The 72,089-nt window shown below is 33.3% G+C and overlaps 3 protein-coding genes across 6 annotated transcripts; 1 reads left to right on the forward strand and 2 right to left on the reverse strand.

Annotated features, from left to right (window-relative positions):
- Positions 1 to 3,415: 3,415 nt before the first annotated feature.
- Positions 3,416 to 7,451, reverse strand: LOC110671322 (elongator complex protein 6). The gene is made up of 5 exons (XM_021833748.2): positions 7,130 to 7,451; positions 5,773 to 5,845; positions 5,231 to 5,436; positions 4,971 to 5,117; positions 3,416 to 3,974 (listed from the first exon to the last, which is right to left on the reverse strand). Exons 1-5 carry the CDS (start codon positions 7,370 to 7,372, stop codon positions 3,852 to 3,854), a joined length of 792 nt encoding a protein of 263 aa, XP_021689440.2. The 5' UTR covers positions 7,373 to 7,451; the 3' UTR covers positions 3,416 to 3,851.
- Positions 7,452 to 15,430: 7,979 nt separating this feature from the next.
- LOC110671304 (probable serine/threonine-protein kinase PBL7) lies at positions 15,431 to 30,608 on the forward strand. 2 transcript variants are annotated; one of them, XM_021833725.2, is made up of 6 exons: positions 15,431 to 15,621; positions 16,682 to 16,875; positions 28,229 to 28,418; positions 28,692 to 28,730; positions 28,879 to 29,270; positions 29,870 to 30,608. In XM_021833725.2, exons 1-6 carry the CDS (start codon positions 15,531 to 15,533, stop codon positions 30,131 to 30,133), a joined length of 1,170 nt encoding a protein of 389 aa, XP_021689417.1. In that variant the 5' UTR covers positions 15,431 to 15,530; the 3' UTR covers positions 30,134 to 30,608. The 2 variants fall into 2 exon arrangements, with proteins under 2 accessions (XP_021689417.1, XP_021689418.1); XM_021833726.2 differs by lacking the exon at positions 28,692 to 28,730.
- Positions 30,609 to 31,452: 844 nt separating this feature from the next.
- LOC110671302 (uncharacterized) lies at positions 31,453 to 52,220 on the reverse strand. Of its 3 annotated transcripts, none has more exons than XM_021833722.2 (18): positions 51,858 to 52,216; positions 51,032 to 51,101; positions 49,989 to 50,606; positions 49,727 to 49,903; positions 49,516 to 49,629; positions 49,366 to 49,424; positions 49,126 to 49,192; positions 48,928 to 48,979; positions 48,729 to 48,821; positions 48,476 to 48,559; positions 47,958 to 48,361; positions 47,575 to 47,636; positions 47,121 to 47,190; positions 36,836 to 36,916; positions 36,649 to 36,750; positions 34,202 to 34,326; positions 33,750 to 33,864; positions 31,453 to 31,869 (listed from the first exon to the last, which is right to left on the reverse strand). In XM_021833722.2, exons 1-18 carry the CDS (start codon positions 51,917 to 51,919, stop codon positions 31,771 to 31,773), a joined length of 2,454 nt encoding a protein of 817 aa, XP_021689414.2. In that variant the 5' UTR covers positions 51,920 to 52,216; the 3' UTR covers positions 31,453 to 31,770. The 3 variants fall into 3 exon arrangements, with proteins under 3 accessions (XP_021689414.2, XP_021689415.2, XP_021689416.2); XM_021833723.2 differs by lacking the exon at positions 51,858 to 52,216 and adding an exon at positions 51,385 to 51,807; XM_021833724.2 differs by lacking the exons at positions 31,453 to 31,869; positions 33,750 to 33,864; positions 34,202 to 34,326; positions 36,649 to 36,750; positions 36,836 to 36,916 and adding an exon at positions 46,225 to 46,450 and having other exon boundaries at positions 51,858 to 52,220.
- Positions 52,221 to 72,089: the final 19,869 nt, after the last annotated feature.

The raw sequence follows: 72,089 nt of genomic DNA on the forward strand, positions 1-72,089 counted from the left end.
ACTCATCAGGAACCAAAGGAGACTCATCACATACCTCAAAATGTCCAGGAATTAAATCCAGAGTTTCCAATTGATCAGTAGTTTCCTGCTCAATCGTTATAACTGTCTTGTTATGTCGACTATATATTCTTAAATCTGGCCTATTCAATCTCCCTCGAGATTTAGGTGACTCCCCCGGGTATCATTGTTAGGTCTAGGCTCAAAATTCAGATTCTGAAGATGAAGATCAGGAGAGGATGAAGATGAAGGGAAAGAGACCTCTTCCTTCCTATACCCCCCTTGAAGAGGTGGATGAAAATAAGATTCAGATTCCCTGAAGGTAACATCCATACTTACAAAATATTTTCGTGTAGGAGGGTGATAACACTTGTACCCCTTTTGAGTACTAGAATAACCAAAAAAGACACATTTGAGGGCCCAAGGTTCTAACTTCCCACTATTAAGTTTATAAACAAAGCAAATACACCCAAAGACTTTTGGAGGGACAGTATATGAATTTTTACCTTGCAAAACCTCTAAATGACTCTTAAACTCCAATGTCTGAAGGGGCATCCTGTTAATTAGATAGGCAGCAGAAAGAATAGCATCCCCCCAGTAAGATTTAGGAATATTCGTGGTAAACATAAGAGATCTAGCAACCTCAAATAAATGTCTATTTTTCCTCTCAGATACCCCATTTTGTGGACTAGTGTTAACATAACTAGTCTGATGTAAAATCCCATGAGACTTCAAATACTCCTGAAAGGCTCCATTCATATATACTATACCATTATCAATTCGCAGTATTTTAACATGAGCATCAAAGTGTGTTCTAATCATTTTGTGAAATTGCTGAAAATAAGAAAAATTTTCATTTTTCCCTTTCATTAAATATACCAAGTTAACCTACTGCAATAATCAATAAAGGTCACAAATCATCTATAACCCGATAAAGATACAGTTCGAGTAGGCCCTCATACATCAGGATGGATAATTACAAAAGGAACTGAAACCTTATTATTTATTGCAGGATAAGATTATCCAGTATGTTTAGCAAACTCACAAGCATTACATACTAACAATTCAGTTTTGCATTGCTTAAATAAAAAAGGATAAATTTTTTCTAACACAGTAAATGAAGGATGTCCTAGTCTCCTATGCTACTAAATAATTTCCTCCTCAGCACTCTTAAACTGCTCCAACATAGCCTGGCCAACATAGTCATTTAGTAGATATAGCCCATCTTACAGTCTACCACTGCCAATCGTTCTCCCTGTTATCAATTCCTAAAAAACGCAGTGAGTATGAAAAAAATTCAATTTTGCAGTTGAGAGCTTTTGTGATAAAATTGACAGACAAAAGGTTAATAGGAAAGCTAGGCATATGTAAAACAGAATTGAGACTTATAGTAAGAGCGCATTTAACAGAACATATTCCAGAAACATTAAATAAAGATCCATCCGCAGTGTGGACTTTTTCTTTGCCTGAACATGGAGAATAGAATATGAATTTATTTGAAAAGCCTATCATATGCCTGTTTGCTCTAGAATCTATAACCCAAAAGGAATTATTAAAATTGGCAAGAAGAGCATTACCTGAGTTAACGAATTAGAAGAGGCAACTGTAGTGGATTGTGATTCAAGTTGTGATAGCAACCACTTTAAAGTCTGTACCTCTTTAGTGGAAAACATCCCAGTAGTAGCAGTATCTTCAGAAGGATCTAAAGCCTCAGATACATTAGCTTGTGATCTAGCAGAGCCCATCCTTTTTCCTCCACGCCCTTTGGTTGGGCTACCATGTAGTTTCCAACAGTGTTCCTTAGTATGCCGGGTTTTTCCACAATAATCACAATGGAGCTGATCCTTATTTGATGAACCATGTGACTGTTCACATGAAGAATTAGCAATTAGCCCTACCTTATCAACGGACACAGAATGAACCATGACACTCCTACTCTCCTCCTGCTGAATATAAGAGTATGTCTATCTCAAGGTAGGTAGAGGATCCTTCCCAAATAGTTGGACTCGAATGAGATCATATTCCCTATTTAACCTAGTAAAAAAATCATAGATCCGCTCTTTCTCAATTAGTTTTTGGAACTTAACTGCATCATCTGGACATGGGGCCAGAAAGTCGTGGTAAAAATCTAGTTCCTGTCATAGACCACTTAATTCTGCATAATACTAAACAACAGTTAGCTCACCTTGTTTCAAATCACGAACCTTATTTCTAAGCTCATACACTTGTGTATCGTTTTCAACTTGAGAATAATCTCAGAAACTGCACTCCAAATGATAGTTGCACTATCTAGCAGCAAATACCCTCGAGCTATATGAGGTTGCATGAAATTGATGACCCATGACATAATAAGAGAGTTCTCCGATTCCCACTGACTGTAGATAGAACTTGCAGTTTCCGACTTTTTCTTACTCCCAGTAATATACTCCTATAGTCCTCTAGCTTAAATAAACAACAAACATGATCTAGATCATGCCAAAAAAATTAGTTCCATCCAATTTTACGGGACTAATCTGTAAAGAGGGGTTATCACTGATAAACCCGCCTTTATTTTCGAAATTTTCTTCTTCACATCAGCCATTTAAATAAAAAATAAAGATAGATACTGTGTTGAAGAGAAACCCAAAAAATAAAAGTGCAAACCAGTTGAGGGAAACAGGTGGATCAAGAGCGCAAAAAACAAGGAAGATGGTGGCAAGGAGAAACAACCGAAAAATCTGACTGAAGAAGGCTTCACGCGCCCGCGGGTGATTAGGGGCGCACCCTTCTGACGGCATGTGAGGCCACACGCCTTATAAGATGACGGTGATGCTTCAAGCGAGCGCCGACAACTTGGGTTCTTCCTCCTTGAGTGGGCAATGACACTTACCTCTCTCAATAGACCTGCTTTTTAGGCTTCTCACACAAACCTTAACTTTTCTGGTACTGTTCACGCTAAGAAAAGTTGGTTTAGCTCTGATACCATGTTGAAATCAAAGAAAATTAAATATTTCTATATGTATTTCACTATCTGAATTGATTTACATTATTCTAATTTATACACAAAGACTAAAACCTAAATAGAAAAAAAAATTAAGGCTAATAAATACAAATATTCCTAATTTACAGCTAATGCACTAATTAAGGGATTCTAACATTTTGAAGTGTACATATATATATATAAGCAATCTTGCTTTTGTTTTAACAAAGCAACCATTATTGAATGTGTAGCTTAAGATTAGAAAAGAGCTTGAACCTTTTTCTTTTGACCTTTCACCAGACTATTTCAGCTTAATTCCTGGATGTGATACGAGTGCCACCTTGTTTAGCACCATTACTCCCATTCTCAAAGTAAAATCCTTTCTACAAACACTACTTTCAATCCTACTATATAATTCTGATCCAAGAGAATTTTCATTAGATGCATAAAACATCAAGATTAGCGAACAATAACTCTTCAATGCTTGATAGTTCCGAAATGAAGATTACCATGAAATCAATAACGATACGCAGATTTTAAAGAGTTCCAGATTTGCATTCAAATCTAGTTCAGTTCAGTAGCTGTCTATGAAACTAATAAAATCAGAGACTGATCAACAGTCACACACCTGCAATTCAGCAAGTCCACCAGTGTTGACTTATGCCATTTCATTTCTTTAAGTTGGTTACAAAAATGAAAACCAATAGATTCCAGCCATTCAAGCCCCCAGCGTTTTTCTCTTTCTTGGTGGAAGATATCATCTGTCCTCCTGTAATTGTCATTGCTAGACACGTCTCCAACACGAAATGAATACGGAATTTCTTTGCAGCACTGTCGGTAAGGATTCTGTTCTCCTCAATTTGTAGTCACTCCAGAAAGGGATTTGTCTGGCCCCTTAACTTCGACTCCCAGGATAGAAGTATTCAACACTATTTTCCTTGACCATGAAATGGAAATTGCTTATCTTGTTCTTTAAGTTCCCTTTCCCAATGCTAATTCCTGTGTTCAAAACTGTCAACTGCAACAAAGAAGAGTTGAGGGAAAATGTTAATATAGAACTTAGAAACAGCTTGTCATCACATGAAATCTAATTTAGAATATAATTTGCTTTCTTAAACCATTAGATCAAAGTAATATGTACTCTTTTTAAGTTTGAGAAGATGCTACCACACCTGACCTATGCTTGTCTTGAAGCATCTAATCATAAATACAAAACAATTGGAAATATGAAACCAAAGATCAGTGCTACAATTTAAAATGACATTCTTGCAACAATCACATACTGACTTGCTTGTATTTTGATGAAACCACAATACTAGCATCTGGTAGAAAGAATGGCATGATAAGTTTCCAAAAGAATACAAGGACAACTAAAAAAATTCAACAGCAAAACAGTAAAACACATCAAGAATACGAAAGCAATTGTGCGTTCTTTTTCAATTTCGTCTTTTTTCTATTTTTGAGAAGTAAAACACATCATGTAGTTGTATGAATGTTCATAAGAACACAACTACATGATATAGGAAAATCAGCAAGAGCAAGTTCAAGCTAATTAAAGACTAATATTTCTTATTAGTCTATCACGTTGAGGAACTGACCCAAAACATACCCAATGGTCATACCAGAGAATAGAGATATATGAGCAAAAACTTGGACATATGCTATGGTTAAAACTACTAAATGAATCTCCTTTGCTAGCATTATCCTTGCTGCAAAACAAGTATAACATATTTACAGCCAAAATGACAGTTTGGAAACAGAACAGAAAGTGCCAAACTAAATTAGATTTTCAACAATACTGAAGATAAGCACTTTTCTCCTTTTTGTGAGGCCATGAATTCGATCACAGCACAATCAACACAAAACCAGTGAAATAAAAAAAAAAAAAAAAAAAAAAAAAAGGGGCATACTAAATTAACTTTATTTTTATTTGATTATTTCCATCTTACCAACTTAGACAAGCAGCAAACTATTTCTAATAATAGAATATGGCCACTGAAATATGATACCATACCTGCCCATGCACATCAGCTGCCAAACCAGTGGCCAAAGGTTGTGTCTTTATTAAAACATCTGCAAGGTACTCCATCTGTAGTATGAATACAGGCCTCTCCATACTTGAATATATATCCTCATGGTTAAGTATTACTAATGAACAACTCTGTGAGAAGAACAAGGAAACAAGAAACACTATATTACTCAACAAAAAATAAACAAGCAGTTAGAATTATGGGAAAGGGTTAACAAAGGGAGTACTGCCATAAAATTTCTTACAAAATCTGATGTTAGAGTGTGACAATAATGCAGGAAGTCTAATACATGATCTGAAGAGCCATAAGCAGCCACCTCCATAAGAGAAACATCATCTATCATGACGGTGACATGGTTCTTGTAGATTTCAGGTAGGGCACATATAATTTTTTGCATTTTTCCATACAATGCAGCAAATCCACCTTCACTAGTTTTTCCTTCATTTCCATCTGGTCAAGAATAAAATTCAAAAGGACTCCTAGTCATGACATCATTCCCAACAAAAACACGTTTGGTTCGATCTCTCTCTTATCATGGTTCATGACAAGTTTTCAATTAAGAAGGGTAACAACATCCCAAGAGAGAAAGAGAAAAAAAATCCTACCATAAAAATAAGACCAAAAAAGGAATAATGTTAAAATTTTAAAAAATTAAAAAAAAAAAGATATTTGAGTAACTTTGACAAATTAATAAGGACCCTGCAATTTTCTCGCATTGCATCATATTAAACAAACTTATATCATGATCAAGAACGTCAAACCAAAACCAATACCTGATTTTCTCACCTGGACACTGTAGCATAAGCATGTCCAAGAAAAAGAATCTGCTATTATCCCTTTGTGAAACTAGATTGCAACCCTGATAAAACAACACACTTCAATATATCATGATGAATAAATTAAAATAGAATAGAGGGTCAATTAGATCATAAGAAACATGAATTGAAATTATTTTTTTTTTTTTAAATAAGTCACACTTATCTTACTTTAAATTTAAACTTGGTCCGATTTTAACCATATTATTATCACCAAATCAAGCAACAAGGGAAAAAGAAAAAGGAGAAATTACTAATAAAAACATGTAAACATTGATAAAAGGAGTTGGTTAAAGAAAACAAAGATTATACTATCACTTTAATATAGTAATACTGTTACTGCAAGTAATGTTATCAAACATACATCAATGCGGCCATGAATGGAATCATTTAGATAAAGTGATCAACCAATCACCCAAAATCCCAAATGCTTGGTTTAAAAGGAAAAGTGATTCGGTAACTTCACAAGGAACATATGTTGGAGACATGGTTGATTATAAAAGTTCGACCTGTGAAATTAAATGGTCAGTTTAGAGTTTTGCCAATTTATTTTTTCCAGTAAGCTACACTGCATTATAACAGAAAAAAATAGTGGTGTTGCTATTACAATTACATGAGAAATATATAATGAGGAGCACCAAGGGCATTTTCTCCCTTCAAAAATAAAAATGATCCATTTACAGTTTATAAATTCAAAATTGCTTAAGGCAATTAAAAGACAATATAAAGATAAATAAGTAAAAATTGTAAAGAAAGATTTTAGACATTGCACCAGGAGCTTCATTCTCTCAAACTTGCAGATATGTGCTAATGACCAAAAGAACTCCAAAAGCATCTTCTCAAACTAAACTCAGAATACCCAACACATCATCAAAGGAAGAATCTCCCTAGAAATCCATGAATTCTATGAAGTGAGAACAAAACACAATGCTTCCACAAATTCACTGCCTCTCACTTTTACAGTGTTTTTTGGTTTTTTTTTAAAGGGCCCCCTGGCAATTCCATATAATTTAACACCACAGCATTTTCTATCCTGAGCAATGTTAAGGTCTTCCACACCAGATAACATATAAAGTGAATTATATCCCATGACCAAAGCGAATTAAGTTACCAACCCATGATGATTTCAGCTGAAATCATCCATTGGCCCTGTCAAAGCCACTTTCCTAATTAAACATATCTAACCATCTCACTCATCATAAACCACCAGATTCAATGAGAGAAAACAAACATCCTCTAAATCCTAACTCCATTTCCTAATCTTACATTCCAATAAAGCAGACAATATCACGTATATAACAGATAAGAGAGAGAGAGAGAGAGAGTACGAGTTTGCGGAGAATACGATCGTAGTGCGAGAAGGCGCGAGAGAATGCGAGGAATATGATAATATTGGAAGAATTGGGAAAGAGAATTCGCTTTACGAGATGGTGAAGCACGAAGGAACCACTCGTCTCGACGCAATCCTCTATTAGAAGCAGTTTCCCCCTCAAAGGCCATGGATCTGTCTGCTGCTCCAAACCCAATGCCTCATCCAACAGATTCAAACTTCGTTTCTCCATTGCTACCATCAATTCCCTTCCCCCACTTTTTTGTTATGGTTTAGGGTTTTTGGCCGCGAGCTATAATCAAAAATTTCACCTATGTATTATTTTTTAGCTTTTTTATATTATTAAAATAACTAAAAATAAACAATTTATAGTATAATGATTTTTCTTTAAATCTAGAAAATATTAAACTTTTTATTTAAATTTTATAATTTCTAAAATATTTTTTCTCATTTTATTATTTTTTAATTTTGTAAATTAATTTAATAATTATCAAGATTATATTAAAAATGTTGTTTGACAAACAACAATAACAACATTTTCTATGAAATTTTATTATAATAAATTAAACTTTTTAATCCATTTTTTTATACATAATTCTTACTTAAACTTTATATCATATTATTTAAAATTTCTACAATATTATTCATATTTAAAATGCTAAAATTTCCCATATAATCAATTTTAAGTTACCATATAAATAAATAAAACTAAAATTTATATATTTTTTTAATTAATTTTTTCTGCAATATACATTAAGCGTTATTATAAGAGGGGAAAAGCTCCATCAAAACCTCGATTTACTATTGTTTATTATAGATTAATTATATTTTTTATTTTTTATTTAGTTAATTATTATTTATAAAATTGTATATTTAATTAAAATGAAGTATAAATAGGATTATGAGTTTTAAATTTTTATAAATATTAAATTAATTTAAATAATAAAATATATTTATGATTAATTTAAAAAATAAATTGCATTTTTAATAAAATCAAAGTTCCCTTCTCACATTTCCATATAACTAGTATGTATTTTACACGTGTTACACGTGATCAACATTTGTTATATACGTATTTGTGATTTGATTTTTTTTTATATGAATTTTTTTCATAAAAAAATTATATTACCTAAAAAAAAATTTGGTGAAAATTAAAAGTCTTTCTTATCACATTAGAATTCTTATTCAAAAAAAAAAACAATTATCTCGATATTTAAATGGGTTATTATTTTTAAACTTAATTTTATAAAAAAATTTAAATATTTATTTAAATAATGCATTTACAAATTGTAATACATTAATACATAAAATATTTAAGTAAATTAGGATACTTTTAATAAGATGTCTATTTCTCTTAACATATATTGATTAATTTGAATTTTAATTAGATAATAAAATTTTTTATAAAATTATATTTCATAATAAAATAGGATTTGAATTTAAGCGGAAAAATAATCTAACTGATCAAATTAAAAATTTGTTTAAATAATATTTAATTCTTATATTATTTTTTAATCAATTAAAATAAAATAAATTTATAATTTAAAGCATCAATATGTAATTTAAAAGTACAAAATAAAAAAATATTGAAATTCTTATTTTTTTATACAATCATATTGTACTAATTATTGAGTTAATAATACACGATATGAAACTCTTATATCAATTTTAATATATAAAAATTATAAACAATTAAATTAATTCTAATCAAGTTTAAATTTATAACTTTCATTTAAATATTATTAAATTCATTGTTACACTTTATCCTAATACAATAAAAATTTTAGAATTAATAATTTTTTTATTTTATTTTAAATATATTAATTTTCAATTAAAATAATGAGTATACTATATTTGGTATCCAAAATAAATTTAGACCTAAAAATAATTATTTTAAAATTTTATAATATCTGAATTAGTATTAGAATTTTATTAATATTATAATAGAATTATTAAAAAAAGGATTTGACTAATATATTTTTCAAAGAAAAAAAAATACTATGTAATTGGCTATATTTGTATAGGCTAAGAATGCTTGTAAATTAAAACACATTAATTTTTTTTATTTTTGGTTATAGAAGTTTTATTATTAAAATTTTAATTTCCTAATTATAAGTAAAACTCAAATCTAAGTATGAATAGGGCCTTGGAAGTTAAGCCAAATAAGGTTATATAAATAAGTAGGCTTATTATAAATAATTGAAATTAAAAATTTTATGATATAAATAATTAAATAATTAATTAAATAGTAGTAATATTATAATTATTAAAAATATTATAAAGGAAATAATTATTAATTATTATAAATAAATTGATTGTTTTAAAATATATTTATGCTTATAAACTTAAAATAGAATTTTAATAGAAAAAATTTCTTTTCAACGATTTCATTAACTTAATTATTTTTTTTAATTTGTTAATATCTTTTTTTCAATGATTTGATATTTATTTATTTATTTCAATTTTTTGACATCATAAAAATAAAAAAAAAATCCTACCTATTTTAAAACTACTTTTAGTTTTCAATATTTAATTAAATTTAATTTTCTTATTAGTATAATTAATTTTAAACTACACAACCAATTAAATTTAGTCCTTCATTGTTATAACACTAAATTACTATAGTATTTTGAGCAAACTCAATGTTCTTACTTCTCACATTTATATATTATATAGACTATATATTAATTATATTTTTTTTCATTTATTAAATTATTATTTTAATTAGTTACTTCTTATAAAATTTTATATTTAATTGAAATTAAGTAGAAGTAGTACTTAAAATTTTAAACTTATACGACATTTAAAATTAAGAATTTTAAATTTATATAAATATTAAAATTAATTTAAATAATAAAAATGTAATTGTAATTGATTTGAAGAATAAATGGCATTTTGGCAAAGGCAATATTTTCTTTTTTCATATTTATATATAGTATAGATTATGTGAAAAAACAAGTAAACCTTTTTTTGGATGATAACAATAATTTAAATCTTAACTTTAATTGAAAATTATGTTATATTTCTACATTTTTTTTTAATTCATTAAAATTTTCACTTTTAAAGTATGTAAGAATTACACTATTTTAAAATTATGAAAATAAAATTTCTTAAAAATTTTTCAAATAAAGCAGGTGGAGACTATTCTTATTATGGTAAAATAATAATTTTAAAACATTACGAAGCACGTGAAAAAGAAATAAGATTTTTTTAATGTCCAAATTATAGAATAAAATTAACTAAGTTTATTGATAAAATGAATTAAGGTTGTTAAAATTGAAAATCTCATTTTTATCAATTGGATAAATATATCAAAATCACTAAAATTAAAATTATTCAAATAATTTCAATATATATATATATATATAATAAGCTATGTTGAAGCAATGAAATCATTAATTTTCTATGATGGAAATCAAGGTAAAGATAATTTCTTATTACTATTTTTTTTCATTTATAATCAAATATTTTAATTAAAATTTATTTTATAAATTTCAATAATTTTTTTAAAATATTACTATAAATTGGTGTTAGAATAATTATTGTTATTAAAAATTTATATTGTAATATTAAAAAAAAAACTTTATAATATAATTTTGGTATTTGTAAAAGTGATAATTTAAATTTTTCTTATTTGAGTTACTAAAATATTTTAATTTTTATTTTTCTATTAATTCGATTAATAATATATAATTAAAAATTTTTATATTAAATAAAAGCATAAGGTCAAAACTCTCGCTTAATAAATAAATAAATAAATAAAATAAAATAATTTAAAATTTTTAAATTTATTTATTTATATATAGCATGTTAAATTTTCCTTTAAAGTAGCTACATAATGTCTTTTAAAAAATGCTTTTTTCTTTAAAATCGTCACGTAACACCATAAATGATTAATTAAATAGTATTTATTAAATAAAATAAATAATTCTTAGTAGTTTATATTTTTAATTTAACTAAATATTAATTATATTAAATATTAAATTATAACTTCCATAAAAATTATGTATTTATATTATGTTCATTAGTAAAAATTATTATATTATGACATTTTTTAAAAATAATTTTAATCATTAATAAAAGAGATTTTTTTTAAATTATTTAAAGAAAATTTGTTTAGAATTTTTTTTTCCAATTAAGTTTAAATTATTTTTCTGAATAAACAATATTTTAAAGAGTAACAATAGAAATTATCATTAACTTATATATAAAAAAGTTAAATAAGCTATTTTTAATTAGTTACACTAAAATTAATTAAAAATGTAATACTAAAAAAAGTAAAAAAATTATAAAATTAAATTAATTAAGAGACAAATTTTAATGAAATTTAATTTAATAATAATAATAATTTAACATTATTTAAAAGGTCAAATTAACTAAAAAATAAAATTTAGATTATAATTAATATATTAAATTAAAAAAATAAAAATTATATATTACTACCATCCAAATTCAAGTGAAAGTATGATGTTATAAATATTCTAATATTTTTTTTAAATATATATGTCATTCAATAGTTATTTAACAAATTGAACAATAGTTAATAAATTACTAAACAGAATTTTTTTTTCTAATAATTTCTATCATAGATATAAATAATCTTAATTAAAATTTAAAACTCTTTTGCTTCTTACTTTTTATAAATATAAATAACCTTAATTTAAATTTATTCATTTCAATTCCTATCAAAGATTTTAGTTTTATTTTTTAGTCATGATAATTTATATATATTTTTTTTATATATGCATGACTTTTAGTACAAATTAACTAGAGATTTATTACGAGTCTTATTTTATTTTTTTAACTTGATCTTTCTGCAGACATAAACTCAATTCAACTCAACTAAACTTTTATCCAAAAAAATTTGGGGTCGACATTCGTTTTCTCCACTCTAAACGATTTTGAGTTAAATCCTTAAAAATGTGTAATGCTTATAGGTCATGTTGTACTAGTATCCTCCAAGTCAATTTAGATCTACTCTTTTTTTTTTTCTTTCTATCATCTAATCTAATGTGCTCTACTTGTCTAACTGGAACCTCCGTTTGTTTACGCTTCACGTGACAAAACCACCTTAATCTCTCTTTTTTTAACTTATCCTTAATTGGCACCACTCCTACCTTTTTTTTAATACACTCATTACGGATTTTATCTAGTATAATATGACCACTCATCCACCTTAACATTCTCATCTCCGCAACTCTTATCTTAGAAGCATACGACTCATTCAGTGCCTAATAGTCACTACCATATAACTCTTATCTTCCTGCAAACATATATTCTCAAATATATTTCTATAGTTTTTATAATTTTCTATATTATTTTCCTTTATTTTAAGGGAGATTCTACCTTAAATTTATTTTTCATAAAGTAAAATTTACTTTAGTAATAACTATCATGGGATGAATTAATAATTTATAATCTAATAGTGAAAATAATAAAATAAAAATAAAATAAATTACAAATGATATCTTAATAGCCTTTTAAATATTTTTTACTCCATCAGAATTCTTGTTGTGTTCACGTGAAGTCTTAAATTCTTATTAGACTTTATCCTAATGCAATAAAAATTTTAGAATTAATTATTTTTTATTTTTATTTTATTTTAAATATATTAATTTTTAATTAAAATAGTGAGTATAATAGATTTGGTATCCGAAATAAATTTAGACCTAAAAATAATTATTTTAAAATTAACTTAGAATAATTTATATTAAAAAAAAAATCAATCTTACAGTTTTTTTTTACATTTTTTTTATTTTTAAAATTAATAATTTTTTTATTTTTTATTTTTAACCTTATATCAAAAATAAATTAAAAAAAGAAACCCAAAGGAAATTACTATATCATTTAATTTAGGAAGTAACATTAAGTAATTCAAGTTACATGAAAATTTTATCTCATTTGAATCATATTGCCAATAAAACTCTTCAACATTTACAATAACAACATCAAGAACACATAACACTCTTGAAACAAACATATATTTCTTAATTTCAATTAATAAAAAAACTCTTTGCTTCAATAGATCTATTAAAAGTTAAATATTTAAAATTTATTTTATTTTATATAAACAGAAAAAACAAAATGGCACTTAAAAAAAATATTTTTTTTCACCAATCGAATAAATAAAAATAATATAGAGATAGTTTAGAACATTAGATTTATTTCGATTATAAATTTTAAAAAATTTTCATGTGTTATATATCGTAGAAGTCTCATTAAATCCGGACTTTTATATATAAATATAAAATTTTACGATATCTGAATTAGTGTTAGAATTTTATTAGTATTATAATAGGATTATTAAAAGACAGTATAAAATTAATATATTTTTTGAAAAAAAATATACTACGTATTTGACTATATTTATATAAGCTAATATATATTATTTTTTAAAAATATATTTATGCTTATAAACATAAACTAGATTTTTAATAAAAATTTTTTTTTTCAACGATTTTATTAACTTAATTATTTTTTTTAATTTTTTAATATATTTTTTTTCAACGATTTTATACTCATTTACTTTTTTTAATTTTTGGATATCATAAAAATAAAAAATCCTACCTATTTTAAAATTACTTTTAGTTTTCAATATTTAATTAAATTTAATTTCTTATTAGTATAATTAATTTTAAATTACACAACTAATTAAATTTAGTCCTTCATTATTATAACACTAAATTACTATGACATTTTGGATAAACACGATATTCTTACTTTCCACATTTATATATTATATAGATTATAGATTAATTATATTTTTTATTTAAATTTTGTAACTACTCATTTCATATGATAAGAAAATCTCTTAAAATCAATTTAAATTTAAGACTCTTGTGCTTCTTACTTTTTATAAATATAAATAACCTTAATTTAAATTTATTCATTTCAATTCCTATTATAGATTTTTATTTTTTTTAGTCACGCTGATTTATATATATATTTTTTTCATTTATATCCACGACTTTTAATACAAATTGACTAGAGATTTATTACAAGCCTTATTAATTTTTTTTTTTAACTTAATCTCCTTTTGCTGACATACATTTCTCAAATATATTTCTATATTTTTAATAATTTTCTATATTATTTTCCTTTCTTTTAAGGGAGATTCTACCCTAATTTTGATATCTTAATAGCCTTTTAAATTTTTTTTACTCCATCAAAATTCTTATTGTGTTCACATGAAGTCTTAAATTTGAATTCTCATCGAAGCAATTGAAAAAAAAAAAAAAAAAAACTTATAGTGTAGCCGACAAGCATGGTAGATTCTCTCGCAGCAAGGAAAAGAAAGCTAAAACGCAGCCGTATCGGTGTAAGACGACGCTACGACAACGATCAATTACCGCTTTTACGTTTCCATAAACCTTTATGAAAATATACTTTTTATTTTTATAATAATATTACTACTCAAAATCTTCTTTCGTCTAAATGATTTATTAATTATTTCTAAAGCAAAAACCATAAGACACGGTTTTATTAAAAGTTTTTCAAACCCTCGATTGTGCCGCTAAATGTTAGTTGGCGATACAATTTTAAAAAATAATTATAATATTAATACCCTTAAATTTTATTAAAAAAATTTCATGATATTCTAAAATATTTCAATTCTTTTTCAAAATTAATTAAATTTAGGGGTAAATTTATATATTTTTTTAATTATAATATTATTTTTTAAAGCAAATGAGAAGATAATGATAATATATATATAGTCTTTTTAAAAAGGAGTAGGTGCAAATATTAATTAAAAAAGAAAAATTATTAAAATATAAATAATAATACTTATTAAAATATAAAAATAATTAAAGAGTAGGTGCTCTCCATATTACCACATGTTATCACTAATGATGCTTGGCTTTTAATCAAGGAATTTCCGCAGATGGATTTGCTCAGATAACATTATGCTTATAGATATTTGTGTTCCAACCCCAAAAATCTTCTTTTTTTTGACCTTTTGTAAATTATTTTTTTTATTACAAATTAAAATGAAAAATTATGACTTCACCAAAAATTATATATATATATATAAAAGTAAAATATTCTCATATTTAATAACTCACCACTCTCACAATTTATTATTTATATTTTATAATTAATAAAAATAATTAATTTATGCACTATTAAATATGTATTTAGTTGTTAAACTACTACAACTAAATAACATCTTCAATTTAAGGGAAAATTATAAAAATATAGGAAGTTTGGGGTACGATTTATAATTTGTTAAGACACAAGGGCATTGTTGCAAAAAGACAGAAGAGTGAGACAGATGTATACAATTCATTACAAGAATAGCCCTCTGTCGTGAGTTCAACTCTCTCTCAGTGTTTGGTCTGTTTTTGCTATCTCTCTCTGCTTTGCAGTGATACTCATTGAAGTGAGAAAGAGAACAAGTGATGGGCTGGTTTCCCTGTGCTGGGAAGTCAAGCAAAAATGCGAAGAAGACTCTGAAGAAGAGGCCTGATGATCAGATCCCATCATCTTCAGGTATTTCATTGAAAACAAATTTAGAAACATACTATCATGCTTTTAAAAATCTAGTCTTTATCCCTACCTCAGACAGTAGCGATTTGTATTCATTCTTGGGCTAATTTCAATGCGCTTGTGCTCTTTAAAGATGATAAGAAAATGAGTCATTTTCATAATTGCGTGAATCAGTCTTTTCTGGGTTTGGAATAATTATTGATCTGGAATGGAACTAGAGTATATAATTTGAGAAAGTTGTTCTTCATTGATGCACGTTTAATTGTTGCTTTAGGGTAACGTGGGGATGTTTAGTTTTTGCTCAACTTAACAACTGAGCTACTTGGATTGTGTGTAAGTTTTAGACTGGTTTTAGAATCTTTGCTATTACTACTACGTACTGAGGTCCATTCAGTGTTCAATTACCTTCAATAATTTCTCACAATGTAAAATTCCAGAAGCCCTATACCAATAGTTTATGAAGCCGATATTTTTTATATTTATTTTTTTTTTGTCCATGTTGATTGATTAATCATTGATTGATTTATTGTAAATTTGTAATATCGGTGGATTTGTTAATTTGCTATGTTGTCAGCTCAATCACTTGCATTCTATCTGAAACCCAGATTTTTTAGAAGCTAAAACTTTTATGTATTTAGCAAATGTTTATAGTTAATTATTGTTATGATGGTTGGTGAAGGTTGAATTTATTTTAATTTTAAGTAATTGATTGAAATGCACAGCCTCTTACTTTGAATGAGTATGTTAGATTTTCACATAATAGGAAACTATTCATAGTTCCATTACTGCTGCATGATTAGTGGTGCTTATGGAAGCAATATGCAACACTAATAATGAAGATTGGTTGTTTTCTTGACTTATGGTATTAGAAAATCCAAGCTTAAATCTTTCCTGACTGTTTGTTTGTCTTTTGTGGTTCTTTTTTTTCTAAACTATGAATGATGGCATAAAACTTCCTCAGTTGTTAAACTGCATTTAAACTTTGCTGACGTATTTGTATTCTTTTCACATTCATTTATTGGTAGCACAAATTGCAACATTTTTTTTTCTGGTTATTGCCTAGCTAAAACAAGGCCAAATTTGGTGCTGGATGTGAAGAAGGAGACCTCTACAGATGGAGGCTCTGATCAAATTGCAGTACATACATTTACGTTTCGTGAATTGGCTGCTGCAACAAAGAATTTCAGGGCTGATTGTCTTTTGGGTGAAGGTGGTTTTGGCCAAGTATATAAAGGGAGATTGGAAAGTACCAATCAGGTTAGTTAAACATTTTAGATTTTACTTGTTGCAAGAAAATATATTTACTACTCTCTCCATCCCATTAAGATAGGTTTACTTCTATTTTCACATGGATTAATAAAATGTAGTTAGTATAGTTAAAGCAACAAATATTGTTTAGTCTTTTCCTAATATACGACAGAGGGAGTATTTTACTTTATTATTATATGTATTTTTGTCTTGAATTACTCTTAGGAAAATTTATTTTGGGGTAATCTATAAAAGGATCTTTCAAAAAAATTTTCTTCCCTTTGGCTGCCCATAGGGTCCGCAAAACAATCCAAACTACTTGAATTTGGCTTGTTAAAATACTGATTCGAGATTGTTAGGCAAATCAACTGTGAACCAAGCGTGATCATTAATTCAAGCTTGATTGATTTTATTGAATAATCTCAAATAACTATAAGCTCGGCTCGAAAGCTCATGAGCAGCTCAACATTAATTTTCACATAAATAATTTTAACATAAAAATCGCTATGCATTGTTAAATAAAAATAACATTAAATCATTTAATTTTGGTTAGCTTGTTAAGCTGTGAACAAGGTCAAGTGTGTTCAAAAAATTAATAAAGCAAGCTTGAATAGAAAATTGAGCTTGATTTAGGCTCGAGCTCAAAACAAATATAAACAAATCAAACAACTCAAATTTGAGCACCATTGCTCAACTTGGCTTGGCTTGATTACAACTTTAGTTGCCTATCAAAATATTTCTCATGTTCCAAAAAGAGTGATATTAGAGGACGAACAAACACTCATGTTCTAAAGAAATAAAGAAATAGAAAAATGACATAATGAACCAAATAAGAATAACTGACATTATTTACAAGACAAAGCTAACCTCATTTGGAGAACTCAACCATGTTGGTTGACATTTTCATATTTTATTTTCTACTATAAAGTTTCAATCGCAATGCGCACTTAGTTGATTGGGGTTCCTTTGTCTACACAATCAAAACATTTTTCATGTTTCTCCAAAAGATTAATATTAGGGGAACAAAAGGTGTTGTGCTTGTAGGCTTACGAAGAAATAAGTAAATAGATGCAAATAGAAAGTGACATAATGGCTCCTAGAAACTGACGTTGCTATTACTTAAAAGGCGAAGTAAATCTTATATGTACATGACTCATATTTCAGCTTTTGACATTATACTAAACTGCTACCTCGTATGCCATCGCAATTGTTGCTTAGGTGCATATAATAGCTCTGCATTGCCACTACTTCTATTATGCCACCTTAACCTCTGTAAACAGTTTGCCAAAAGATTGTCACCGAGTTGTTATACCTGTAGCAACGTTGCAACTATGGCCATATGGCCCCACATTGTATCATGATTGTTATCCCTTGCCACTAACATCTTGAGAAATTACTTTTTTCACCTTTTTTCCGCTTGCTAAGGTTAGTCTTGAATGCCAAAATCAACATCAGCACCTCGCTGTGGTGCCTGCCAATATTCTTGCTATCATAGCTGCTAACTCTATAGAAGGCATTTTTGCTACAATCAGTGTTATCAAGGCGAAAGGCGACACTAAGGCGATAGAGTACTCTATGGCCTTAGGCGAGAGGCGAGGCGAGAGCCTTTTTGAAGTAAGGCGTCATAACCTTAACTGTTTAAATTTTATATATATATATATATATATATTTTAAATAGTTGATAGGTAAAAAAACATATTAAAAAGAAAAAAAAAATATTATTTACACTATGTTTATATCTAAAATAAGAGAAATTGAAAATAGTGCATACCTGTATTTTCAGCTTAAGTATAAGATACAAGTGAAAGTATAAGACTGTAAAATTAAAATATATAGCATAAGTAAAAACACACATAACAATAAGAGATATTAAAAAAAGAAATAGTTCATACCTAAATTTTCAGCAGATGTATATGATAAAAGTGATGCTATAAAATTATACATAATAAATAAAAAATTGGAAACAAGTCATAAGTCACATAATAGAAAATGTAAATTATAGAAGTTCAGACTTTAATACATAAAAATAAGTTGTAAGTCATAATAGACAAAATGCAAGAAGTACATAAAAAACTTATAACTAAAACTACTCATCATCAAGATTTTCAAAATTATCTTCATTTTCAACAACGGCCATCACAAATTCTTCTTCCTCTTCATCATCATCAACTTGCGAAGAGGATGCACCTCTCATTGCACGAGGCCTTCGAAATGGAGTTTCAACTGGTGTTGATCTTGCAGCCGATCTCGATTCATAACGAGATTCAGAAACTCCAGCTGCTGTACCAACATCACCGCAGGTCAACACGTCATTCATGAAAACAAGAGAATCATCATCATCATCTCCATCGCTTTTTTCTAATTCACCAAGCAACCACTCATTACTTTCATCAATATTTGCCAAATCAACAGGTGTTGTGATATCTCCAAAAGTGTGTTAGCGTAGCAACGCTCTATTGTACTTCACATATACCAAATTGTCCAAGCGTTCTTGAAATAGCCGATTTCTTTTCTTGTTATGAAGTTGTCATTTATTTTACAGTAACAAATAAGTTAAACTTCAAACTCAAAAGGCTTAAGATAAAATAACAAATTAAGAAATATATATATATATATATATATATATATATATATATATATATATATATTACTTACATGCTCAAATACACTCCAATTTCTTTCGCAACCACTTGCACTACATGTGAGACTCAGAACCTTTACAGCAAACTTTTGTAGGTTTGGAGTTGAAGAACCATATGTTTTCCACCAAGCAGCTATCAAAATATAGAACCAATGATTGTTAAATTCATGATATAAATTAATAAATGAGAAAAATGAAAAATTAATAAGAATTAAATTAATAACCTGGAGATTTGGTTGTTCTTCCTCTAATAGCAGAAAGAAAACCAAAGGTCCCTGCAGCTGCCTTGTATCTCTCAATTTCATCAAAAATCATGTCAACTTTTGCTGAATTTTTTTCCATTTTATGAATGCATGAAAGCAATCCTCTATTGACCTCTTCATCATATTCAATTCTATCTTATTTAGATAAAAAAATTCAGGATTCAAAAAGTATCCGGCAGCATGCAAAGGACGATGCAATTGAAGTGACCATCTCGCATCAATAATCTCAAAAATGCTCTTGTATTTCTCTTCATTGTCATTGAGTGAGTTGGCAATGGCTTCTTTAGCCCTATCTATGGCTTCATAAATATATCGTATAGCTAGTTTTTTTTCATTATCAATAAGTCGAAGCACACGAACAAGAGGACCGGAAACCTTAAGAGCATAAACAACATGATTCTAGAAGGCAGGACTCAAAACCATCCTTTCACACTTTTTGCCTTTCACCTCTTTAGTCCATTTACTAGTTGTCAAACTTTCCGAAGTAAACATTTTTCTAATGTTGGCTTTTTGAAGATGAATCCTTCCCAGTGTAATAAAAGCAGTAGCAAATCTAGTTTGCCCTGGCCTTAGCAATTCTACTTCATTAGTAAACTTCCTCAACATATTTAGAACTCCTAAAGAGCCATATATGAAATCAGTAAGCTCAACAACTTTGCGGAATGTTTCTTTGAAAACACGGATCTTAAAGATATCCTCCAACATCAAATCTATACAATGGGCTCCACATGGAGTCCAGTATAGATGAGGAAAATTTGCTTCCAATATTCTCCCTGTCATAAACAAGTAGGAAAATTAATTCCATTGATAATAAAAATAAAATGATGTTTTTTTAGTGATAAAAAAAATTAAATAAAAGTTTTACCTGCTGCAACATTATTTGATGCATTATTTGTAATAACTTGAACTACTTTTTCGGGATCAATTTCCATCAATTCTTTCTCAATCAAACTAGCCAACAATGCTGCTGTCTTTGATTCATCACTTGTATCAACTGATTTAATAAATACACTTCCCTTTGGACTATTAGCCAAGAAATTAATCAAGGTTCTCCCTTTTCTATCCGTCCATCCATCACACATCAATGCACATCCATAATTTTCCCATTCTTGTTTATGAGACTCGAGAAGATCATTTATGATTTGCACTTCTTTGTTAAGTAACCGAACTCTAACCTCATGAAAACTTGGAGGTTTCATTTCTCTCCCATAATTTCCAATTGCTCGAATCATTTCCCCAAAGCTATCATAATTCACAGCATTAAAAGCTATTCCCACATCATACATCCATCGTGTTATGGCAACACAAGCACGCTCTCTTAACTCTTTTTTAGCTGGACTATTTTCATCAATGGTAGTTTGCCTCATATTTTTTTCCCATAACAATAGGTCCAGCGTCTAGGTGAAAAATAACAGTCAATAGGCCCTCTACTACTTTGTGGTGGTAAAACTTTTGGTTTTTTTGAAGCACTAGTATTTGTAACCTCCAGTACTTGTCTTCTTCTTTCACTGCCAATTTCTTGCATCAACTCTTCCTCTTCCTCATTTTCATCTAATCCCAGTACTTCAACATCATCAAATTCAGGTGGTCTTTTCATATTCATAATTGATTTTTGCTCTCTTTTTTTAGCAGTGAATTCCTACATTTGATTCCTTACATCTTCTGGACATTTTGGACACTGAACTACATTTTTGTAACCTGCAAGCTGCAACAAGATGTTGCTTGATTCTATTAATTCCTTCTTTATAAACTTTCATACAGTACGTGCATTGAAGATCATTAGTATTATTTTCACTAATTTGAATTACATTTGCCCATCCTGGGTTCGTTCTTCTCCTACTAGCAGAAGATCCAGATGTATTATTCTTATCACCCATTTATAATCTAACAAAAAAATTAACAAGAATAAAAAATAAATAAATTAATAACAAATTAGCAATACCCAATATAAATTAAATAAGTAATTAACAAGAATGATAAGTAAAAAGTAAAACAGTAAACTAATTAACAACAAATTAACAATGCCCTTATAAATTAAACAATTAATTAATAAGAACAAAAAGTAAAATCATCAAATTAATAATAAATTAATAATACCATATAAAATAAACAACTAATTAACAACTAATGTCTAATTAACAAGACAAAAGTAAAACTAATTAATCTAACAACTAATTAACAATAATAAGAAGTAAAAAAATAAACTAATTAACAACAAAGTAATAATGTCCATATAAATTACACAATTGCTTACCAAGAACAAAAAGAAAATAATCAAATTAACAATAAATTAATAATACCCATATAAAATAAACATCTAATATCTAATTAACAAGAAAAAAGCAAAATTAATCAAACTAAAACTCATTAACAAAAATAACAAGGTAAACTAATTAATAACAAATTAACAATACCCATATAAATTAAACAATTAATTAAAAATAATAAGAAGATAAAAAATCAAATTAACAATAAATTAATAATACTCAACTCAACTAAGCCTTTATCCCAAAAATTTGGGGTCGGCTATATGGATTCGCTTTCTCCACTCTGAACGATTTTGGGTTAAATCCTCAGAAATGTGTAATGCTTCTAGGTCATGTTGTACTACTCTCCTCCAAGTCAATTTAGGTCTACCCCTTTTTTTCTTTCTATCCTCTAACCTAATGTGCTCTACTTGTCTAACTGGAGCCTCCGTATGTCTACGCTTCACATGACCAAACCACCTCAATCTCCCTTCTCTCAACTTATCTTCAATTGGCACCACTCCTACCTTTTCTCTAATACTCTCATTACGGACTTTATCTAGTCTAGTATGGCCATTCATCCACCTTAACATTCTCATCTCTACAACTCTTATCTTAGATGCATACGACTCTTTCAGTGCCCAACACTCACTACTATATAACATAGCCGGTCGTATGGCTGTACGGTAAAATTTTCCTTTTAATTTATTGAGAATCTTATGATCACATAAAACTCCCGTGGCCCGTCTCTACTTCAACCATCCAGCTTTAATCCTATGACTAACATCCTCCTCACATCTCCCATCTACTTGAAGGACTGAGCCTAGATATTTAAAGTGATTATTTTGGGGCAGTATCACTTCATTCAGACTAACTCCTTCCCTATCACCAGTTTGGCCTTCACTGAACTTGCAATGCATGTATTCTGTCTTCGTTCTACTTAACTTAAAACCCTTTGACTCTAAAGTACTTTTCCAAAGTTCTAGCTTTCTATTGACTCCTTCTCGTGTCTCATCTATCAAAACAATATCATCCGCAAACATCATGCACCAAGGAATACTCTCTTGTATATGTTTCGTCAGTTCATCTAAAACTAATATAAAAAGGTAAGGGCTTATGGCTGATCCTTGGTGTAATCCAATTGAGATCGGAAAATCTCTTGTGTCCTCTCCTACTGTGCGCACAATAGTAGTTGCTCCTTCATACATATCTTTCAATACTTGTATATACCTAATAGATACCCTCTTTTGTTCTAACACATTCCATAAGACCTCTCTTGGAACACTATCATAAGCCTTCTCCAAATCAATAAAAACCATGTGTAGATCTTTCTTCACATCTCTATATTTCTCCATCAAGCTTCTAATGAGAAAGATCGCTTCCATAGTTGAGCAATGGGCATGAAACCAAATTGATTGAGAGAGATAGAAGTATCATAACGTAGTCGATGCTCCACAACTCTCTCCCACAACTTCATAGTATGGCTCATGAGTTTAATTCCCCTATAGTTTGAGCAACTCTGTATGTCTCCCTTATTTTTAAAAATAGGTGCTAAAATACTCTTCCTCCATTCATCAGACATTTTCTTTGAGTTTAGAATCTTATTAAATAATTTAGTTAACCATGCCACTCCCATATCTCCTAAATACTTCCACACTTCAATTGGTATTTCATCGGGTCCACAGGCTTTATCCACTTTCATTCTCTTAAGTGCTTCCTTTACTTCTAAAGATCTAATCCTTCTAGTATAATTCATATTCTTTTCTATTCTATAATCTATATTTACGCTATTACCATTTTGACTATTATTAAAGAGATCATTAAAATAATTTCTCTATCTTTCTTTAATGTCTTCATCTTTCACCAACACTTTTCCTTCTTTATCCTTAATGCACCTAACTTGATTGAGATCTTGATATTTCCTCTCTCCTCCTTACTAATCTATAAATATCTTTCTTCCCTTCTTTAGTTCCAAGTTTCTCATATAACTTTTCAAAGGCCTGTGCTCTTGCTTGACTAACTGCCTTTTTTGCCTCTTTCTTTGCTATCTTGTACTGTTCATATGCCTCATTATTATCACATTTAGGTAATTTCTTATACCATTCCCTTTTTCTCTTCACTGCCTTTTGTACTTCCTCATTCCACCACCATCTCTCTTTTGAGGGTGGTCTATGTCCTTTAGACTCTCCAAGTACTTTTCTAACTACTTCTCTAATCTTTGATGCCATCTGTATCCACATATCATTAGCCTCCATATCCAGCTTCCATACTTCGGACTCGAGAAGCTCATTTTTGAACTTCATTTGCTTTACTCCTTTGAACTCCTACCACTTTGTTCGAGCTACAATATTTCTTCTGACCTCACTTGAATTGTTCCTAAACTTGACATCCAAGACCACCAACCGATGTTGACTTGTTAAAGCCTCTCCTAGAATGACCTTGCAATCCTTGCATAGAGCTCTATTTGTCTTCCTAGTTAAGAGGAAGTCGATTTGGCTTCTATGTTGCCCACTTTTGAAAGTCACTAAATGTGACTCTCTTTTTATAAAGTAGGTATTTGCTAGTATTAGGTCGTATGCCATAGCAAAATCCAGGATGCTTTTTCTCTCCTCATTTCGACTGCCAAAACCAAAACCTTCATGAACATTCTCATAACCTTGTCTATCACTTCCTACATGCCCATTCAAATCTCCACCAATGAAAACATTCTCTTAATTTGGTATGCTTTGCATTAAATCATCCATATCTTCCCAAAACCTTTGTTTACTCTCACTGTCTAGTCCTATTTGTGGGGCATAAGCGCTAACTATATTTATTGTTTCTCCGTCTAGTACTAGCTTTACTAGTATAATTCTATCTCCTACTCTTTTCACAGCTATTACTGCGTCTTTCAATGTCCTGTCTATGATTATGTCAACTCCGTTCTTGTTTTTCTCCTTTCTTGTAAACCACAGTTTGTACCTGAATTACCCACTTCCTTACTTTTCTCTCCTATCCATTTTTTAGTCTCCTGAATGCAAGCAATATTCACCTTTCTCCTTTCCAAGGTATCCACAAGCTCCATTAATTTTCCTGTAAGTGATCCAACATTCCAAGTACCAACCTTGATCCTCCTCCTTCCTAATTGGTCTCCTTTTATGATATCTTCTATTGTTTTCTATGTCTATCTTGTGTTCTGTTCCACTATTTATTCTACTATCTGTCCTATGGACTAACTTCTTTACCCACACCCGTCTATGATGTGGGAACCCTTGCTCACTTAACACCACACCCGGGCGTTGGCATGGCGCATCGCTTTCGGTGAACGCCCTACACCCTTGCATATTTCTCACTACACCCGGGCTCCGATGTAGCGCGTCGTTGGTAGAGGACGCCCCAACGTTTATGTCATTTGAATCCATATCATAGGGTGTGACGAAATTTTTACGCTGGTTGTCATCTACCGCAACTCTCCTCCTTTATCCGGGCTTGGGACCGGCTAAGCGCAAACTACTTAGGCGGAGTTAATAAATTAATAATACCTATATAAAATAAATAATTAATTAACAAATAATGTCTAATTAATAAGGTAAAAAGTAAAACTAATCAAATTGACAAGAATAACAAATAAAAATTAAACTAATTACCAACAAATCAACAATACCCATATTAATTAATCAACTAATTAAATAAGAATACAAAGTAAAATAATCAATTTACCAATGCCCATAAAATTTAAATAATTAATTATCAAGAATAAAAAATAAAATAATTAAATTAACAAATAAATAAATAATTAATAATAACTAATTAATAATAAGGAGAAGGAAAAAGAAAAAGAAAAAATAAAAAGGGATTGCTGAAAGAAGGAGAGGAGAGGGGGGAAAAAAAAGAAAAAATAAAAAAGAAGAAGAAGTTGAACAGAGGAAACAAAAAAGACGTGAGTAGAAGTGTTATATAAATACGTGAGACGTGAGAGAGATCGAACAGAGTAAAGAAGAAGAAGTCGTGAGAGAGAGAGATTGGAGCGAGGAAGAAAGAAGAAGAAGATAAGAGAGAGAGAGAGAGAGAGAGAGAGAGAGAGAGAGAGAGGGCGTACCTGTTCTGTATCGAAAGGAAGAGGGTCTGCAATGATCCGTCTTGTCGTCGTGAGTGGCTCTGCTGTCTTCGTGAGGTTGAGGAAAAACGCGGCTCTGCTGTCTTCGTGAAGAAGTGGTGTGGCTGCATCAGGTAAGTAAGTGGTAGGTTTATTGATTTTTTAATTAAAAAAAAAAAAAAAAACTTACTGTTGCTGTGAAGAGGCGTCGCCTCTCCCCTCTCCGGCCTTCTTTATCCTTAATGCATTTAACTTGATTGAGATCTTGACATTTTCTTTCTCTCCTCCTTGCTAATCTATAAATATCTTTCTCCCCTTCTTTAGTTCCAAGTTTCTCATATAACTTTTCAAAGACCTGTGCTCTTGCTTGACTAACTGTCTTTTTTGCCTTTTTTTTTGCTATCTTGTACTGTTCATATGCCTCATTATTATCACATTTAGGTAATTTCTTATACCATTCCCTTTTTCTCTTCACTGCCTTTTGTACTTCCTCATTCCACCACCATCTCTCTTTTGAGGGTGGTTTATGTCCTTTAGACTCTCCAAGTACTTTTCTAACTGCTTCTCTAATATTTGATGCCATCTGTATCCACATATCATTGGCCTCCATATCCAGCTTCCATACTTCGGACTCGAGAAGCTCATTTTTGAACTTCATTTGCTTTACTCCTTTGAACTCCCACCACTTTGTTCGAGTTACACTATTTCTTCTGGCCTTACTTGAATTGTTCCTAAACTTGACATCCAAGACCACCAACCAATGTTGACTTGTTAAAGCATCTCTTTGAATGACCTTGCAATCCTTGCATAGAGCTATATTTGTCTTCCTGGTTAAGAGGAAGTCGATTTGGCTTCTATGTTGCCCACTTTTGAAAGTCACTAAATGTGACTCTCTTTTTATAAAGTAGGTATTTGCTAGTATTAGGTCGTATGCCATAGTAAAATCCATGATGCTTTTTCCCTCCTTATTTCAACTGCCAAAACCAAAACCAAAACCTCCAGGAACATTCTCATAATCTTGTCTATCACTTCCTACATGTCCATTCAAATCTCCACCAATAAAAACATTCTCTTCATTCGGTGCTTTGCATTAAATCATCCATATCTTCCCAAAACCTTTGTTTACTCTCACTGTCTAGTCCTATTTGTGGGGCATAAGCACTAACTATATTTATTGTTTCTCCGTCTAGTACTAGCTTTACTAGTATAATTCTATCTCCTACTCTTTTCACAGCTATTACTGCGTCTTTCAATGTCCTATCTATGATTATGTCAACTACGTTCTTGTTTCTCTCCTTTCCTGTAAACCACAGTTTGTACCCTGAATTACCCACTTCCTTACTTTTCTCTCCTACCCATTTTTAAGTCTCCTGAATGCAAGCAATATTCTCCCTTCTCCTTTCCAAGGTATCCATAAGCTCCATTAATTTTCCTGTAAGTGATCCAACATTCCAAGTACTAACCATGATCCTCCTCCTATCCTGCTCCTTCCTAATTGGCCTCCTTCTATGATATCTTATATTATTTTCTATGTCTATCTTGTGTTCTGTTCTACTATCTGTCCTATGGACTAACTTCTTTATCCACACCTGTCCATGATGTGAGAACCCTTGCTCACTTAACACCACACCCCGGCGCCGACATGGCGTGTTGCTTTCGGTGAACGCCCTACACCCTTGCAAATTTCTCACTACACCCGGGCTCCGATGTAATGCGTCGTAAGTAGAAGACACCCCAACTTTTATATCATTTGAATCCATATCATAAGGTGTGACGAAATTTTTACGCTGGTTGTCACCTACCGCAACTCTACTCCTTTATCCGGATTTGGGACCGGCTAAGCGCAAATTACTTAGGCGGAGTTAAAATTAGAACTTTAGGATATAATTGAAAAAACACACAATGATATTTCAAACCATTAGCTTGTCCACTTTGAACTTGAACCATTATTGAGTATACTTTTTTTTGTTCTACTTGTTCCTTTTTTCTCTTTAAGCCACTGAGCTGCTGTGTTGCTCTTCTTCATCATGGGTATCTCAATCAATTATTAATATTAGCTTTTGATTTCTTTTTGATGCTGCATTTTGTATAATAGCATTGTGGTAAGATTTGAAACTTGTCCTTTGGTTTTATGTAGGTTGTAGCCATCAAGCAACTTGATCGTAATGGGCTCCAAGGAAACAGGGAGTTCCTTGTTGAAGTATTAATGTTGAGCTTACTTCACCATCCTAATCTTGTTAACTTGATTGGCTACTGTGCTGATGGAGATCAAAGACTTTTGGTTTATGAATACATGCCATTAGGATCTTTGGAAGACCATTTACATGGTATGTACATAAATTTTGATTTCTAGAACGACCATTAATTATTCATCTTGTGTATTGCACATGTCAGTGAAAGAGATTGTAGATTAGAAGAGCTTTGAACCATTGAAGTTTTCATGTATTAATTAATTGCTGATCACAGATTTGAACATCTTTGAACCATTTAAGTTTTCATGGACTAGTTGACTGCTGGATTTTTTTTATTCATTCATATCTTGGATATTGTTTAAAACTTACGTTCCAAATATCTAATCATACTTGTTTATTTTTTCTCAGTCATCCTGCCAACCATTGTACAGGAAGGATGGAAATATGGTGCTTAAGTATTCATGCTTATGTCCTTTGAAGTCTTATCCGATTGACTGCCTTCTCTTATTTAATTATTGCAGTAGTTATATATAACTTCATGTAGCTTCCTTTGATGTGTTTCGGTGATGTTTCTTTTATATGTTGTGTTTTTCAGACCTTCCACCTGATAAAAAACGACTTGATTGGAATACAAGAATGAAGATAGCTGCCGGTGCTGCAAAGGGCTTGGAGTATTTGCATGACAAAGCTAATCCCCCTGTTATATATCGTGATTTGAAATGCTCAAACATTTTACTTGGTGAAGGTTATCATCCGAAGCTCTCTGATTTTGGTTTAGCAAAAGTGGGTCCTGTTGGAGACAAAACCCATGTATCCACCAGAGTGATGGGAACCTATGGGTATTGTGCTCCTGAATATGCAATGACAGGTCAGCTTACACTTAAATCAGATGTATATAGCTTTGGTGTTGTTCTTCTTGAGATTATTACTGGAAGGAAAGCTATTGACAATTCAAGAGCTGCTGGGGAGCATAATCTCGTTGCATGGGTAAGATAGCTAAGTCTTCCCATGTGCTGCTGTTTTATATTTTCATTTTTGAAGATATTATTGATTGGAGTAAACCTAGCAATCCAATATCCATGAAAGTCTGACCAAATTTGGTCTTCTAATTTTATGTAAATTCTCAACATGGTTAGCTGTCAATCTATTACTGCATGCCTAAGGACTTCTTGACAAAGTTAGCCAGCAATCTTCTGCTACTCTTCAAAACTTTATGCTCAAACCATCAGATAGCTGTATTAACCTTTGCAGACCAGACTTAGCTGTTGTGAACTTGTGATATTTTTTGTGCAGCTCCCTTTGTTTTGGGCAAGAGGTCAATGATGTTATATACTAATTGCTCTCATTATAATTTTCTTGAATATCAAACAAAGGGTTCAGTTCATCAAGGGTGGAGAAAGATGGAGTTACATTCTACTAGGATAGAATTTTTTCTCCCCACAGTATTTGCAATGTTATTTTCTGTTCTAAGAATTCTGTGGAGAACTTCAGCGCAATAGCACATGATTTTTATGAGTAGAGAGGCTCTCTGAGGATCGAGTTAATGGAATCCAGTCTGATATTGGCATATTGCTCCTGTATTGCAGGCAAGGCCATTGTTCAAAGATCGAAGGAAGTTTTCACAGATGGCTGACCCATTATTACAAGGTCAATATCCAGTGAGGGGCTTGTACCAAGCTCTTGCTGTTGCTGCAATGTGTGTTCAGGAACAGCCTAATATGCGACCCCTTATAGCTGACGTAGTCACAGCCCTTACTTATCTTGCTTCCCAAATGTATGATCCTGAGACACAACCAGTCCAAGCCTATCGTCCAGGCTCATCCACTCCTAGAATTAGAAGGGAACAGTGAAGTTTGTAGCCAGTAAGATAAGGATTTAGCAGCAACAGTAATCTAAGAAGGGTCATTCCCTGGAAACCAATGATCAGATTGCTGTCACCTTCCAGGCTGTGGCTATACAGAATGCATTTTCTGAACAGATTTATTTACATGATTCAAGGATCATTGGATTGGAGTTTAGTTGGAGGCAATTGTCAGCTGCTGCAAACGCGTTACAACATTACCAGTTGATCGGATTTTGCATCTCTCCAGATAGCAGGTGCAATGAATACCCGAGAACATTCTGTTTTTTGCAGTAGAATCTTCAGTCTCTCCATTTTTCTTTTTCTTTTTTGGCCTTATTATTGATTATTATTTTTTTTTCCCATCTTCTTGCCTCTCTTTTACAAAAATTTTTTCATGTACATTTGAGCTTGGGGCTTTGTATCTATTATTCATATAGAAACTGATCCAACCTTCAAAGACCATCAGCTTTTGCTTGGTGTTACTTTTGATGTGATGTTTTTTTTGCTAAATACCTTTTTTTTCTTCAACCCCATTCATAATTAACTGAAGGAAAATCTACATTTTGGTTCCGGATTTTGTCTTATGTTACACTTTTCCCTTAATATGAAAAAAATTAATTATTACTCTATAAATTTTATATTATATTACACTTTAGTCAGATAAATAAATTATTCAGTCTCTTTAATTTTAATAGATAAAATAATTTAATCTCTATAATTTTGATGTTTATAATAATTTATAGATAGGAATAAATTATTTTATATATTAAAATTACAAAAATTGTGATATAGTATAAAATTTAAGGATTAAATAATTAATTTTTATAAATTTAAAAATTAAAATATGATAGTGTAAAATTTAAAAATTAAATAATTAATTTTTTAAAATATAAGATTCTAAGTTGTGAATTTCTCTTAACTAAAAAGGCTATTTTTATTATTTAATGTATATAATTATTTTCCAAGCATGACTTATTTTGTGAGATTAATATTATCTTGTAAAAGTAATTCCAATCATTTTAATATCTATTTGAGAATAACATTAAAAAAGTATGCAAAGATTAATATTCTCCAAAAGCAGCCTAGGTAATTACAAACTTCAATTTTCTTTTTAAAATATGCCTAGCCTTTTTATTTTAAGAAAATATCACATAATATAACAAATTTAGTATGCATTATACAGCATTATAATTTAATAAAAATAATATTTGAATTAACTAACAATAACAAGTATTTTTCCCCGTTGCCTATTAAAATTGTTAAAAGCCTCAAGCAATTTGTTAGTTCATTCCATATTCGTTCTTCAATCTAACAAATTCACAGGAATAATGAAGCCTCATGAACTAGGAATGAAAGAGATGCTCACGGAGTAGGTTACATAATTTTTCACTATTTGGATCTCATGACTGTTTTACATTCTTCACCCCCATGCAACTATTATTACAGTTAATGAACAAACAATAAATGGATACAACTCTACAATGGCCGTCTGATTCAAAAATTACAGAGAAAAAAAAATAATTAAAAAATCTATTCTAAGCTCTCCCTGAAATTGCACTGCTAAACAAAAAATATCTACCTTGCCAACACCTTCTTGGTGATTATAACATCTGTGTAGTATCATTATGGCAATCCTGCAATTCTCTACTCTTGAACTGAATCGCCATTTGTATCCTTCTGCTCTGTGACCTCATTGGACGATTTGCCATTGTTCGCCTCCTCAACATTTGTGGGTTTCGCTTGCTGCATTTGATTTGAATTATACAAGCCTCAGTTGAAGGCATCAAGCAGTAGATAACTTTGCAGCATACAAACACGGGAAGCATGGTATACAAACAAATACTTGCTAGCAGTAAATTAGAAGTTAGTTTATTCTTGTTCATGGCAATTTTGGAAAATGACTTGCAAACACGACACCAAAATAGAGGGTTTAGGTTGAATCTATTCGTGTTTATGTCTAGGAGTGTGCAAATGGTCGGTTCGGTTCCGAACCGAACCAATAAAACCAAAAACTAAAAATAAAAAATTTTAAAAACCCAAACAAACTGATTATTAAGAGAAAACCGAACCGAACCAAATCGATAAATATCAGTTCAGTTCGGGTTTAAAACCAATCAAACCGAATTTTGTAAAATTTCATATTTTCAACATTAAATCTCAATAACAAAAATATTAAAAAAAAAAAAACTTAGAAATCAAAACTAAAAAATCTTAGGGTTTCCTTGATATATATATATATATATATATATATATATATATATATATATATATATATATATATATATATATATATATATATTAGTAATTTCAATTCGATTCAGTTTTTTTATTTTTTATGAAAATAACCAAACCGAACCGAACCGATTGAATTTTAAAACTGAACCGAATTGACTCGGTTCGATTTGATTTTTCAGTTTAAACCGAAATATGCTCTCCCCTATTCATGTTGACCCATTTATGACATATCGATAATCGTGTTGTGTCACAGATTGACCTACTTGACACATTCACATGTCAACCCGTGACCCACCAACCCATTTTAAATGCTAAACCATTTAACCCACTAATCCACAAATGACAATATTAAAAGTAATGAATTAATAATTATAAGTCTAATTATTTATTATATTAGAATTTTATTATAATAAATTATATGTTTTCTCTTTATTAAAATTAATTTAATTTATGAATTTATATAATAAGTTAAAAAAATATCACTTTATAATTATTATTTTTTATTTTTTAATTAAAATATTAAATGGATAATTAAGTTAAATAAGTTGAGTCCTGTCAAATCGTGTTAAATGGATTAATTCGTGTCAAATCATATTAAATGGATTGTATTGTATCGTGTAGCCCGTATAATAAAAGAGTCGTGTCCATGTTCATGTCTCGATTTTTGACACGATTACGATTTGTTAATTGTGTCGTGTTCTTCTCGACTATAATCGTGTTCATGTCCGTGTCATATCTATACGAACACGACCCACTAACTCAAATTGACACACTAAAGGCTACAATCTATGTTTCCTGCTAATTACATAATATTGCTATATTTGAGACAGGAAGACATCCTTGTCCCCACTAGCACATTGAGGGCAGTGAAAAATTATAAACAGTCCCTCGATTAAGCCAAAAGAACATAGGTACAGACAAGATCTCTTCAATCAAATAATAATCCCAAAATTTGAAAGTTAATAAAGGTATTAGCAATCAAAAGAAAAGCATACTCAAACTAATTACATGCACTTTTAGTGAAAGGACAAAAAAGGTCAAACAAGCATCATTAAGGTTAATAAAATCCAAAACTCCAAATATTATTTGAAAACAAAATGCGACCTGTGGCTACAGACCACAAGGTCAGGAAAGGAGGACTAGCCCCTTTCTTTAGCAAAACCATTGGATTGAGGAAAAACACAAGTACCAACGGTGAATAACTATACTCATGAAATTTGGAACAAGGTGGAAATCCAGGAAATTACTTTGCCTATTGTAATTCTCCAGCATCTCAAAAAGCTCATCAATCCTATTTGCTAACATAACTACTTTCTCACATATTACCATCTATTTGGCAAAGCAAGCACCCATGAATTTAACCAAATAATAAGCCGCTAAAGACAAACCTTGTTTCGGTCACGCCAACCAAGTCCAAATGGTCGAGCTAGCAAACCAATCTTTCTTGTAGGAATGTCTTGTGCAGGCTCTTGATTGATTCGTGGTGAATCTGGATTAGAAGATCTACACAGAAAAACATGTGTTTCTTGTATGCTTTATATGAAATGGCAAAAGATGCGCAAAAATAATTTGTCTATACATCCAACACTGCAAATAAGTAGACATTTTCCAACTTTTCCCTAGTTTGTTTGATTTATCCTTTTCCTAGAAAGTGAGTCTGCCAATGGTAAGTAGATAAGCACTCAATATTGAAAAGGAGGAAAAGATTAAGGTAAAAGTGAAATGTAAACATCAATAAATAAAAGAAAATGACCAATTGCAGTGCTAAGAATGTCCATAGATCCATGCCACTGCAATGTGGCATGAAAAGTCTTTTGCATTAGCAAAACTGACTACATACCGTGGTGAAGGTTGGGCTTTAAGCTGTCCAGATTGATACTGTAACGTAGCCTCCAACATTGATTCTGCCATAACCGCTCTTTTCTCCATTTCAGCCAAAGATGCAATGGCTTCTTCATACTTTTCCTGCATAAATAATAAGATACAAAATGAGACAAAAGAAAAAAATCAAGACACAGAATATTCATCTGAATATTGAGATATAAAACAAAACCAATGCAATACTCTGTGCGAAAGGAGCTAAAATGATCCATAATGCAAGCTACCTTCGTTAATATCAGCTATATAAAGTTCCCTACTACTATAACATGGGAAAGAAAAGAAGAGATCCCAATTTTAAAATCTTCTTTTTTTTTTTTTGGACAAATAATAAAATAGTCCTTGTAGTTTGCCCTAATTAATGACTAGAACCCTATATTTTGAAAATCAAAATAATTAATCTCTCAAAATTTATTTTGTTGACAATTAAGTCCGTCATTCCAATTTTTCCAGTATATTCCGCTACATAAGCTAGATAAACCAGAGAGACTACCTTTTTATTCCCTAAACCCTCATCTCTATCTTTAACACCCCCCAACCCACTCCTCCCAATTTGTCACTGCCGCACACCCGTCCTCCTCTCCCTCCTCTCCTCCCCTTCCTTTGCAATATGCCACCCCAAGATCAAAAGCACAAGAACTTCTACTTTCTGCTGCTTCAAAATGAGTCCCCTCCTCTTTATAAATTATCTGAACCAAACCTAGAAACCTATTTCTCTCTCTCTGTTTTGTCTCCAGCACAACAGGAGGGAGATTGGTCCTTCTCCAAGAAAGCATAGGCATCTCTGCCATGCACATTCGGGTCCTCAAGAACAACAAGGTCATCTTCTTGGATGGCACCGACTTTGGCTTGTTCAACCTCTCTCTCCCTCTTGGTAACTGCCACAATAACGATGAGACCATCAAACCCAAAGATTGCACTACACATTCTGTCCTATATGGCATTGCTTCCAAAATAATTCGTCCTCTCACCATTCCAACCAACACCTAGTGCTCTTCTGGCTCTATCAATCCCAACAGGCTCTTCTAGCTTTATCAATCCCAACAGCAATCTTATCCAAATTGGTGGTATCAAAAAAAGGTGATTCATGGGAAATAGAGAAATTTGGTATGGCATCGAGTCCAAGGTTTCGCTAATTTAGAGTTTGTAATGAATTTAAATTCTCATTGACTGTTTTATTGACTGTTTTCTTTATTCAATTAATGTAATTTTGTTTTGTTTACCTTTGTTGAGACCTAACTAAAAATCCAAGTTTTTCAGCTACTAATCCTTACCACTGATCTACCATCTCTCACCATCCGAACCACCATCCAACTACTCAGTTGCTCTAACAATCTAACCCAATGGGTCCGGTCACAAAAACCCATCGGGTAAGGCAGGTGAGCTCACCCAACTTACTGTGAGTTTGCTTGCAACTGATCTGCTACCAACCTTTGCCACATAAGCAGCAAGTTTGTAATTTTCATCACTTAAAGCAATCTTTTTCCTAATCTTACCATACAAATCATGAATGTGTTGAGCAAAAGATTCAGCAAATTGTGAAACACGGATATCATGTGGAAGAGGAACAAGGTCAATAGAGGTGCGAAGAGAACAAACATGAACTAAATCAAATGGCTTTTACCTGCGGAACGATTGATAGAATTATCAAGGGCAAATTCAACAATAGACAACCAAATCCCAATTACCTTCTTTTTCCCCTACAAGACATCTAAGCAAATCAGCCAAACTACAATTTACAACTTCAATTTCGCCATCTCTCTTTGGGTAAAAAGCTGAAGAAAATTTTAAATTAGCGTCAAATAACTTCCATAGCATAGTTATTAAAGGCTCAATGTGCATTATATTTAATTATCATTTTGTTTGGAAAGTTGCAACTTTCTTGTGGATTTGGATTGCTTTTTGTGAATGTTTGCAGAGATGGAGCGCAGGTGTGCGCAAAAGAGAGAGACAAACATACAAACAAAGATAAAAAGGAGGCAGAGAGGGAGAGATATAGAGGCAGAATGAGAGAAAAGGGAGGACGGAGAGAGAAATTTTGTAAATTTGATGTGATTATGAGGGTTATAAAGTCCTTTCAAGTGTCTAACAGCTAAATTAGACAAAAAGACTAATTTATTAAACGAAATAAACTACAGTGACTAAACTTAATCATTCGAGTTCAAAAATAAAAGGATCGATTCATTAATTATGGCAAACTATAGGGACCTTTTTACAATCTAACCTTTTTTTAGTATTACGTTCCATATTAACATACCAAGGATAAGAAGAGTTCCTACTTTTCACAACTTTTTTTTTCAATATTAAGGGATTGGGAAAAATCAGAATTTTTAAAACCTTTACTACATGAAGTATTGCAAAAGATTTGAAATAAGAACAAAAAAGAAAAAAAAAAAAGATATTAAAAACCTGAAGAACTTGAGAAGCATATCTCTGTGCTGCTGCATCTTGCTCGGCAAATCTGCGAGCATCTTCTGTTACCTTCTGCTCTTGCTCCACCCGCATTAAAACCTACATTAATTAGCAAGTGTTCTTACGATTTCTAAGAACAATCAGAGACAAGAAACAATCTCTCCCAATTGGGCAACAACGAAACCTGAAGCATAGCATTTTCTTGTTCCTGCTTATCAGCAAGGGCCCTCCGCAGCTCAGAAACCTCCTGCTCTAACTGTTCAACCTATAGATCATAAACATATCCTCAATAAGTCAATGTGTAATGCATTTGATATTTTGATTGAATATTACTAAGCTGACTAGGATGCATTAACATGATAACTACATATTGCATCTAAAGGTTTCTCTAAACAAAGGCAACCAATTATATGATCATAACCTTTTTTCTTTTTTTTTTTTTTTTTGAATGGGACATACAATGAAAATGATAAACATATCCTACTATAATTGATACAAGCAATAAGTGTTTCAACCACATTGGATGCTAGCCAGAAATAGATTTAAAAGCCTCTAATGCACGAAAAAAAAAAAAAAAAAGCCCACAATATCTACAGAAGTACAAAGGAAACTCTTTCCTAGCCAAATACTCTGGGTCACAACCAACATGGTTCATGCCACAAGAAATCTCCAACTTCATTTTCAAAAATCCTCCATAATCTCTGCATATACCCAATCCCAATCTCCAACCAAAAAAAATGCAAAAGGGAAAAAAAAAAACACAAAAACAAAAATCTACTTTCACGTGGATCAATAAGTCTTATGAAGAAAGCAATGAAAATATAGATGCACGTCCTGTAACTTCAAGATTATGGAAAAATATTTTGTACATTCAGTTGACCATTGACATTTGACATCAACATCACAATTTTCTCCAATTGTACTAATTTAATTGTTCTTTAGCCTTAAAAGGGAATTCATTTGTCATAACTTCTGCTATATTCACACGTCAAGGATCTTGTCACGGGCCTATGAACAGGATAATCTTCCTCGGGTATGGAAGACTTCCCCTTGTTATTGTTTCTTCCCCTTTTCGAGGGAACCTACCAACCTCAGAACTCAATTGAACAAGAGAGCTACAAATCTCAAGAATTCAATGATAAATACTCGTGCTTGCTTTTTTAATATGATGCTCAATGATATATATCGAGAGATTGCTACAGCTTAAAGAAATTATAATGCTAATAGGAGTCTTTGCTAATTAGGAATATATAAAAATATATCAGAAAATAAAAGCAATCCTAATAAAAGCTGCAACTGCCTCCATCATTGCCTAATCCCCCTCCCTCGTTGATCCAGCTTTTGACTTTCTCTTGTATGTGGTCCCCACAAAGGAGTCCACAACATCACTCCCCCTCTGGGGAACGAGTATGTCCTCAAGCTCAAATTCAAGATAAGCAGTACTGAATTCCGAAACAAGTTCCCATGTTGCATCCGAATAAGGCAAGCCTACCGACTGCACTAATATCTCTGGAACACCACAATTGAGACATGAACGCAATATTTTCAAAGGAGTAGGTACCACTTTCCCTTCAGCTAACGCGGGCAACACGGGAATGCTGGAGGGAGGTTCACTTTCAAATTGTTTAAGTAAAGAAACATGAAATACATTATGGAGCTTGCTCTAAACTGGTAATTCGAGCAGATAAGCTACCTGCCCAATGCGTTTAAGGACCTGAAATGGACCAAAGAATTAGACTGTTTGCTGCCAACTAAGGACCTTTGTCGGTAAGAATGAGGCTTCAACCAAACAAAATCACCAAGCTGGAAGATAATATCCTGACGCCCTTTGTCATAATATTGCTTCATGCGATGTTGCCCATGCTCCAAACGATGTTTTATCTCAGTCAACATTTGATCCCATTCCATCAAGGCTTTATCAACAGCTTTAACTCGGGATGAACCACCAGCATAGGACAGTAGGCATGGTAAAGGTCTGCCATAAACTACTTGGAATGGGGATGTTTTAAGGGACATATGGAAGGAAGTGTTGTAATATTATTCAGCCCAGGGAAGCCATTGCACCCACATCTTTGGTTTGTCACTTGCCAAACAATGAAGGTACATTTCGATGGTTCGGTTGACCATTTCTATTTGGCCATCTGACTACGGATGATAGGCTAAGAAAAAAGCTATAGTTGTCCCACAGAGGCAGAATAGCTCATGCCAAAAGTGAATTGTAAAAATCGCATCCTGATTCGAAACAATCGATTCCAGTAATAAATGCAACTTGAAAATGTGCTCACAAAAAAAATGTGCGATACTCATGGCATTATAGGGATGAGCAAGTGGTATAAAATGAGCGAATTTAGAAAATCGATCCACCACCACTAAGAAAAAAGTTTTGCCGTTTGATTTTGGTAAGCCATCAACAAAGTAGATGGAAATGTCTAACCATACTTGTTGAGGAATATCAAGTAGCTGAAGAAGACCTGCTGAATTCAAGTGCTCAACTTCGTTCTTTTGGCAAATAGGGCAGGCGGTAACAAAGTCCTGGATCATTGTTTTCATTCCTTTCCAATAGAAATCCCTTCGAATTTGTTGTGAAGTCTTTTGGATGCCTTCATGTGGCATTATGAATGCCAGCAATCACCGAGCTTATTAAGGGAGATGTGGGAAGAAGAAAAACTCGTTGAAACAGAATTAACCCATCATGAACTATTCCTTGAAGAATTCAATCCCTTAAGTCTCGAAGTTCCCCTATTTCTTCTATTTCAGCCTTGACTGAAGCAAAAAGGGAGAGAATTGGTTGAGAGATGGGAAATAGCAGGCTTGTTTCATCCTCCCTTCATGATGGTGCATCTGCTGCTTTATTCAAACTACTCGCTCGGTATTCTACTCTGATATCAAAGCCCATTAACTTACTAAGCCAGTGTTGTTGTGGTGAAGTAGTCAGTCATTTCAACAAGTTCTTAAGGCTAAAATGATCAATATGAATCAAGAATGAGCTACCCCATAGGTAAGGTCGCCAGTATTGCATAGCCTTAGCCAATCCAATTAACTCCCTTTCATAGGCTAGTAATTTCAAATGTCTTTCAGCCAATTTTCGACTAAATAACGCAAGAGGTGACCATGTTGTTATAACTATGCAGCGATCCCTCCACTTGAACATCACATTCCAACACAAATTCCACATCAAAGTCTAGTAAGTGGAGGATTGGCACCAATTAAAGGGCTTGTTTCAACGCCTTAAATGATTCTAATGTAGTCTCATCACACTTGTCCCAAAGTAATCACTTTAAATATCTAGGCTCAGTCCTTCAAGTAGATGGGGGATGTGAGGAGGATGTTAGTCATAGGATTAAAGCCGGATGGTTGAAGTGGAGACGTGCCACGGGAGTTTTATGTGATCATAAGATTCCCAATAAATTAAAAGGAAAATTTTACCGTACAGCCATACGACCGGCTATGTTATATGGTAGTGAGTGTTGGGCACTGAAAGAGTCGTATGCATCTAAGATAAGAGTTGCAGAGATGAGAATGTTAAGGTAGATGAGTGGCCATACTAGACTAGATAAAATCCGTAATGAAAGTATTAGAGAAAAGGTAGGAGTAGTGCCAATTGAAGATAAGTTGAGAGAAGGGAGATTGAGGTGGTTTGGTCATGTGAAGCGTAGACATACAGAGGCTCCAGTTAGACAAGTAGAGCACATTAAGTTAGAGGATAGAAAGAAAAAAAAGGGGTAGACCTAAATTGACTTGGAGGAGAGTATTACAACATGACTTAGAAGCATTACACATTTCTGAGGATTTAACCCAAAATCGTTCAGAGTGGAAAAAGCGAATCCATATAGCCGACCCCAAATTTTTTGGATAAAGGCTTAGTTGAGTTGAGTTGAGTTGTAGTCTCATCCCACTTGAAAGAATTCTTCTTCAAGAGGTTAGTTAATGGAGCTACTAGAATCCCATAATCCTTGATGAATCGCCTGTAATAACCAGTCAATCCAAGAAATCCCTATAAAGCCTTAATTGATTGTTTTTCAGGCCATTCGGTGATAGCTTATATTTTGCTTTCATCCACTAACACACCTGAACCTATAATGATGTGACCCAAATATGCGACTTGTGTTTCGCCAAAACAACACTTGGAAAGCTTAAGAAAAAGATGGTGAGCTCGCAATAATTGAAAGACAATTCAGATGTGATTAACATGCTCCTCAATATTATCCAAAAATACAAGAAAGAACTTAGATAGATATGGCTGAAAAACTTTATTCATGAAAGCTTGGAAGGTAAACAAGGAGTCAGTGAGCACAAAGGGCATTACCAAGAACTCAAAGTGCCCATGATGAGTACAAAAGGCTATTTTTTTCTACATCTACCGAATCCATTCTTATCTAATGGTAGCCCTAACGGAGATCTAGTTTGGCAAAAAATCGAGCTCCATGCAATTCATTCAATAATTCTTCCACCACAAGAATAGGGAATTTATCTTTCACAGTCTTGGCATTTAATTCTCTATAATCCACATAAAATCTCCATGATCAGTCTATCTTCTGGACTAATAAAACTGGTGAGGAGAAAGGAGATCTGCTTGGCCAAATAATTCCTTGCTTCAACATCTCTTCACATTGCCGTTCTATCTCATCCTTTTGAAGATGGGGATAGCAGTAAGGACAAACCACCATTGGTCCAGTCATAAGTAAGAGGCATATTTTGTGATCACATGACCGAATTGGATGGAGATCCAAGGGTTATAACAAATATGAGAATTCATCCAACAAGTTAGTTAACTCAGATTGCGAATGTAGTTTCTCCTGTATTACATGCAAGTAGAGGTGAGTATTCGGTTCAAACCGAACCGAACTAAATTATGAAAACCAAATTATATATTCTAGAAAACAAACTGAACCGAAATGGATAAAAAATCGAATCGAACTGAACCGCTCTATTTTGGTTCAGTTCAAACCGATCTGTTTTGATTTTTTATTGATTTTTTAATTTAGACTTGATTTTCAAGTTATTTGGTCTAATTTTGACTTTGGTTTGAACCTAATAATTATTAATCAATAAAATTAAACAATTTATATATATATATATATATATATATATATATATATATATATATAAAATTAAATGTAATTCATAAATTCTCCACAAAAAAAATCAATTCAAAAATTGATTTAGTTCGATTTGGTTCGATTTTAATATGTAAAATTACTATTCGGTTCGGTTCGGTTTAATCGTTTTTTTTCTCTTCAAAACCGAACCGAAATAACCGAAATTTTTATAATATAAAACCGAATCGAACCGAACCGATTGAACCAAATTGATTCAGTTTGGTTCGGTTTGAACCGAAATCTGCTCACCCCTACATGCAAGTTGGGATTGGATGCGAACTGTTGGCCATGCAATGTGATTTTTCAGCCATCCACTTCAAAAGTCATTTTTAATGTAGCAAAGTCCCATCCAACTATTTGAGTCCTAGAACCACATCAAAACCTGCTAATGGAATCACAAATAAGTCAGTAGTAAAAAGAATCCAAACCAACATGTAAAGTCATCGATTCACTAATGCCCAAACTTGGGATTTGTTCCCCATTGGCCACGAACACTTGTAAGCCTAAATGTTGGTAAATCAGAAGGTGTTATCGTTTAGCTACAATCTTACTTATAAAGTTATGTGTGCTCCCGGAATCGACTAGCACCAATATCGTATTAGCTCCTATCTTTGTCAGCAACTGCATGGTTTATGCATTTTGGAGTCCGGTGATGGCGTTTAACTATATTTCAAGCTTTGTCTCCTCCCTCTGGATGATTTCCTTAGCCAGATCTTCCCAATCTTCCACTTCCAACCAAAACAATCTCTTACACTGATACCTAACTATGTATTGTTCATCACAATTATAGTAGAGTCCCTTGGCACGACTCTCCGCCATCTCGCCTCTTAGTTAACTTTTGGATTGTTGGCCCCGAAGACTCATTAGTGTTGCTCCCTATCGATGCAGCTATAGTGCCCGAGCTTTGGTTTGGGCAGCAAAGGATGGGGTGCTTGTTGTTTGTCATGTCCCTGTCCATCAAGAGGTAGACTTTCGTGTTGTTCCACTCTGCACAGCATCTTTTTTTTCTCAAAGGTTCTTGCTAAACTCATGGCGATCACCAAGAGGATTTTGCAATTCAACATCCATCCAAATTAATTTCATTAATCCAACCATAAATATCTCCACTTGTTGATCAGCTCTTACTGAAGTAACTCTTGCTAACAAAGTTTGAAATTTTCGTTGATACTCTTCTACCATCCCTGTTTGTTTGAGATTCACCAATTCCCCAATGAGTTGCTCCATGGTGGAGGTCCAAAACATAAGTGGCAATAATTTTTAAAAGCTTCCCCTGACACTCCTGGTTCTTCTTGCTCTAACTTGAAGACCCATAGTTGTGCTTCTCCTATCATATGGAATGCCGCTAGCACCACTTTTTCTGTTTGGGCTGTTTTCTAGTTATGGAAAAACTGATCACAGCGGTTTAGCCATCCCAACGGGTCTTCCATTTTATCATATGAGGAAAAATCAAGTTTTGAGTAAAGTGGAACCACCATTGCCCCTTTCCTATTTTCCATCTGCCCTTCAGTTCGATTTAGAAAGTGCTAGTTGGTGCTTCTTGATCCCACTTCACTTTCTCTAGTTGTCCCTATCGTCATCTGCTTCACAATCCCTTCTAGCAATCCTTGGATCTCTCTTTGCTCTTGACACTGTTGTTGATAGCATTCCTCGGATAACTGGATGTAAGAGTCCAGTTTTTGTTGCAAGTTTGATTGATCACCCATGACGTTTAGCTCTAATACCAATTTGTTATATTCCCACATCAAAGATCTCATCACAAGCCTATCATAGGATAATCTTCCTCGGATATGGAAGACTTCCCCTTGTTATTGCTTCTTCCCCTTCTCAAGGAACCTATGGTGATGGTGTTTGTAAATTCGTTGGAGGGAACTGTTACATAACAGCCTGCCAACTAAGTGAAACAGAGGAATAGGGAGAGAGAGAGAGAAATAGATGAGAAAAGAAATAGATTGGATGAGAAGAAAAAAGAATATTCAAAGATGAGAGAAAAGTATTCTTGTTTATTGATTCTTGGAATAACCTATTCTAATACAGATATACTCTATTTATACACTTCTAATCAGAATCGCTTTGACTTTCTCCTAAAAAGCTATAACAGCTTTACAACTACTCAACTACCACACACCACCCTCACTATTTTACTTCTTCCACATACAATTACAAACCTTACTCTCCTTACTAGTATTCATTACATTCCCTACTCCTTGAAATCATTCTTGTCCTTAAGAATGAATAAGGGAGGGCGCAACACTAAAATTATTGATTGTGCGCAACAAACCAGCACCAAAATGTCAATCTGTTTCCTTCGTCATAGTAATCTTTTTCTTTGTCTTCTCCATCCTTCAAATACATCTTGTTTAAGAATTACAGATGCAATGTTCTTCAAAATTAATTTCTTCTTCTTCAGCCTTCTTGATATTTCCCATTTATCCTCTATGGACATTAGGAACTCACAATAGTAAAACTCACGATCATGGTTCTCTTGAATTAGTAAACTCCATCCATTCCCATTGCTCCCAGAAATTTCAGGTTTTTGGACTCTAGCTTGTGCAGCTTCCAACACTTCTTCCATTCTGAACTGAGGCAAAATCATCCTTTGTATCATTGAGCAAAGGAATTCCACTTCATATTCAGCTCCTATTCTTCCCATTGAATAGTCTAGTTGCCTCACATGCACTTTACTAGAGGCTTCAGTAATGTTATCATTCTCAAAACCCTGAGTATTCTCATCATTTGCACCATTAACACCATTCTCAAAACTCTGCTGAATTAAATCTTGAAGAATTTGAAATTTTTGCTCCTTCTTTTGAATCGACTTCTTCACATTTCCATCCCCCTGAATCTTATCATCAAGAAGGACAATCTCCTTCTTAGCAGCACTCTCCTCGGTCTTTCCCAATTCCTTGTCATCACCCCAATAAACTTCAGTTCCATGATTGTTGTCTTCTATTTCTTCATCATTCTCCTCCCCAAAAACCTCACTTATACTAGACATATGAGGAAGAAAATCCTACTCTAGATGTTGTAATGTTTTCCCTCCTTGTGCAAGACACAATTCCAATGCATCTTCATTAGTAAAGGCTGCAACATTTTCTGTTTTCTTTCCATTTTCTATAAAACCCCCAGGAATTTGAGATCTCAGCTCCAAATCTTGAAATTGACTTTTGGATTGTGCCTCTTGAAACAATTTATCCCTCCTTTCTATTTGCTCTTCTAACAACTTATCTAATTTTTTCCATTTTTGAAACAGCAGCTCCTCTAAGCGTTCTATTGCTCTTTTTTCAAAAATTTCTAGCATTCCCTTGAGATCCTTTTGTTCCCAAGATTGTACTTCCATGATTTGATGCTCTGATTGTATTTTACTTCCAAGAAAATTTGAGGAAAATAGTAAAAGAAAATCAGATCTGAGCAGGGATAAGGAATTGATACTGGAATTGGAAGAAAATCACAGAGAAAGGAAGAAGAAAAATTGTGAAAAGAAGAATAGAGAAGAAATTACAGAAATAGAAAGAAAATATTTTGTAGAGAATGAAGAAAGATTGAAAGGAAAGAAAGATTTTTTTTTTTATTTCAGATGTTTCTTGAATTTGACAAGACAGGTCTTGATTTTGAAACCCTAACAGGGCAGAAATTGAAAATAGGGAAATTGAGAAGAATTTGATAGAGGGGAAAAGAGAATAAGGCAGCTCGCAAGAAAGAAGAACGAGGGAGAGGAAGAAAATTTTCAAGAATTTCAAGAAACAAGTTTCTTGAAATGCTGGAAATAAGAAATTAAAGAAGGGAATAGAAGAAAGAACCAGAAAGTGACAGGAGAAGAAAGAATTTGATTCAAGAATTTCAAGAAAGAAAGAAAAAAAGAAGAAGAAATTGAGGTGAGAAAGTGAAGAAATTTCAGGGAGAGAGGAAGAAGAAAAGAATGAATAGAGGGAAAGAAAAGAGAGAGAGAAGAGTAGAGAAAAACCTGGAATTCTGGAATTTTGGAAGACTCTCATGAATCTGCGCAGAGTTGTGACTCCAATAGAAAATATTGGAAGCAAACCCCACTGAGATCAAGGCTCTGATACCAAATTGTTGCATAACAGCCTGCCAACTAAGTGAAATAGAGGAATAGGGAGAGAGAGAGAGAAATAGATGAGAAAACAGATAAATTGGATGAGAAAAGAAATAGATTGGATGAGAAGAGAAAAGAATATTAAAAAATAAGAGAAAAGTGTTCTTGTTTATTGATTCTTGGAATAACCTAATCTAATACAGATATACTCTATTTATACACTCCTAACTACTGTAACTGCTTTGACTTTCTCCTAAAAAGCTGTAACAGCTTTACAACTACTCAACTACCACACACCACCCTCGCTATTTTACTCCTTCCACATACAATTACAAACCTTACTCTCCTTACTAGTATTCATTACAAGAACCTACCAACCTTGGAACTCAATTGAACGGAGAGCTACCAATCTCTAGAATTCAATAATAAATACTCTACTTGTTTTATTAATATAATGCTCAATGTTATTTATAGAGAGATTGATACAGCTTAAAGAAATTATAATGCTAATAGGAGTCTACTAATTAGGAATACATAAAACTATATCAGAAAATAAAAGCAATCCTAATAAAAGCTGCAACTGCTTCTATCATTGCCTGATTCCCCTCTCCTGCTGATCCAGCTTTGGACTTTCTGTTATATGTTGTCCCTACAAAGGAGTCCACAACAACTTCCTTACAGTAAAGATAATGTAAAGCATAGTTCAATCTAACAATTGTCTCCCCCCCACCCCCCAACATTTCCACCCTTCTTCCACATAAAAGAGGAAGAAGAATCTCCTTGAACTTTCCATGAGAATAAGGCCTATCTGAACCATTGCACACTTCTTCTATTTTACCTGAATCTGTTAATTTCAGCAATCTTGCCTAAATGACTTGAATTGGTCAACATTGAAAATAATAATAATACTGATAAATTTATTATTAATCTAAATAAAAAATATTTTTATATTTTTCCCTCTCTCCTCAAACCCCTTCTCTCTCTCTCTCTCTCTCTCTCTCTCTCTCTCTCTCTCTCTTACTTATAAAACCCCATTTCCCAAAGGCCTAACCTAAAATCATTAAAAATGATTTTTTACTTTATATTTGTATTTTTTTTCTATTTTTCTATTTTGACCAATGGGTCAAATTGACACTAATTTTGCAATGTTTGTGTAAAACTATATATATATGAAAAAAAAAGGTTGGAAACCATTAAGCCTAATATTAACTAGTCAGCCTCAACACTTTTTCCCCAATCGTAGCAAGAAATGAACAATCTCATTTGAAAGGACAAGAAGGAAAAGGAAGAAAAGACAAAGAAAGTTGTTTTGGATATACCCTAGCACTCAATTGCCGCCGATTGTCTTGCTTGACCATCTCCATCAAAGCAGTCTCCAACTCTTCTGCCCTGGAAAAATTTAACCACAGCAAAATATCAATGCTTCATTATCTCTCTCTCTCTCTCTCAAATGAATCAATGTTAAATTCCACAAATTTGACGTGAAACTCACAATTCAGCAAATATGTAGAAGAACATGATCTAAACAATCCATGTACCAGTAAAATGCGGAAAAAAAGGCAATGAATTTCACAGATAGCACATAGCAAACACAGAATAAGTTTAGTCATATGTGAACTGTAAATTGCACCTGCCTGCAGTTAAAGCAATATTGAGAATCAGAAATGTTAAAGTTTCCGCAGAACCAACAAAGAAAAAGAATTGAGTGGCATGCGACATGCAGCATGTAGAAACCCTCTGATTATAAAAATCGAACACAGTGAAAATGTTAACCTGAGTACAGCAGATCTTTTCTCCTCCAGCAACTTGCACAATTCGACCTTCAACCACACCACCTGCATAAATTAATATTATTGAGAAAAGAAATATTGAGTCCATGTTTTCAAAACTTGCCACAGGCATCATAGGCATGGCAAAGGAAAGCAAAGAATAAAGTTGTAGCAAAATAATAATTAAATAAAAGGCAGAAAAGGGGAAAAGAAGAAAATAGTAGTAAACAACATATTTGAGCATTCCCATATTTACAATAGAACCAAAATGAATGTAGATCATTTACGCATTAGCAGATGTACAATGCATCATTCAATATTTGCAACTTTCTACGTTGCACAGAAGATTATGCTAAAGAGAGGGACAGGGTGGCGGGGAGAAGCCACCTGATCTTGAAGATCTGGAACACTGTCTATCTCTACGTCCCCTGTCAAGCTTATAAGAACCTCATCTGAGTTGGTGGATCCAGACCCTGAACGAGACAAATCACCACCAGACTGCTTATTTGTTTCCACTAGCATTGACTTGGGATCATGCTTGAAATTATAGAGCTTTGACGCCAGACCCTGCGAATCTCTCCAAGCTTGAAGCCCTTTTGTTCTTTCCTCAACCGCAGCTATAACAGTGTGTCGATGCTTATTTCTCAACTCTTGTAATCTGATTTCGTTCACATTTTGATAACCCATGCAACCTGTCAACACAAGTTGACTGCTATCAAATGTTGAACCAGCCAGTGACTGCAGCAAAGTGACCGCATCTCCAGCATCCTTAGTGGTAACTAAAGCAGGGCCTGCAGAAAAAATGAACCAAATTAAATTTCACAAAGGAAAACACCTATCATGAAGATTGAGAAAGAGCAAATTGCCACAGTAAAATAAAAGTTTCAACACCGTTAACCCAGTACCATATAACTCCATCAAAGCAAGTGCAGTCCTAAATAGCATAACACGATTTCCTTCAAAAAGAAGAACATCCCAAACTCGGAGAACTGTGAAAGAAGGATGATATATTAGGGGCAAGCTTTTAACCAGAGCACTAAAAAAGCCATGAAAATAAGAATGCAAAAAAATGGAGAAAAACCCAATAGTTTATTAGCCAACTTTATCATGCCGTGTTAAACAATACAAAGTTCACATATTAAAAGCATAAAACCTGACCACTTTCCCATGGAAGCATATTCATGAAAATCGAAAGGAACCATGGTCCACTAACCCACGCAACCTGCACTCCCAGGTAATCCAGATGATTTACTGCACCAAGTTAAACCGACATTAGAAATCACCAAAAGAATTTCATCCAAATAAAAGTTGTAATATGTAATAAACCAATGATAAATAAAATAAAAGAATAACAAACCCAATTTAGGAAATCTTTCACGCACCAACTCCTCAAAAACAAGTTGGTCGACCTGACAAAATGGAAAATTAAATCAGAACATCCATTGACAACTGTGAACTGATCTCACCCTCATCATGTCTCTAATCTTCTTCTGAGGGAAAGCAAAAATGCACCTTGGATTGGCAGGCGGGAAAACAGCACTGTAGCAAGCATTACCTGAGATTCTATCATTTCCTCTGAGTAATAGCCATCAAAATAGTCATCAATGATGCCCATTAATGCCCTGAAAATTCAGCCCATATCAAGAAGCATGCACAGACAAGAATTCTGGAATGGAAAATATAATGCTAAACTTGCTCTAGAAAACTAGGATAGCTGCTACACTAGTGCCTCGCTCCAATACAAGAGAAGCAACAATTCCAAAAGACACTATGTTCATCAAGCTTTGAAACTTACCAAAAGGCATTTTCTTCAGGCATCAGAAGTAGTAACAAGGCAGCAAAGAAATTCATTGCCTGCACACAAGTTCAACCCAAGAAATACAAAAGAATTAGTCATTAAAAAAGTATATCATCAAGTACTGAAAGCAGTATACATTTCAAGCACCTGACAGTACCCAACAGAGGGGTTATGCCGAGCATATGCTGTAAGCAATCGCCTCAAAGCATTTCTACCATCATCATCCAAAGCAGGATGACCTGGAAATGTCCGTGGCAAATCCTGCACTAAAGCCAATACTTGAGAAACTTGCATTGACAATGCCAAATAGATGAAAGTAGGACCCACACCAAAACTGAGAGACCATGCGTGTAATGACCTTCTCAATCTGTCCTTTCCATTTCTCAGGTATGCATACAGGATCTGTAGTTGCACCCTTTGAATCGCTGTCAGACTGTTGTTCGACATGATTTCCTGAAATAGTTTCTGAAGCAAGTAGATCCTGGTAATATCTCTCCACTCGACGTGTTTTCACACCCACAAATGCTTGCCAGAGCTAAAATGCAAGAACTAAATCAATTGTAAAGTTCATGTGCAAAGAAATGAAGAGGAAGAAAATAAATAATAAGGGCAAAGCCTACCTCTCCCCTAAGTGCCATTGGAACACCCCCACGAACAAGGACATCCAGTTCTTCTTTCCAGGGAAACAAAGATTCTAAAGAGGCTACATCAGCAGCAGTAGCACCTGTGCCAGAAGCACTAACACTGCCACCAGAAGGGCCTTCTTGAACTGGGTCTGACCTTTCCACATCATAAAACTCATCCTCAGAGTCCTCTTCGGAAACTCCTTTTGCTGATTTGGCATCTTCAATAGAAGGTTCTTTTTTAGTCTCTTGGCGGTCTTTGGGTTGATTGCCCTTCTTTTTGACCCGAATACTCATCATATCTTCAATGGCACGAAGGGATGGTCTAATCTCAGTCCATATTTGGACCCTATGAATTTTTTTATTGGCATTCAACTGTTTCTCTTCATTTTCAGTAAGATCTTCAGGCGAAACATCAGAGCCAGTCTTCTCACTGCTCAAAACATCTCCTTCAACACCATTCGCTAAACCATTGTTGGTCTCCTGCTCCATTTTTTCAGAATGTGATGCCTTGTAATCTTCCTCCAAAGATGAACCGTTTGCAGAAAATCGTTCAGACTCCACTTGCCGCTCCAGGAAACTCGTCCACCTATCTGATCTTTCCTCTTCTTCCTCCTAAAATTAAGAGACCATCACAACAGGGTATCACTTTCCCCTCTATTGGAATTCTTTCTCTACTCTATGTGTGGAAACCAAATGTAGAGAATAAAAACAAATTAAATTTTAGACCATTACTTACACTTAATCACTAACCACTAAAAATCAACATAAAAAGAAAGTTCATGCATCCAACAAGTGCAGCTATTGCCTAATGGACTAGTAGAATCACTTTATTTTTCATTCTTATTGCTGGTAGGATTATGGCTTAGTTCAAATGGGTTGCTAGTAGGGCATTGCCTACTCTAAATCTAAAGGGATCCAAATGAGCTCTCATAGAAGTTTCCAATGACCAAAAGAGAGGGTCAACAACTCTCTCGGCATCTAAAATTAGCACAAATAATTACTAATAGAATGGGAAATAAATCTTAAGGGAAGAAAACCTTGTAGATATTAGCATATTCTCTGTATCTTTGTACATGCTGAGGTCTCACTGCAAATCCATATGCATCCCTGTCCAAACCAATCAATATCCATTAACTCTTCAGTTTTATTATCTTCTTATTCATATCATAGCATCGCCAAAAAAAAGACAAACAGATTCACAAAAACAGACAAAGCAATAAAAAACACAGTACCACCTTCATCCGCAAAAATACCACTCAAGTTCTTCATAGTAAATAAATCATTAGCAAACAAAAACATAGAGATAACACACATATAATTACAACCCAAATCTATTTTTTTAAAAAAACATTAAAAACAAAATGTGGACTATAATAGAATTTCTGCTTACCTGCAATCTGCCTCCAAAGATCGATGACTCAAACCCGACAAAAACATATTCTACTGATAACCCAGATTCTACTTCCCATATCGTTCACCATTGCCCCAACTGAAACTCAAATTTACTTCAAAGAAAACCATACCACCATCCACAATCCACACTTTAGTTCCTAAACTAATCCCAATATCACACAATGGGAGCAACACTAATAAAAATCCAAAACAAAAATCATCAAAATCACTAATCAATCACTCATTTCCAATAAAACAACAAAATCAAAACAAGAACAAAAAAAAAGGGCAAAATCTCAGTAAAACAACATTAATCAACGCGATCAAATCAATTACAGCGAACTTCAACCAATGCCCAGCAACTACAAATACAGTAGAGGACCAAACTTGACGGATCAAAGAGATACACCTAGCGAGGACGCGTGTCTCAAGAAGAAGAATAATAAGAAATGATAGTAAAATTACAAATACCTCTTGTGCTCAAATGCAATGAGAGGGTTCCCGGGCTTGGCGACCTTAGTCTGGGCCTTCATGATGGATCGATTTGATTGGTCTGTTAGACGGAGATCTCAGAGGGTGCCGTCTTTAAATCTCTGCAACTAAATTTAGAACGCTAGATAAAGGGAAAGGTGTGTGATTTGGCTGCTATGCTGCTACTAGTATGGCTTTTGTCTGTGGGAGTGAAGAAGGAGAGGGCACATCACATGCAAGCAGCCGAGATTAGTGTCACGTTATTGTTACATGCGGGTGACATTTTAGCACGGAGATCAAACATGGTAACCGACAATGCAAGATTTGAGTTCAGAAACGCAGTAACGCACCATTGAGAATGTTCATTTTGGTAATTTCAACTCTAGTGTTCATAGAAGTATAGAACTACTGTGCGATGCGAGATCTTGGATTCTGATTCGTGCTATTGAGACAGCGGAATTATTGGTGGGATACGGAGTGGGAAAATGAGATTTTTTTTTTTTTTTTCATATATTTTATTTTATTGTATTACAAAATTATTAATTTTAATATAAATAATCTATAATTTATAGGTTTTTTCAATATACTATAAAAACATTTCATTTTATAAGAAAAGTTTTCTTCAATTATGAATTAAGAGTGTACAAAGAAATTGTCACTTGATTGATCTGAATAAATTCAACCTGAATAAATATGTCCTAAAGATAATTTTAATATTAAAATAATTATAAATAAAATTTTTTATTTCGATTTCGAGTTAATATAGTAAAATTTCAATCTAAATTGAATTTATATCAAATATATATATATATTTATTTTACTAAATAATATATTTTAAATTAATATTTATTTTTTAATTAGTATATAATAATATGTCTATTAAAAATTTTAATAATAGCTAAATTATAAAGTCTAAAATGTATTAAAAGGTGTTTAAAGAAGTAAAAATTATTCAAATCGAATCCAACCTAGGAAAATCGAATATATATAGTTTTGTAATTTAATTTGTTGATTTCGATTTAAATATTATTGAAATTGGCTTTGTTGATTTGGTTTAACAAAATATAGTGAAATTGTCTAAATCGATTTATGTACGACCAGGTAAATAAATAGTATAGACTAAGTGATATTAATTGGTGATAAAATAAATTAAACATAGTATAAAAATTAATCTATGTAATATTACTTGTCACAACAAAAACATATTTAAGTTTTAAAGATTAACTCAATTGATAAGTATATTTATTTCTTGTCTTATTAATTAGATTTAAACTATGAAGTCATATATATATATATAATCTTAAAAAATAAAATAAAATAAAATAGGGTCTCCACTCTTTGCAAACGACATAAGAGATTAAAAAAGAAAATTCAAAAGGCATATCTCTTAAAATATTTTAAAGAATTTTTCTATCTGGAATGATTCATTATGATTATCGTGATAAGCTATAGAATTTTATGAGTTTCGTTAATTTTTTATTAACATGAAAAAGAGAAGATTAACATTATGTTTAGCAGAGGTATGGTAAAATAAGATTGTTTAAAGTAAATTTCTTTTTTAGAGTAAAGTTTATTAAAGTTCATTAAAGTTATAAAATCTTCTTAATTCACTAAATATGTGAGTTATAAAATAATTTTTTAAAAAATTTTTTTAAAAACTTCACTTTTAAAAAATCACAAATTCTCTCAATTTAAAATTTTTTAATTTAGAAAAATCTTTTGTCACATAAAAAAAAATTTCTTTCGATCAATATTTGGCATGAGTGGTTCGGTATTCTTATCAAAGTTGAGTGTTCGATCATCGTGGATAGAAAAGATATTTATTGAAAGCGCTTTACCTTTAATGGATCAATCCGGCGCGAACAAAATTAGTCCTCATTGGGTTAGAAATACCTGTAAAATATCAAAAAAACAAGAAACCTTCCTCCAAATAAATAGAAAAATCCTTCCTCCAAACCTTCCTCCATATGAACTTATGGTTGCAAATCATAATTTGTATTTGGGACTTCCAATCGTTGTGGGTCGTTCTAAGAAATTAACTTTTAATAAGATTAAAGAGTGTCCTTGGGCATGTTTGCAAGGCTGGAAGGAAACGTTTTTGTCAGGTGCTGCAAAGGATCTGTTGATTAAGACTGTTGCTCGAGCCATTCCCTTTTATATTATGCAATGTTTTAAACTGTTGCTTACTTTGTGTCATGAGTTACAGGCTATGATAGCTCAGTTTAGGTGGGGATAGCACCAGGGAGAGCGAAAGCTACATATTTGTTCATGGAAATAGTTGTGTCGTCCTAAGGATGAGGGGGGCTTGGTTTTCATGACTTTGAGTGTTTCAATCAAGCTCTGTTGGCGATACAAGTGTGGGGAATTTTACTACATGCCAACTTTACTTACTATAAGAATACTAATAGCAAAATACTGTCCAAGGTGTGATTTTTTGCAAGCAAGCGTTGATGCTAGTCCCAGTTTTACATGGAGGAGTATTCTATATGGTAGGGATGCATTGTGTAGAGGGATAAGGTGGCAAATTGGGAATGGGCAAACAGCTCAGTTATGGCTAGACCCCTAGCTCCTTACACTTCCAGACTTTAAGGTTACTGCTTCTCCTAGTGTGTTGCCCCTTGATTCTATGGTTTTTGCTCTCATAGATGAAGGCTCAAGGTCGTGGAATTGGGATGTGGCCTTGTCATGTCTGTTGCCTATGGATATTGAAAATATGAAAGCCTTACATTTGAGCTCTTTTACTCAGTCGGATAAATTGGTGTGGCACTTTGATTCTCGAGGTATCTATACAGTCCTTAGTGGTTATCATCTTTCTTTGGCAATGCGTTTTGGTGGTACTAGTTCTGGTATATGCTTTCTCACTCTCGTATTTGGAAGACTTTATGGCATTTACGAACTCCTCCAAAAGTTATTTCTTTTTTCTGGCGAGCTGTTCTTAATATCTTACCTTCACAGTGTTGCAAAGCCACATTTCAGGGGTGTTATCCACTTGTCTATATTGTAATTCTACAGAAATTATGGTTCATCTTTGCCAAGACTGTAGTAATGCCCAACAGGTGGGTCGTGGGGTGACTGTATGGACATCTGCCTCTCCAGGTTATGTGAAGATGAATTCTGATGCTATAATTATTGCTTCGAGACTGATGTGGTTTGGTGTTATCTTTCGAGATGAGTTTGGTCAGGTCCTTGCTTGTGCCTTTAAATGCTTTCATGGAGCTTGAGATCCTGATGTATCTAAAGCTTTAGCACTCACTTATGGGCTCCAATTAGCCTCTGATCTTTCTTTCTCTCTTGTTATAGCTGAAACGGATTGCAAAAAAGTTATGGATTTCTTACGTGCAACTGACCAGTTTCATACTAACTTGGGTGTTGCTCTCTCGGATTGTCTTCAGTTTGCTCTTACATTGGTTAGCTATATCTGGTTTTTTGCTCCCCGTACTACTAACCCTGCTGCCAATCAATCATCTTGCTAAGTTTTCTCAAAATGCTAACTCTAAACAAGTTTGGATCGAGGATGCTCCCTCCTTTATCTTGACATGTCTTAACGTTGATGTTCATGGTGCTTTTGCTTCTTAATATAATTTCCTTTTATTAAAAAAAAAATGGAGGCTAGGATTTCGAAGGGGAAGTTAGACTTTTTTTGAGTTTGAAAGAGAGAAAAATGCACCACCACTTACATAAGCCCACAATATAACTTCAGTCACCATTTTTCCCACCATTCCTTATCATTTTCGTGTTCCTTATTGCCTCCCAAGCTCAATTTTGCCTCTGGTTACTCTAACATTCATTCAAATCGCAAAGGATTAAAGGGAAGAGGCAAAGCACTTGAAGCTATATATCACTTTCTTCTCTTCCTCTTCTTGCCCTTGACGGAGCTTATAGAGCGGTTCCTAATTACCATGCGACCCAGCAATAGCATCCTCTTTGCTGCAAATGATTTCTAGGTGGTTAATGATTTTTGCTTACAAAGAAAATTATTGCTTATTTGATTTCTATAAAATGAAACTCAAGTAAAAGAAAGAAAGAAGTTGTCATTTTAAGAACAACACAAATCAATCTCTTCTCTTTCTTATAATTGTGTTTTACTTAGCTTTCAAAATTAATTAATAAGTTAATTTGAGCTTACAAACATTTAAAATTTTAAATTGTTACATGTTTGGTTAAAGTACTTATAAGTGACTAATAAGCAATTGATATATTTAGTAAAAAATAGATTATAAGCATATTTATTATTAAATTGACTAAAAAAATATTAAATGAAATATGTGGTAAAATTTTAAAAATTAAATAAAGGATAATATGATAATATTTTATCAAACTAATTTATAAATACAGAGTTTATAAATACCAAAATAAAAAATTGACTGTCATATCTTAATTTTTTTTTTAGCTTATAAACTGAGCTTAATTATAAATCTAAAAAATATTTATAAACAAACAGATTAACTTATTTTTAAAGTTTTATAAAGCTGATGTAACTAACTGATAAGCTAAGAAAAAAACCTTATATATCTCATTGTACATAGTTGAAGTTGAATTCTACTTGAGAAATGAGTAAGGTTTATGGTTGAAGTTGACAATAGAGTTTGATTTCCAGTAGAAAAGATAAGTGAATTAGTGAGTTTTGGAAAATAATAAAACATTGAGTTCTGGGATGATGTAGAAAAGAGAAGTTATTCAATGTAATTATTATACATACAATAAATAAATTTTATTTAGTGATTATAATAAAATTTATATAAAATTTTTTATGATCAATAATTATAATAAAATAATTATATATATAATAATTGTGTTCTAAAATTTCTTTCGACAGATAACTCCCCTGTCAATATTCTTTCCAATGGCATTGAATCAAACGCATCACATACCATAATGGTACAATTTTGATTACTTTGTGTATTTTATTGTAAAAAATTTCATAATAAAATCGATAAAAGTTTCTAAGTTTGGGATTTTTTTTTTTTTTAAATGATGTTAAGCCATTCACTTTTTACATTTCAGAATGAGTTGCATAATTTTCATATAATTTATTTATTTATTTATTCACTTTTTAAAACATTATATTACTCTTTATTATAATAACTCAGTATTTTTGTATTTTGAAATATATGGAAGTAGTAGCTTCTAAGGGCGAACGCGATTCCTGAGAATTTTTAATTAAATAAAGATCACGAACTAAATTTATTTTACTATTCTGATTCGATTTTTATTCTTCATTAAGAGCTCAATTAAATTAGAATTGAATTAAAAAATCAATTTTATACATGTAATTTTATATAATTTTTTTAAATATATATATGAGATTATGATCATGTATAATCTAATATTATCTTTCATTTATTTATTTATTTATTAATAATGTTAGTAGATAGGTTGGGAGCCCTTACCATATATATAACTTACTCATGCTATACATTTTTCCTTCCATAGGTACTCTTTGGCTGTGTCATTTTGTAATATTATATGTATGATAACGGGACCATTGCATCTAATGTCACAACAAAGATATTTCTGATACACAGGATCCTCTAACGAGGCAAGTGTAGAGCCTACGTATCTCTGATTATATGAGTATAATACACATTCTAGGGTTTTTAGGAGAAAGAAGGAAGAATTAGGAAGCCATTGATGAAAACTGAGAGGTTTTATTTCAAAGAGAAAACTGGGAAAAACTTGATTACAACTGAACTGGGAGTCTCCTTATATAGGCTTGGAGATTTTAACTTTTACAGGCAACCGGGTAGCAACCTGTTACCGATACTTAAAAATAAAAGGTACACACTCAAAGTAAAAGATACACTTATTACATAACATGGCCGACAGGCTTTAACTTTTAATCATGGAGTTGATAACAGATTGAGGGTCTAGTAGTCAGAGTCATCTGAGTCATCAATTCTAAAAAAGTCCTTAGGCCATTGTCCATGTTCTGTGGGAGAAGGTGGGTCAGCATTTTCGATGGCTTCACGGGCTTCAATGTCCATTGGGTCCTGAGAATCTTGTCAGATTGGATTGGACCAATCTATAGGTTCATCTTCAAGGGCTCGAATGGGTCCAAGGGACATGTAGTTCACATGAGGAAGAGCCAGAGGCTGGTAATTATTTATCTCACAAAGATGCTCAGCCAGCTATCTTCTTAGTGGTCCCATAGCACCTTTTTCTAGGATTGAGCCATCATACGTTCTCCACTCATATTCAGAATTTTGAGACCAAAGGAGTCCATCAGGCCTTCTGGAAAAGGGCATGTGCATGATAAACATGGTCCTGACAGTGGGCTGAGTCCTGATGGGCCTTTTTTCAATTCCATGGACCTCTATGAGTCGTTTGATATTGCCATGCAGAGATGGGCTTAAACCATTCAATGAACCTAAACAGGAGGGTCCTATTTGTGTTGTTGAGCATATATTGATGAAGTGCCAAGAGATGAAACTCTATACTTGTAGAGTACAGAGTGACCATATACCATAGAAGCCATAGTTCTTCGAGAATAAGGTCCTTGTCAGGATGAATGCTGAAGCAGGTTAAAAAACAATTGTCAGGGATGAAGAGAGAGGAAGAGGGGAGTAATCCTCTCAGGGTATTTCTAGCACTCAGGTAGTGAAATAAATGATCTTTTGCAAATTGTGCTATTTTTGGAATGGGTTGATTGGGAGAGCAACCTGGAGGGAAACTGTCTGGTGTGGGTATGAGAAAAACAAGGGTATCTGGCGAGGATGAAGAAGCCATTAAGATTAAGGGGAATGTAAAATGTGATCTAATGAGGTGAAGTTCTCTAGGTCTAGACAGGAGGTCTGGGATTAAATTGTGTTTTTCCTTTATGTGCTGGACTGTGAATTTATATTTGGTGAACCAGTCCTTTAGCCTTAACAGTTATGGTTCTGGAAGTGACTTATTCTTGAAGTTTAGAATCTTTGGGAAAGATGAGCTGTCCATGATTACCATGAAATGGTGTCCAATGAGATGAAACTCAAACTTTTTAATACCATTTTTGACTGCCATGATTTCTTTATACACCGAGTGATAATGCTTTTGGGAATTTGGGAACTCACCACTAGCATGTCCACAGATGTATTTTTCTCCTTGAATTTTTTCAATAAGGACAACACCCCAGTGGGTGTCACTGGCATCAGTTTGGAGTGTGCGATGTCCTGTGCTGGGAATCTTTAGAAGTGGTAGGTTTGAAGCCACTACTTTAAGGGATTTGACTGCTTATGTTTATTCTTTTCCCTATGGAGTGCAGTCTTTTTTAGCATCTTTGAAAGCTTGCAAGTGTGAGTGGCGACATGAGGAATAAACTTTCTGATGTAATTGACAATGCCTAGGAATTGCTGTATTTGTTTTATCTATAAGTCTTTGTCAGGGAATTTTAGCAATTCTTTTGCAATGTGTGGCCCTGGCTGATACTTTCCATTTTTGAATCGCATTCCAAGGAAATCAATATCAGACTGTGCTAAAGAACTTTTTTTTTTCGGACAGCATTATGCCATAAGATTCTACTCTAAATTGAAATGTGGTCAGAAGTGCCTTATGAGCCAAGACATCTTTTGAGAATAGTAAGATGTCATCAATGTAGATGAGGGCACTATGGAGTATGGGCTCAAATATTTTTGTCATGGCTTTTTGGAAAACAGAAGGTGTTGTCTTTAGGCCAAAAGAGAGAACAGTCCATTGGTGTTGGCCTGTGGGAATGCATAACGCAATTTTGGGCCTGTTTATGGGTTCAATACCCAGTTGCCAAAAACCAGCCTTGAGATCAAACTTTGAAAAGATGTGGGCTTCATGAAGTTGGGTAAATAGGGCTTCAGGCTTGGGTAGTGAAAATTTGTCATCTTGTAAGAAATAATTAAGAGGCTTATAGTCAATTACGAGCCTCTTCTTGCCCCTCATTTTTTCAGATCGTTTTTCCACATAAAAGACTTGGCAAGCCCATGGAGAGGATGTGGGTTCTATTAGGCCTTGTTGAAGTAACTGTTTATATTCCTCTTGAGCCAAAGCCAGATCTGCCGGATTCATTCCTGGGTGTGATGCCTTGGTGGGATTTATGTCTTCATTTAACTTAAATGGTAGATGGACAAAGAACTCTGAGTTTCTCCATAAGGGGTGATGATGATGGAACTGTGCATGAGAATCTGCACAAGACTTCAAGAGAAGTTCTTTGTGTTCTTGAAACTCCATTAAGGCATACAGTTTAGGAATATAAGTGAAATATTGGAAGTGTCTTTTGTATTTCAATCCCTTTGGCAAAATCTTCAAATGTTTTGCTTGCTAGTACAAATCAAATCCAATCAGCAAGTCTTTATCAAAGAGGTCTGATCCAATGATCTTGGTCCAAAGGATGCAGGTGGGAAAGAACTGAATACCAATGGGTTGTTTGGTAATCAGGCTAGTTTTGAAAATGTTTCCATCAGCAGCTTTGAAATACTCTATGTAAAGGTCCCAATATTCTGGAGGGAGTATGGTTGGATTCATCATACTCTTATGGGCTCCAGTGTCAAGAAATCCAATAACATTTATGGGCTGCTCATATTTACTAGGCAGGACATGCAATGGGACTAAAGGGACAGGGATAGTGTTTGGGCTGTAGGTAGGATGAGAGGACTGGATGTTTTGGGCCAAGTAAAATGGGTAATGGGCTTCAGAGTCAGATTCTGAGCTTTATGAGGATGGAGACTGGGTTTGGTCAAAATCAGTATCATCTTCTCTAAGAGCGAAGATAGTTTCTGTATCAGGTTCATTTTGTTCTGAAAACAAGGATTCAATGTCATCATGCTCCAGAGAGATATGAGAAACTTGTTGAATGTGTTGTAGAAGCTTAATAGCCTTGTTTGGATTCTTTGGATAATTTTTTGCATAATGCCCACGATTTCCACAAATGTAACAGCGGTCAGATTTCTTTGTGCCCATTTTTCTTTTCCTGAAATATCGAACTGGCTTTTTGCCCTTTCGATGTTTGAAAGGAGGCTTGGATCCCTAAGAACCAGAATACCTTTTATAATGACCTTTCTTCTTAGGCTTACATTCATAGTTCTTTTCTTTGTAATTGATGGCAAAGTGGGACTTCTGGCAGACATTCTTCAGTGTCTTACAGTTGTCAATAGTGTCTTCAAACAACTTCTGTTGTTCGCACATTTTTTCCAAACAAGTGTCATCTGGTGCATTTTCCAATGGTTATGGCATTCATAGCCCTGCGGGTGGCAGCATTGCTACGATGTAGCTCTAGTTGTAATGTTTATGGGAGAGAAGCAATGTAAGTATGCCGCAGGTTTATATAATTGTAACCATTCAGTAGATAGTAGCGTTGGACCATACGCTGGTAATGTTTTTCTATATCTGCTCTTTTTAAGGAACAACAACGCATGTCAAAGATTTCTTGACGTAGTTGCTTGTTATATAAAGAGGCATCTCCGAGAAATTCAGCGAAGATGGCATTGATTGCTTACAGGATAGTTAAATGGCAGAATTGAGCTTTGTGATATTCTCTAAGGGAGGCAAACCAATCTTGAAGAGTACCAATGGCTCGAGAAATAAATTTCCTGAGAACATGGGAATTAGCACCTTCTCGAAGCATCTGGACGTATAGCCAGGCTTTGAATTCTGCAAGGCCATTTCTCCATTTGGATAGAGGTATGTCATCCAATGTGAACCATGGGCCTGAGTTGGGCTTAGACTGCTACTGGGCATTTAGGAGACCAAAATCTAATATTGGATCATCCTCAGGTATTTCTACATGTGGGTCTTGGGCCTGGGGAGGCCCTATAGGGCCTGTAGTGCCGCTGGTAGAATCCGTGGTCGGAGAAGGACCAGTTTGAGATGGGGTTGGTTGCTTTGGAGGATCAGCCATGAGTAGAGTTGTAACATCCATTTTTCTAGATTCACTATCATCACTGGAAAAATTATCTTCATTATGGGAAGAATCATCTTCTGAGTTAGAAGGAATAGATATCATGTGCTAAGGTGGTGGTTCAGGATGCATCTTTTCTTTGCCCTTGTCAATTTTTCTTTTGGTGGCTTAGGATTCATCAGAAGAAGATAAACTACTAGGCTCATATTTGGAAGGTGCTGGAGGAGGTATTGGTCTATGGAATAAGGGAGATGGGTTGTAAGTTACAGGACTAGGATCATAAGAGTAGTTGAAAGGACCAAAAGGAGAGTAGGTAGGTTCAGGTGTTGCAAGGAAAGGATTTTGTGATCTTGGGGCAGAGAAAGGGTTGTAAGAAGCAGGTGCTTCAGTTGGCCTGTGAAGATCTGCTTCAACCTGAGCTAATTGCTTCTTTAGTTTTCTGATCTCAGCTTCCTTTTGGGTAAACTCCATACCAAATCTCCTTTGTTGTATCAAGTACTTAAGATCCTTGTCAAGCTGCACAATCTTCCCTTGTAATTTTCTGTACATATTCTGGATAAATGCAGTAAAGGAATCCACCTTTTGATCAATGTGTTGAGTTCTCGTAAGAACCTGATCAATTTTAGAATCAATCTGTTGCAGTGTTTTGTTCTGAATCACTACATTCTTTGTTTGCCAATTTAGAACTTCTTCAGCTTGAGTGATCGGGGTCATCTGACCTTCAGCTTCAACTTTGGTCAAGTGGATGAAGGGTCTTGTAGAGATCTTGGTCTGCTGATCCGTTTGCTAGGCTAGTGGGGGAAACTCTGCTTCATAGGAGACAGGAGAAAACATCATGCATGGCTGCACTAAAGGCAATACAGGAGGTGGAGTTGGAAGAGCAGGAGGAGGAGGAGGACAAGGCCGTCCTTCTTTTTTGATGATTTCCAAGACAAGTTCATAAATTGAAAGAGGCTGTTTTTGCTTAGTTTCTTCATGGATGCCTATCCATGGACTATTATCAGGATAATCTTCTCTGAGAATTTGAGGAGATTTGCAAGAAGCTCTGGAGTGCTTGGTAAGTTTCTTTCAATTTTTATCTGACAGAGGATGGTCATACTTATTTTCCCAATAATTATCACAATAGTCACAATCTGGGTCGCACATGCCAGATCTTGGGAGATCCCAGGGACAATGCCCATCTATCCTCATAGGATAAACGTAGTGGTTGTCGAGTGTTACTGCCCTGATAGGATAATGCTTTTGCTCATTCTTTAATGGCTGGACCATCATGGTCTGAAACACAGGTAAGGAACCTGTGGAGTGTATGGGTGGCTGGAAGGTAGTTTGTACCGTTCCATCAGTATTTCTTCTGAAGGAAGACTCAGTGATTTGGATTGGCTGAGAGATTGCATGGAGCTTTTCATAGTTGGTTAGCCAGGTCTTTGGAATGAGCTGCTCAAGCTCACCTCTAGGAAGCTGCCTAGGTATTTGGACTATTATTGGAGTAGTCTCAGTGTCTGCCAGTACTAGTAAGGCATCATTCGAGACAGAGGGTTATGACAGATCTACTGCATGATCTTGTAGCCTGTAAAATAATTTGATGATGCAAAGTGGCCATCATTGATGACGTCACTTGTTCTACTCCCGTGAGTTGGACTTGTACCTTTAGAGCGGTGCAGAGATGAGGATCTCGTAGGGATATATTATAATTGGGGAAAAATGTCAATACCACACTTCCAGCATGGAGAGTGGTAAGACACGTTCCAATGATCGCATGTTCATACTGGAGAAATCTAGGGTCAAGAAGTGACACTCTAACAGTTACTGGGAGTCTACGTCTTCCATGTAGATTGAGAATAAGTCTTACTGCTACAAAGTGTAAGTGAGAATACCCTTCTTGTCTCCATTGAGAATCAAAGGAGGAGGGATTTCTAGAGTAACATATTTGTTCAGCAGAGGAGCTTTGGAGGAAACATTGATCCATCTAGGAAGCTTGGACATATTCTTTAGAAAGAGATCTCCTAGAGGAGATAAGGGATCTAATACTTCTGGTAAGAGAACCAGAACATCTGTAAATATTATAGGGACTGAGAAGGGGGAGGAGAGATTCCCCAACCTAGGCATGTTTAGGTAAAGTGGCTATTTCTACAAGGTTATCAATGTGAGAAGAAAGAGTTCTTCTAAGAGGAGAAGAGAAAGAAAGAAAAGAAGTAAGGTTCACAATCTCAGAAGGAGTTGGGTGTTGCAGAACTGTTTGGGTAGAAGGAATAGGTGTTTGGCAAGACATATTTGAGAGAATATCTCTTTACTCACCTTTGAAGTATGTATAATACTCGTATAATCAGACTCTGATACCAAGATAAGTCAGGAGCCCTTACCATACATATAACTTACTCATGCTATGCCTTTTCCCTTTCATAGGTACTCTCTGGTTGTACCCTTTTGTAATATTATATGTATGATAACGGAACCGTCGCATCTAATATCACAACAAATATATTTCTGATACACAGGATCCTCTAACGAGGCGAGTGTAAAACATACGTATCTCTGATTACATGAGTATAATACACATTTTAGGATTTTCAAGAGAAAGAAGGAAGAATTAAAAAGCCACAGATGAAAACTGAGAGGTTTTATTTCAAAGAGAAAACTGGGAAAAACTTGATTACAACTGAACTGAGAGTCTCCTTATATATACAATATTTAATTTTTCATTATATATATACCTAATAGTAAAACTTATATAATTAAAAAATAGTTAAGAGGTATATTATATGATATATTGTATATTTGTAACTAATTTTAAAGTTGAAATAATAATATAATTTAGATATAATCTTTTATAACAATAACTATACAAAATTATTTTAAGAATCAGACTTTAAATTGAATTAAATCACAATCAAAACATTAAAAATTTAAATTAAATAAAAAATAAATCAAATAAAAAATAAACTATTAAAGAACAAGATTTAAACTTTATTAAATAATTAATTTGATTCTAATTTCTTAACGTATCTTAAACTAAAATTAAAATCAAAACCTTACATTTTAGTACCTCATGATATCTCTCTTTATTATAAAAAATTATAAACTATATCAATTATTCTAATAATGAATATATATATATATATATATATATATATATATATAATGAGTCTAAAAAATGTAATCACAAAATAATTTTTTAATTTTAATAATTATATTTACATATTTATCGATTTTCTATTAATTTATTATTTTATGTAATCCGTTTCCATAATATCACTACTTTACTTATAATTTCACCTTGGCTGGATGGTCATAGTGTCGGCCATCAAGGTTTTTTCTTTTCCCATGACCAAACAGTGGGAAATGAAAATGAGTGGGTCCCTACTCCCTAGACAAGTAGGGTGCCTTATTAATGGTGCTCAATCCATCAGCTAAAAGAAAAAAGTTTTTAACCTTTTGTGATCACCAAATTGACCATCAACGATATGCTCATCAATAAGCCAACTTTTACATGTCAATTCAATATCAACCTATTATGGTCTTGCTCGATGGCCCGTCCACGTCTCTAGCCTCTACCGCGACTCTTGGCTATTTTTACTAAACAAGAAAATAGTTACAGAGAAAAGAGAAAGTATTTGATAGTGGCAAATAAAGAACAAGTATTTGGAATTTTCTGATATCCTTTATTGATTCAGGTTTGTGTAATTTATAGACTCTGAACAATAAACAATAACAATTTTCAAGCTAAAACAAAGCTACTAGATAACTGAAAAATAGCAACTGATTAGCTAAAGAATAGCAACAAAATAGCTAAACTAAAGCCTTATTACCTTAACTACTTTGACTTGACTGGAAACAAATTATTTCAAAAATGAAAATACTGCAGAAACATGAAATTCCTTCCCCGTTGAAAAGGGTCCTTGTCCTCAAGGATAGATAAGATTAGGAAACTTTTCTTTGAAAGATCTTTCTTCTTCCCACGTAGCTTCTGTTGCAGGAAGTCCTTGTCATTGAATAAGCAACTCACTCTTTCTGCCTCTTTTGCGATAATTCAGAACTGCCACTGGTTGAGGATGCAACTCATCAGAGTCTTGTAATGTAACTAGTAAATAAGGATCTGTCTGATTCCGTGCAGATAGTTGCAAATATACCCAATCACCAACAGCAAACTCTCTTTCTACTCTTCCACGGTCATAAGAGGACTTCATTCAAGCTTGTGCTTGCTGTAGTTGAGACCTCAATTCATGTAGAATTCGATCTCGTTCTTGCAATGTTTGATTAACAGCCTCGACTTTAGCTGTTCCAGGAATATAGCTGAGCAAGTTTGGAGCTGACCTACCATACACCAGTTCAAATGGAGTTTTACCAGTAGAAGTATGTAGGCTGGTATTATAACATAACTTAGCCCAAGGCAACAATTGAACCCATTGATGAGGCCTAGAGCTGATGTAACAATGCAGGTACATCCCCAGTGTTCTGTTCACAGCCTCAGTTTGTCCATCCGTTTGGGGATGGTAAGAGGAGCTATAATTGAAATGAGTGCCCTGCAAATTGAAAAGTTCCTTCCAAAAAGCACTAAGAAAGACAGAGTCTCTATCACAAGCTATTGAACTTGGCATGCCATGGAGCTTAAAAACATTCTCAAAAAATGCTTGTGCCACATTTGTTGTTGTATAAGGATGTGATAATGGTATAAAATGTGCATATTTGGACAACCAGTCCACCACCACAAAAAAGAACCGTTTTGCCTTTAGAAGGAGGAAGCCCATCGATAAAATCCATAGAGATATCAATCCATACCTGTATAGGAATGGGTAGAGGATAAAGAAGACCTGCGGGAGACTGATGATCGATTTTATGTTGTTGGCACACATCACACAGCTGAATATACTCTCATAATGTCTTCCTCATTTTTTTTCCAGTAAAAAACTTCTCTGACTCTGTGGATGGTGTTGTGAAATCCTTCATGCTTGATGCCATGCATTTCTTGGAGAATTATTGGGATGAGTTCTGAATTTTCAGGTAGAAAAATTCGCTCTTTGAAGATCAAAATTCCATCTCGATTCTTCCATGGCCCAATAGCTTCCCCTTACTCATGCAATTGATGGATTCATTGCAACTCCGGGCTGGACTGATTTTCAGCTTTGATAGCTTCTAACCATTGCAGCAAAGGTTTGGATAAAGCCTTGAGTTCCCCTTCCATGTCCTTCTTGGATAATGCATCAGCAGCCAACTTAGCTTTTCCTTTCTTGTATTCGATGGAAAAATCATACCCCATTAATTTGACTAACCACTTTTACTGGGGTTCTGTCATGATCTGCTGGTCCCACAAGAATTTGAGGCTACGTTGATCCGTTCGGACAACAAAGCGATGACCCAATAAATATGGTCTCCATTTTTTCACTGCTAGAACCAAAACCATAAGCTCCTTCTCATAAGTGGACAATAATAAATTCTTTCCTTTTAAGGCAGCACTAAAATAAGCAATGGGCCTCTGCTCCTGCATTAAGACAGCTCCCAAACCAGTACCTGAAGCATCATATTCAAGGATAAATAAAAGATTGAAATTAGGTAAGGCAAATACAGGTGCCTTAGTCATAGCTAATTTTAGTAGTTCGAAGGCTTTGTCAGCTTCTTGGGTCCAAGAAAAAGCATTTTTCCGTAACATCGAAGTCAATGGAGCTGCAATTCCTCCATATCCTGCAATAAACTTTCGGTAGTAGCCTGTTAATCCCAAAAAAACCTCTTAAGGCTTTTACAATAGCAGGTTTTGGCCATTCCTCCATGCTTTGATTTTTTCATGATCCAACTTTACCCCATTCTCATCAATGATATGACCCAAATATTTAACTTGGGTTTGTCCGAGTTGGAACTTCTCCTTCTCAACTACAAGATGGTGAGCTCTCAAAAGAGAAAAAGCAATTCTAACATGTTGTATATGGTCAGCCCAAGTTTTGCTATATATAAAAATATCGTCGAAGAAAACAAGAATGAATTTTCTCGAGTAAGGCTTGAAAATTTCATTCATGAGAGACTGAAATGTCGAAGGAGCATTTGAAAGTCTGAAGGGCATTACCAAAAATTCATAGTCACCATGATGAGTGCGGAAGGCCATTTTATGCACATCATCTAGATTCATCCAAATTTGGAAATAACCTGATATGAGATCCAGCTTTGTGAAAAATTTTGCCTCTTGTAGTTCATTAAGTAATTCATCTATGACTGGAATTGGGAATTTATCCTTCACGATCAACCGATTTAGGGCCCTATAATCCATGCAAAACCTCCAACTTCCATCTTGTTTCCAAACAAGTAGCACCGGAGAGGAAAAAGGGTTACGACTTGGACGTATTATTCCTTGTGACAACATCTCCTCCACCAAGCATTCAATTTCTTATTTCTGGAAGTGAGGGTATCTATATGGGTGGACACAAACTGGGCCAGCCCCAGGTTGGAGAGGAATTCGGTGATCATGGGGGCGTTGTGGTGGCAATCCAATGGGTGCTTCAAACAAATCTGCAAACTCAATAAGTAGCAAACCCAATTCATTAGTAAGTGTTACATCAGGGCACATGTCTACTGATGGTTCAGATTGAATTGCACAAAGCTGTAAAATGCTTTGATTCAAAAAATTGCATCGAAGTCAATTGAGCATCTTTTTCCAAATGATAAGCTGCCAACCCTACTTGATCATGGAGAGCAATTCCTTGAAATTCAAAAAATTGCTCTGCTCGGCATATCCATAAGGTGAGATCTTCTGTACCATCATAACGGGGAAAATCAAGTTTGGCAAGCTTTGGTGTGACCAATCCACCTACTTCTCCAGCACCACCCTATCCAAGTGGTCCCTGATTCCTATTGACGGACCCATCTTCCGACACATTTAACCGGGAGTTTATTGCTGTCACAATCTCTTCCATCTGCTTAAGGAGTCGTTCTTGACGAGAACTCAAGTTCTCTACTTGGTTTTCTAGTCGTAGGAGACATTGTTCATCGGCCATTGTTTGCTCTGATACCACAATGTTATGGTCTTACTCGATGGCCCGTCCACGTCCGCAGTTTCTGTAATAATTTTGTACATTCTACTGTTTCGATGATCAGTGTCGATCCGGATAACTAGAACTTCTAAAAAAATATTTAGATTAGAGTTAAGAGTCATAAATAACTCAAATAATAATAAGAAAAATTTAGGAAAAATTTTAAAAATAAAATAAACCAAGTTAAATGAGCCTAGTGATGGGTAACTCAGTGGGAAGTTGCAGTCTTTGCAACTAGAAGCCCTAAACCCAGGAGAAAATTCATGAAATAATTTTTGAGACTCCAGAGAAGAGTTATTGAGGTTTCTATAGCATTAGAATGCCAAGAAAATGCTTAAAAATTTTTTTCAATCGGTACAGACAATTTTAGTTTGTTAAGCCAAACGGAGGGTATTTTGGTTATTTCGCCTTCAGAGGTAATTTTTGGCCGAATTGTCCAGTTAAGTAAATAATTATTATGACATAAAATATCAATAAATATTATTAAAAATTGAATTGAAAATGAGTAGAAAAGAAAAGGAAAGAAAAATGAAAGAAATTAGGAATTATGACATCACATGATGTCATTAACATGCCTCCACCTAATCACTATTTGACAAGCAAATTAAAAGAGATAAAAATAACATAAAAATGAGATAAAAATAAAACAATTCTAGCAGCCTTTTTCTTCCTAGTCCCGCACCAAAGAAAAAAAAAAGAAAGAGAGAAGAGAGAAACCTCCATTGGAGCACACTTCAAGCTTGTGTTCTACCCCCAAAACTACCTCAAAACCCTAGCTTCCCTTCACAAAAACTTCTCCTCACACCTAGAGCAAGACTTGGACAGTAAAAAGGAAGAGAAAAATTAGAGTTTTCAAGCCTTGGGAATTGGCTAAGTCAAGGTTAGTGCTACTTCTTCCATAAATCCATGAGTTTACCTTGTGTAGATTATGAATTGAGTGTTAGTTTTGGAAGAAAGAAAATAAATTATGTAAGTATGAAAAACCTTCAATTTTGGCAGCCTAGGGTACTTTAGAGTTTCAATGATTCAAGTGAATTATAGTTGTGAATTGATGCAATTGAACATGAAATTGATGATTAGAACATTTGATAGCATGATGTTTGAGTAAATTGGAATTTTGGAGTTAGGGTTTGAAGCAAACCTAGGGTTTGCTTATGTGTTGGTGAATGGAAGTTATAATGGTCAATTAGTGACCATTTGGCTGTGTATGATGAGGAAATGAAGTGAATTATGGCTTTGGAATTGAGGTTAGGCATGTTGCCCTTGGTGACCTGCAGGACTGGGTGTGAGTCTAGCAGGTTTGGGCAGCTATAAATGGAGTTGTATAGGTTTAATTGGTGCAAGGCTAATTGGAAATGAAACTAGACACATAATGGCACAACTTTGGTGAAGAAATCCTGCCCAGAAAACCAAACTAAGTTGACCTAAAAATTGCCCTAATCTGGGTGACTTGCATTCTGCCTGTGCAAAATGATCAAATGAATAGTGTTTATTCATTTGGTCATAACTCAGCATAGAAAGGTTCAATTGACCTAAAATTCTACCAGCAGAAAGCTGAGACATAGTCCTACAATTTTCATGAAGAACACAAATCCAAATTCTGACCATAACCTAGTCAAATTGCTAACAAACTTAGATTACCAAATCTGGCAGAACCAAATTGCCCAGAAATTCTGGGTACAAGTCAATCCGGCCAGTTATGGTAAAATGACCATAACTTGAGTTACAAAACTCCAAATGGAGTGATTCAAAAAAAGAAATATAACTAGACACTATAAGGAACAACTTTCATGAAGATAATTTTGCCAAATTCTTACTGTACAAATGACCAATGGAACAGTAAACTTAGTGCTTGAAATCTAAAAAATGTAAATAACTAACACTAAGCTTTAAGATGGTATTGGCAACCAATACCAACAACTTTAGAATGCAAAATGTGGTATCTTGGTGAATTTAGGTTTAATAAATTTATTATGTATTAAAAAGTCAATAATTTGATTGAACAGTATTGTGAATAGTAATACAAAGACACAAAGTGTAAGAACTATATTGTTAAAGGGAAATTAAGGCCATAAATTTGAAATCCATGAAAGATTCATGGATTGCTTGAAACATGAAAAGTAAGCCACTTAATTGATGTGAATAGGTAGTTAGGGCTTATATGCCCATCACAAATAGAATTCATAAAATGAATAAATGAAAAAGGAAAAATGTTTTGAATACAATGGTACATGTGAACCATTGTTTTGAATTGTGATCAATATGAATAACATAATGAATGAATAAATAAACCATATTAATGTATGAATGAGAAATTAGTTCTCATTATTGTAGAAAGAAAAAGTACTTTGAGTACAATGGTATAAAAGGATAATTGATGTGAATTTTGATCATAGAAATGATCAAATGAATGTATAAATTATAATTGAAATTTATCATGAAATAATAAAGTCATAAAACATAATATATTAATATTTAATGATATTATGTGCCATTGTATTGTCTAGACATGTGTGTCAGATTGGATAGTTTGACATGCCAATAGGATATTGTTTTAGCAATACTGTGAAAGGCTTTATGCCTGTATTCATGGCTTTATGCCCGCATTCATGGCTTTTATGCCCGATTATGTGTTATCATGGCTTTTTAGCCATACTGACTGCATACGTGGTTGATGTTCTGTGTATCATGGTATGACGGCTCGAGACACCGCGGTGTCCAGTGCCAACGACCCGTTATCCAGTTTAGTCAGCCTGTCATAGGTTACTTGGACAGTCTAATTTATTAAAATAAGTTATGAATATTAGTAATTAAAAAGGCTAGAAAGTAAATAAATGAGAAGAAATTCTAAAATAAATTAGATTAGCTCCAAAAATTTGTTCCTTAGAATGATTTGAAGTAAATTAAACTAAGTTCTAAAAATTTTAAATATTACGAAATGATTGTAAACAACTTAGAAAGTATCAAGGAAGTGATAAAAAGACTAGTAGATGAATTATAACTTAAATAACATTACAAATGTGATTTTCATAAGAATATAAGTATAAGTATAAATTTTAGATTTATTTGTACATTATATAAATGATTATTTTAAACTTATGAAAGAAGTGATTCTAGAGAGCCACATAAATGATGAAAGATATATTGTATGGAAAATTTCATATGAACCCAGTAAAATTCTTAAGTATAGAAAATATGCTCCAATTATTTTTATTTGTTATATTATTTCCTTGTTATATTATTGCACCACTAAGCAGCAATACTTAGCGCGATGGATTTGTTTCCTCGCGCAGGTACTGAAGTTAAAGCCCAGCGGACATTAGACTAGAAAATTTAGAGTCCAGATCTGCGAAAGTGTCAAAAGTGTTCAAGGTTATC

This window comes from Hevea brasiliensis, chromosome 8, assembly GCF_030052815.1.
Source record: "Hevea brasiliensis isolate MT/VB/25A 57/8 chromosome 8, ASM3005281v1, whole genome shotgun sequence".
In the NCBI taxonomy this organism is placed as follows: domain Eukaryota; kingdom Viridiplantae; phylum Streptophyta; class Magnoliopsida; order Malpighiales; family Euphorbiaceae; genus Hevea; species Hevea brasiliensis.

What these genes read in the sequence shown, in the direction of transcription:
- LOC110671322 (XM_021833748.2), bottom strand. Translation starts at nt 7,372, where the DNA reads ATGGTAGCAATGGAGAAACGAAGTTTGAATCTGTTGGATGAGGCATTG. An exon ending in GCTTATGCTACAGTGTCCAG is followed by an intron (nt 5,437 to 5,772) that starts GTGAGAAAATCA and finishes ATTCTTGACCAG; the next exon opens with ATGGAAATGAAGGAAAAACT. An exon ending in CAGCTGATGTGCATGGGCAG is followed by an intron (nt 3,975 to 4,970) that starts GTATGGTATCAT and finishes TCTTTGTTGCAG; the next exon opens with TTGACAGTTTTGAACACAGG.
- LOC110671304 (XM_021833725.2), top strand. Translation starts at nt 15,531, where the DNA reads ATGGGCTGGTTTCCCTGTGCTGGGAAGTCAAGCAAAAATGCGAAGAAG. An exon ending in GATTGGAAAGTACCAATCAG is followed by an intron (nt 16,876 to 28,228) that starts GTTAGTTAAACA and finishes GGTTTTATGTAG; the next exon opens with GTTGTAGCCATCAAGCAACT. An exon ending in AGCATAATCTCGTTGCATGG is followed by an intron (nt 29,271 to 29,869) that starts GTAAGATAGCTA and finishes CCTGTATTGCAG; the next exon opens with GCAAGGCCATTGTTCAAAGA.
- LOC110671302 (XM_021833722.2), bottom strand. Translation starts at nt 51,919, where the DNA reads ATGAAGGCCCAGACTAAGGTCGCCAAGCCCGGGAACCCTCTCATTGCA. An exon ending in ATTGCATTTGAGCACAAGAG is followed by an intron (nt 51,102 to 51,857) that starts GTATTTGTAATT and finishes TGGTTTGGACAG; the next exon opens with GGATGCATATGGATTTGCAG. An exon ending in CCTCTGTTGGGTACTGTCAG is followed by an intron (nt 49,425 to 49,515) that starts GTGCTTGAAATG and finishes ACTTGTGTGCAG; the next exon opens with GCAATGAATTTCTTTGCTGC.